We start from the raw sequence: 72,089 nt of genomic DNA, 5'->3' as shown, positions 1-72,089 counted from the left end.
CAACTGCAAGCTCTTCCTCTGTTGGGTTGATCTTCTCTTCCACTTCTGGTAGATCTGATTTTTCCTCTGTTTCTTCTTCCTCATCACTATCCTTTGGGTCCTCAACTGATCCATCACCATAGTGTACATACATGGCAAATGCAAGTGCCTCTTCAAGTATCTTGCAATTGCCCTTGTGTACAGTGCATATTCCCTTGTGGCAGTCTTCAAAACTATCAAACACCTTGTGCATTTGATACCTCATCCTGTCGTTTGCAGTAATGTCTTTGACATGTACAAAAGTCTTGTTGTTAACTTTTAATCCTTCAACTGTGTAAGCTTGTGGAAGGATTCATACATCTCTCCAAGAAAATCCTTGTGCTGTGTCAGAAGAGACTACAAATCGAGCTCCTTATTGAACATATCATGGTATTTGTGATAGTACAGTTGGCATTCTGACTTCTGTAGGAATTCAAAGAGCTATAGTTGGGGTGACTTCTTTTCCTCGTTCTCCTTTCCCTTACCAACTGATTGTCCACCTTTGTCTGAACCCTTGTCATTTGGCTTTCTTCTCTTCACTGCATCATACAAAATCAAAAAATGAGTCTTGCACATATAGCTAAAAAGAAACAGAAGCACTCATATAGAAATTCTTACTAGAAGATTCCTCCTCCTTTACAGCATTAGCTGAGAGGTCAATGGTCTTCCTAACAGGTCTTGGTGCATCACCTACATCACCTAGATGGTTAGCTCCTCCTCTTTGAATGTTTGCAGAAAAACACGATATGACTGTCTTTATAATTAAATAGACTGAAATCGCATTTTCTAGCAAAAAGTCCTATTAATGCAAAAACGTCATGTCCAGAGAAAATTCATGTGAATCTGCAAGATAGTTGTCTTGATCATTCAAAAGATGAAGCAAATGACTACTAGCTGATGCAATTGAATTAGAGAGATGAAGAAGACAATTGGAAAGGTAGATCAAGACTGTGGTGTATTTAAGTACCTGTATCCTTTCTCTCCATGGATTTTGCATAAGTATAGGTAGATGGGGATGATGATGGGAAAAAAGTAAGGTCTAAAGTATTGTCCAGATGAAGATGAGAAAGAAGATGAAGATTCAAAACTGTTGAATGGATGGAGAAAAGTGAAGATAAGAGGAGATGGCAGAGATTTCTATTCAAGTCATACTTGTCAGCCACACATGCCAAAATTGGTCTTCATGGTCTCTCTGATTTTTGTTCATCGTTGGTTTCCTTCCTTTGTTGCAGCCACTCCTCTAGTTTTATCTTCCTCCCTACAGGCTTGTGATAGATAACCTCAACAACTCTATTACCCTGACCCAATATAGCTCCAGGTCCTTCCCTCAAACCCACTACAACTCTATCTCAACCCATCAAGCTGACACCCATCAAACTGTTATCCACACTGACCCACTACAGCTCAAGATACATCAAGCTGACAACCATCAAGCTGGCACCCATCAAGCTCTTCTCAAGCCGATACATACTAATAAGGTTAGTACCTTTTGCTAGAAAATGCGATATTCATGTTTCTTCAGGAAAACTGCTCCAAATCACATTTTTAATAAAGCTATTCTCTATGTGTTGTGTCACTGGCACCTAAGGAAGAGGTCTACACAACCACAAATCAAAAAACACTACTCTCCTCAAATATAGTAGATTCCTAAGTGGTATATATGATTACCTGGACTTGTTCTATCCATGGCTAGCCCTGGTGACTTGTCTGTGGCTCTTGCACAGGTGCAGTAAGGGGGGGGGGGGAATTTTAGGGGATGATGGGAGTAAGGGGGGGAGGGGGGGTGTTGAAGGGATGATGGGAGTAAGGGGGGGGGATGATGGTAGTGATGCAAGGTAAGGATGTGGTGTAGGGATGGAGGAGAGTGTAGATCAAAACTGCTACAAGGATGGAGAAAAGTGTAGATAAGGGGAAAGGGCATAGTTTTCAATGCATGTGACACATCTGTCTTGTCAGCCACACGTGTGGAAAATGGTCTTCTAGGTACCTGTGCATTTATTTCCCCATGATCGCTTGCACACATTTTGAGACAAAACCGCCTCTAAGTAGAGTTACCCTTCATTTCATCCCTATCTCTAGTTTCAGTTGCCACCAACCTCACTACCTCACCAACTCCAGCTCCAACTTCACTACCTCACCACCTCCAACTCCAACCTCGCCACCTCTAGCTCCAACCTCACCAGCTCTAGCTCCAACCTCACTACCTCACCACCTCCATCATAGAGTCCCACTGCAGCTCCAACTCCAACCTCACTAGCTCCACCACCCATTGCAGCTCTAGCCACAACCACCCCAACTCCATCTCACACCTCTCCAACTCCAGCTCGAGCTCTACACACAAGCCCAAGTAAGCACATCCCATCTGTAATCTAGGGTTTAGGAGGATGGTGGAGTACAATTGATTGATTAGATTGGGCTTAAGCAAAATTTGCTCAAAAACGCGATTTGAGCTCTTTCTTTGTTTTTCTCTTCCATATTGTGTTTTCTAGCAAAAAGTCCTTCCTCTTGATGCAAAACTATCATGTCCAGACAAGTTCAAGTAAATGCCTAATAGCTGCTGATGCAGTAGAATTAGATAGATCAAGACTGTGGCTTTTGCACAAGTATAGGTAGGTGGGGCTAATGATGGGAGAAAACACATGCCAAAACTAGTCTTCAGTACTATATTTAGAGTATCTAGTGATTGCATGCACCTATTTTTAGACCAGGCTTTTCAGAGTATCATTCATTTTGTCCTCCCTTCAAGGTTGTGCACACCTAGCATGTTTTGCTAATAAACGCGATATAGGGTGTTTTTATGGAAAAGAGCCTCAAATTGCGTTTTCTAGAAAAAAATGTTATCCTCTATGGACCAAGTACTGGAACCTAAGAAAAGATGAGGTCTACACAATCATATATCAAGAAATCACTACTGCAAAAAAATCTAGCAGATAACTAAGTGGTAGAATGAGTACTCGAATTTTTTCTATCCATGACTGGCCCTGATGACTTGTTTGTGGCTCTTGCACAGGTGCACCAAGGGTGGGGGTGGGGCTGGGGGTGGGGGGGGATGATGATTGGTGGGGGTGGGGGGGGATGATGATGGCAATGATGCAGATCAAAACTGCTAGAGGTATGGAAGAAAGTGTAGATCAGAACTGCTAGAGGGATGGAGAAAGTGTACATAAGAGGTAAAGGCACAATTTCCAATGAATGTCACATTTATCTTTTCAGCCACACGTGTGGAAAATCGTCTTCTAGGTTCCTGTGCATTCATTGTTTGCACAGATTTTGAGACAAAACCCCCTCTAAATAGAGCTACCCTTCATTTCATCCCTACCTCTAGTTTCAGTTACCTCCAACCTCACCACCTCTAGCTCCAACCTCACTACCTCACCACCTCCATCACAGAGTCCCACTGTAGGTCCAGCCACAATCTCCCTAGGTACACACAAGCCTAGGTAAGCAATCTGTCACAAGTCATTGGTTTTTTGTTAGTAAGGTGAAATGACCATTCCATAGCTTTCTCTCAAAGGCACTCTATGAGTTGTTTATATGAGCACATCTCATCTGCATTGTAGGGTTTAGGAGGATGGTAGAGTCCAAACTGATTGATTAGAGTAGCCTTTAGTATATTTGCTCAAAAATGCGTTTTGAGCTTGTTCTTTTTTTTTCTCTTCCATATTGCATTTTCTAGAAAAATTTTAGCATGCTGGGTGCTCCTAGGGTATGTCCAAAAACATTTGCTGAAAAACGCGATTTCAGCCTTTTCTCTATCTTTTTATACCATATCGTGTTTTCAAGCAAACTCTTAGGTTGCTGATTTCCTTGTGATGTTTGGGTTTTTTTTCAAGAAGAAGAGCAAAATATACTATGGCAAGAACCAATGCAACAGCCAGAAGGAAAAGAAAAGGACTTGACATTGCAGGGGCTGCCACAGCTCCATTTAGGTCTAAATCTTCAAAGAAGGGGAAGCCTGTGCACATGCTAGCAAGGAACAGGAAGAAAAGAGTGAGCCAAAGCATATCTATCCTGATGGAGATCAAGAAGGCTCAGAAAGCCATAGGATATGCAGTACCCATGGCACCATTCTAGAGGCTAGTTAGGGTAGTATGCATGAACTAGCATGTGGAGTTTAGATGGCAAATGATTGCACTACTTGCTCTCCAAGAAGCTGCTGAAGAGTGGCTCATAGAGTTTTTCATGGACACCATGATGGTAGCAGCACATGCACATAGGGTCACCATCATGAAGAAAGACATACAAACACTTGTCAGGGTCAGATATAGATATGACAAGATCTTTAATGTAGAGGATTGGGATGATCTAAAAATGAGAGATATCTTGTTGATACCTCCACCCAGGAAATCTAAAGATGATGGATTCAAGGTTGTAGAGGTGTTCCACCAACTTCATACCAGAGGCAAGGTTGCCTATGAAGAGTCCCTTAGGGAAAGAGTCAAAGAAACAGTGTCTGTCTTGCAATCCCAGACATTAGTGAGGATGGTGCAAATTCAGCAGAAGCTCCTACAACTTGGACCAAGGATCAGAGTATCCATCCAGATTGTGAATGATGACATGACCTGGGACTTGACAGAAGATTGCATCATGGCTTTAGCACAGAAAGAAAAACATGTGACTTGCACAATCATGCTTGTAGCTCTATAGTAAGTATATCTTCTATGTCAATTGTGTTTATGCCTTTGTAGCATTCAGTTTTTCATAAGCTAAGTGAAGTTATTTTTTGTAGTTTTGTGAAGAGTCACATCCACCAAAGCCTTCAGCACTTTGTGTATATAGCTGATCCAGCTATATCTTTCAAGCTGAAAGATAACAAGACATCAACCAAAAGCATCTCCAAGTGATTTCATTTTTGTAATTTGGATGTGGTTGATATGATTCTCCTCCCATATTGCTCAGAGTATGTTCCCTGACCTTTTCGACTACTACCCTCTGTTGTCAAAATCCTGATTGTTTAAATTAAATTTACACCCTCTTGGTCTAGTCCCTCATGTTATTTCTTTCTCTTGTAGCAATCATTGGAGTTTAGTACATATAGATGTACAATAAAAGCTATGCTATACATTCAACTCCTTAAAGGGTACCCACCAGGATTTGGAATTGTAAGTCCGTCATTGCCTAGACTTTTTCTCTAAAACACGATTTTCAAGTTTTCTCTTGAAAAGTCAACCATATCGCATTTATTTGTTTTGCAAGTGTGTGAATTTTATAATTTCTTGCCCTTCATTCCCATTGCAGTTGTCTCAAAAGACTAATGGATGCACTGGACCTCCGTGATCCAAAGTTAAAGATGTTAGATTTAGCTTACCCAATGTCATTGCAGGTACAGTAATCATTGTTACTTATCTTTATCTCCCTCTTATTTTTGCACTCTTCATAGTCCAATATACAACTTAGATTTCTATTTTGATAAAACAGAGACCACAACAAGAGGATCCTTTCTCCTATGGATGGAGGACTCTCATCAGTGCCAAATATATGATGGACACATACTTTTCAGAGAAAGAGCATGAATTTGTGAGTGCTTTCATTGCATACTATTTGAGAAGTTCTAAATTTAATGCATTAATATAAAAATATTGAAAACATTCTTTGTTTTTATTGTAGATGAAAGAGGATAGTTTTGGCTCCAAATATGTACATAGCTTCATAGCAAAGACAATTCTGAAGCTGCTAGAGCACTCTTCCCCTTGTTTAGCACCAGACCAACCAGTCCATATAGGAGAGGGCTCAAAAGGCACTGAGGAACTTCGAGTTGAACAAGAGACTCAGAATGACCCAGGCACTAGCAATCTAGAAGACATTCTAGAAGGTGTCGGTGTTGATGAGCTGCTTGATCTTTTCCAAAAGCCCGAGCCTATGCACGAGGAGGTAGGGACATCAAAGCAGTATGAGGCCGAGCCCGAGCCCATGGACAAGGAGACAGGGATTTTTAGCAATATGTAACTGTATTATGCAAATGTAAAGAGAATCAAATTAGGAGAAACACAAGGTGGTCAAATTAGGAGAAACATAGGGTGGAAACCAACTTAGTTTCCTATTGTTCAAAATGAATGAAAATTCTTTATGGATATTGTTCTCAATCTCCATAATAATATCATTGTGTAACTGATAGACAGTGCAGCATTGTCCCAGTGAGATGGATGTTAGAAGGATGTCATTCTCGATAACATTGATTTCAATTATTGGACCTGATGACCTCTCGTCTTGGTCCTTGCCACAAGTTTTATGCCTATCATCCTGCTGTGTTTATAGTAAAAAGAAAAAAAAAAGTTTTGCGAGGCAATCATGTACTTAATGTTGATGGAGTTACGAGCAACCTCTTAATACACATTGTTGGCCACCATTCTATCCCAACTATTATCCAAAATTTTAGAATTGGAACTTCATCATGCCCTTTTGCTCTAAAATTCAACATGGTTTTACAAACTTTAACTGGATAATCTTGAAAAAGTTCTACAAAAACTGTAAGTGGCATGAAAACGTTGATTTTAACTATCCTAGTAGCAATATTTGGTTTCAAGGAATGTTGTACTTCCAAAAATAGTTTGGCTCTGTAGGATTCTATGATGCTGCCATCAGGGACTGACCAATCAACTGTATTCCACGCTGGGAGATCTTCCTTTTTTAATAAATCGTGTGAGTGAGCATTGTCCATCAATTGGATAAAAGTGATCATAAAAAAATATACCCGATTCAGCCAAGGTTGTTAATTTTCTACCTCTATACTATAGCTCCCCAATAGCACCATGTAAAGCATCAAAGAATCCCAGTATGCACTCGACTACTTCGTATGATGAGGGATATATATCTAAACAAAAACAAAGAGACTGTCTGTCATCGAAAGAAGCAAATATTTCATTTCAAGTATTTCATTACACAAATACACTTACAATTGGGTCTATAGTGTGGAAGATAAGCAGGATGATCTCGTAATACAAGTTCGCGGTGCATGTAGACATGTTGTATCTGAACCTCTCTGACCCAACTTGTGCCTTCCTTTTTTACTCTGAAATCTTTCACTTTGCCCTTCCAAGAAGCCAAAAAAGTGTTAGTTGATTACTACTTTCTCCACTTGTTGGGTTGCATTAGAACCCAATCTCCTTTCGCCACTGCTATCCTTTTCCAGCTACCATCCACATTCACAGTATTGGAAACTTCTACACATGAGATTAGTGAGGTAGGTCTTCGTGGCGGCAAAGAGATACTTTGTACATCCACATCTTCGCCAGGTAGAGCAACAAACCACTTCCTAGTGGCACAACCAAAGTTTTTGGTTGCCATCTGAAATCCTCACTCTAATACCTGCGAAGTCAAAGAAACACACATTAAAATAGTAAGACATTAACAAAAATGAACGAAATTGAGAAAAAGCGAATTCATAAACGATGAAAGGAGCTTATTGTCTTCAAAGTTTGAGAGCATCACAACAACAGTGATGCAATGAGGAATGCTTGTGAAAGAGAGAATGGAATGGCTCGTCATTGGTGAAAGTAGAGGAATGGTGCTAGAGAACAAGAGAAAGTGGATGGTTGTTTTGGGTCACCACATGGGAAGGTTTCAAAATGGATCTTTGTTTAGATTTTGGGTCCACATCTCTTGATGCGATAGGCTAACCATAAAAGAATCAAAAACAAATCTTCTTATTAATGCCACACGCTTGTAACAACATAAAGTACTATTTTCTTTTTCATATTTTTGCCTATTTTTGTAAAATTTCTACATTACGTTGAACTTCTCCTCATTGGTTGAGAGACATTTTTTCAAAACTCTAAAAGGCCCCAAAATGAGCTCCCTTTTTTCCTAATGCAACACCATCAATAGCCCGAGAATAATTTGCCATGCAATCACTTAAAGCAGACTCATAAGTCCTTTGCTTTCGAAACTCATCATAAGGACACTCAGTCAGACTCTCACATGCAATCATCTGTACATCATCAATTGCCTCATATTTCTGAAACGAACTCACACATCTATGCCCTAAAAACTTTGTAGCAACCTCCACAGGAACACCAGTGAATGATAAACGACTGAACACAGTGCTCCTTAAACTCTTATTCGTGAATTTACCCTTCTCACCACCACCCATTGTATTTAGTATTAAAAAGACCAAACCCTTCAAAGTCTTGACACCAACATGTTTCCTATTATATCACACCTACAACACAACAAAAAATTAGACAACAGAATAATAAAAACACAGTACGAGAGTTGTCAATAGGTTGCAAGAGAAAACTTACCACAATACGAGGGTTGTTGATAGGTTGCAAGAAAACATACAAAAGATTAGCATCCCCATCTACCACAGGTGGCATATGGTGCATCAACTGATCATACGTGAACACAAAGTCCTTATCGTAGCCCGTCAATGACCTATGAAGATGCTCAGCCCTATACCGCTTCAACGACATTGCTTGATTCTTCATCAGCCTCTCCTCAAATTTGCAAAAGACCAAAAAACACACAAATTAGCAAAACAAACATTCATACAATAACAAATAAACATAAAAAACACAATATAAAAATACTTACTAAACAAACTCTCCCATAGCATCCCACCCATGCACAAATTGACCACGCTCAATACAATAAAGCTCAGAACTGCCCCTCACTGCAAACTAAAGCAGCAAAAAAACGCAAAGCGTTTTTAAAGACCCGAGGATGAAAAGAAATAAAATCAACATCGCTTAGAACCAACAATTCATCTTTCAGTCTCACTCTTCTTCGTCAGTTGCAATCCATCCGCACGAGCAAAACTATTCATCGCACTTGTCAATGGAGACCGAGCCTTAACGAATAAAGGATTTTTGTAAATGTCAAAAGGAACCTCTACAATACCTGTAGCAGCAACTCTACCATCCTAAAACCTACGAAGTATCTGATTGAAAGATTTGAACAATGCTACCAGAGTCGCTGGTGGATATAGACCACCAGACCCTTTCTTCTTGCAAACCTAAAGTAAAAACCTAGTCAACATATCGACAAAAACCTTGAGATCCAACTCCTCGATAGGAACCGAGACATCAAGACACTCCATGGACCGCCAAGCATCAAACCGAACATGTGCCTAATTATTCTTGTCGGAACTACAATTGCGACCACCCTCCTCGACTTCTCTTTCCAAGTTCTCATCAAGAGGTTATGAAATTGTCTTCAAAATACTAGCCAAAATACTTTACAACTATTTTCAAAATACTAGCCAAGGATTTTTTTCTCTATACAACTTCACAAAGTTTACACAAGATTGAGTACATATGTCAAAATTATCCTAGGATATGGAAGACATCTAGCTTATATTCATATAATTTTATGAGATGTGAATCACATTTTGGCATCCTTCATGAATATGTATAGATTACATTCCATAAAGCATCACTATCTAGCAAAAATGTTAGGATCTACAAGTGTTAAAAATCCTAATACCATTATGCAAAAGGTGCACTTGGAACTACAATAAAACATAATTTTGATCTATGCTTGATTTTGAATACTAATATATGTTTAATATCTTCCCCCTTCAAATGAAAAATAAAAAATCCATTAGTATTAGTAATTCCCCCCTCCCCCCCCAATAATTTGATCTACCAATGCTCCCCTTCCTCGTGGGGAACCCCCCCCTCTTCTCTCTCTCTCTCTCTCTCTCTCTCTCTCTCTCTCTCTCTCTCTCTCGCATGGCTCCTCGTGCAACCTCTCTTCCAACCCCCTCCTCACCATCTCTCACTCCCCCTCCATATTCCACTCCCCATCCTCTCTCTTGTCAGCAACCCCCTCACCATCTCTCCTTCCCCCTCTTCACCCTTCCTACTCCAACACCTCTCTTCCATCTTATCGCTTAGCCCCCTCTCTCTCTCCCTGCCCTTCCATGTTCCACTTCCACCCTCTTTGCTCATCACCCTCATTTCTCCACCTCAACTCCAACCCTCTTGTTTCTCCTCTATTTCTCCACCTCAGTGAGCCTCCCCTCTCTTGTTTCTCCACTTCACTCTCTCAACCTCATTGAGCCTCCCCTCTCTCCTAATTCTCCATTCCCTTTTCCTTTCCATCACTCAAGTCCCATTCTATCCCCCCCCATATTCCCTCCCCTTGTCCTCTCATCTACCCTATACTCCCCTTTCCCCTCCCACTAAATTAGGTTTGGTTAGGCTATGATAAACTAGGCTAGGTTAGAAAATCCTCCACTGGGCTTGGTAATTATCTACTCCTCAAGAAAATAGAAAATCTTGTGCTTAGAATCATGCTTTTGATTTTGAACATCGATACATGCTCATTCTATGGCGGAGCCTTATTGTAACTCCACATCCCTAACAATACACATTCCTTGCCTTTCCTTTTATTTTCTAGGGATATACAGTTGCACCTTGCACTTTGGCTAAAGCCTTAGATATGGAATCTATCCAATCTCGAGAATTCCTATGAAATATTCTTGACCATATCCCATTTACCATATATACACTTCAATCAAGCTTTTGTAATAAGTCCCCTATCTTGCACAAAATGAAAATTCCATATTTATTATTTTGGGAAGCAAAGTGGAGGGAGAAAATGAACTAGAATCAAGCTAATACCAACTTGTACAACCTTCATTATAGTGGCAATCACAACATTCTTTTGTTTTGAAGTTCTTCCCATTAAAAATTGTAAATTTCCCTATTTTTCAATGCATCATATCCTTGTAGTCAAAGATTGTAACTACATTGTTTGAAAGGAGTTTCAAACAATTGTAATATACAGAAGCTTTATAAACAAATATACAAACAAGCTATATAAGCAATCTGCTCTCTCCCTATCAACCCAACACCTCGAGGGGTTCACCTCACAGAATGTTAGTGTACCATGTGCATTCAAAAGGAGGGGCTTTAGACTACTTCAAGAAAAAATTTAATAGGATTATATAACAAGAGGCATTAGTTAGTCCACTTTACAAAAAAATAAGTTACTTCATAATGAAAGAGGGGTTGTTTTATTGGGAAGGAATTTTAGGTGAGGGTTTTGTAAATACCACTTGAATGCACATGATAAATAGGGTTTTTGAATGGTGCACCCCCGGGACCAACACCTTGTATTTGTCATTGTAAGCTTGGGCCATTTCATCATACATGCTAACTATATGGTGAGAGATAAGACGATGGAATCACATGGGTTGGCTACTAGAGACCTCACATGTAGCAGCTCAAAAGATTCTATAATAATGGAATAGATTTATTTCTATTCATTGTTGACAAAGGATTTAGCTCGCACATGTTTAAAATAAAAGCTAGTGTGGGTGGGGGTAGTAAAAAGCTTTGTATGCTAGATCAAGGCTGGATTTAAAGGATTTCATTAGTTGGCATGGCTCAAAGGTGGAGCTAAGATATTAGTCACAAGGAGATACAAAGCCAAATAGTACTTTATTAATATCACAAGTGCTCTTCATTCAGTAATATTGTAGTCCATATCTCTTGCACCTAGCATGGTGGTATAAGGTGGAACACATTGAGTCATGAGAGGATGAGGTGAGGGAGATAGTGTTCAGTGTGGTTGCAAAAGTGGTCAACTACTCCAATATTTAGTATCTTGGAGTAAGGGTCTACCACAACTGCAAGATAGTGAATATGATAGAGATTGAGTTAATGAGATTTTCAAGAGCTTATTTTTACTCCATTTTTTGGAATTTGGGATCCTTATACAACTTGCCTTTATATCCATGTGAGGTGCCAATTGCCTCTGCACAAATTGTATTGATACGAGTCTATGCTTCTTGGCTTTTTCTTTGAAAAGCTATAGGTATGGACAAGAGAGCTTTAAGTGGGAGGCAAGTTGTTACAAATATAGCTCAAAACATAAAGGCCTCACCATTCGAGAGAGTGATGCATATTCTTAGGGTGTGTACTACTAATAAACCCTATGTATCATGTGCATTCAAGGGATGTACTATTAAGGAACCCTATGTATCACATGTGTTCAAGGAGTATTTAAAAAATGCCTTAACTAAAAAATTTCACCCCCAAATAAAACCACCCCTCTTTACTTATCAGCTAACAAATTTGTTTCTAAATTTGAATTTAAAGATCTCTCATGTTCTTGTGGGGTTCTTGTAATCGTGATAAACTTTTCCTAAACTTGGATTTGAAAAACCCTCCTTTTGAATGCACATCATACACTAACATTTTATGATGTGAAACCCCCGATTGCATATTCTCCATATACTTTGGGTGCATAGTGAGATATTGACAATCTTGACTAGTGAATGTGTGTTTGTCCTTCTCGTGTAATTCTTCCTCTTTAATATTTCATGCAGTTCTAGAATTTTGTCATTTATTTTTCTTCTCTTGTATGTTTGTATAAATATAAAAAGTAAAAAATTTTAAACCTTGTTGATTCTTGTACATCTTCTATTTATATAGACATGTAGATTAAATGACCTTTTCTAAAAATGCATGAAATTCTCTTCAAGAGGTATCAAATGACTGTGATAACATATTCAACAATTAGAATATCAGTGCCTCATTCCATACTATACTCATATGTATAAGATGCATCAATACCAAATTCAAGGTTTCTGGGTTCTTAAGCAAAGCATTCTAGAGGTTGAACTTGGTGGATGCATTCTACCACATGCTCCAAGCTTTAGTTCAGGTAAAATATTCCTTACAATAGTACTTTTGAAAAGTTTCTTGAAATCATATGTGATGAAGGGATGATACTACAGATCAATTGCTTGCAACTAATTAATGTTTTGCTATTTTTTTTCTAACTGGGCAAATCAACTTCCTTTAAGTAATTAATATTTTCATTTTGTTTTTTTTCATGTGGGTGGTCTATTTCTATATGTGGGACATAATGAAAGTACCATTGGTTATAGTCCCACTATCGCTTATAATATAATCTTTATCAGTCGTAGTATGCTTGCTTTCTACTAAAATTATTGTGCCCTTACCAATGATAATATTGTTAGTACTACTAGTTTAATATCTTGTTATTGGTACTATCACCTTTGTTGGTAGTAATGATACATGCTACTAGTGGTGAAATGCCTTTAATGGTACATGCTATAGCTGGTAAATTCCTTTTTACTAGTGGTATATTTAACTTTTATTAATGATATTAGTATTATTACCTACTGGCTATAAGTTGCAGGTTTCTCATATTTTTGGACTGGCAAGGTTTTTCCATCATTGCATAAAAATCAATACCCCAACTAGCCGAGCAACCCCTAAAAGCCTAGCTAGGTTTCAGTAGGATCAAAGAAGCAAACCCCATCTTTCGTAACAATGTTGGTGGCCTCCCCAGGAGGTCACTAAGCAATGTGTAAGATAGCACGTGCGATCAATGGAAGGGGTTTTATATTTTATGGAGTTACATAAAATATACATACATAAGGGATTTTTGAATTCAAAAAGTGGAAATTTCCATACATAAGGAATACTTTTACCATCTCAAATTTTATAGAAGGGGCATATATAGGTTATAACAATCCATAGGTAAGGGGTTTTTTTAATATCCCTTGATGGGGATGGCCTATAATTCTCTTGAGTTGATTATCCTATCAAAATTTGAATTTGAGCCAACTCCTCTGGAGCAACCCTAGTAGAGACACTGAGGACCACATCACCCCAGCAATGATAGGACTCTGAGTAGTCCACACTTATTGACCAACTGCTTGTACCACCATCCTTTGAAGAACGTGGAACATCCCACATCTTGAACCCATTTTTAAAAGTAGAGAGCTCCCCTTCCTTTGGCATCAGCAATTATGTATTTAGGTAATCAGGTGCACATTTTGAATGATTTACGCTTGTGGACTAATGGCCTTGTGACCTTGTGGCATCCTTCGGGTCATCAAGATCTTGGTGGAGAGGGAGTTTTTCAAGCGGTCATCACAATGCGCAAAGGCCCTCGGGTAAGAAGGTGCTAAATTTGGCAAGCCTCTTAGATTGCTCAGCACCCTCTAGCTAAATTTGCTCTAGTTGAGCATGAAGCATATCTCACTCCTCGATGATATCCATGAGGTCTATGTTCATTGGTCTAGTAGCTACCTTGGCCTTGAGGTGCTAAATTTTTGTGTAATGCGCTTTGTAATTATTGCGATAGCAAGTTACCTCGTCTTCTAGTGCTTGTTTTTAGGTTTCTATCCACTACATTGAGTACTTGATTTTAGATTCACAGTTTGATAGTTGTGCATGGAACTTGGTAGGCATCAAATCCCTCTTGCAATCTATGCAATTCCCCTACCATCTTGGTAACTTGGCCCCAAATTAGGAGAGAAATGGGGTCTCAAAAGGGCCCCAAATTAGTGTTTCCTAATTTCAAGAGATTAAAGAGGGATGTGAGGCAATGGTATGTTGAGGTGGAGGCTTGAGGGGGTCACTATGTATGAACTCTCTATATCACGTGCGTTCGAGGCCTATTTGTAAAATCCCTTATCTGTAAATTTTTCCTTAATAAAACGTACCCTTTTTCTATACAAATCTATAAATTTTTTTACATTTCATTTAAATGCTCCCTTATGTATATTAATTTTTGAGAAATTTAGGAATTAAAAATATCCTTCTGTTGAACTCACGTGATAGGGTTACATATGATGAGTGACCCCCCCAAGGGTGGAGGGCTGGCAAGCATGTAGAGAGCCTATATTAGCTCTTGCTCTTTCACTAAGGAGCACCCAAACCATCCTCTACCCTCACCCCTCCCTCCCCTGGGTCCCCTTAACCCATTCTTGACTCTCCTCCCTATGGGACCTACCCAGGATCAGCCCCTAATTTCATTCATGGCGGCCTCTGGTCTACTGCGACCTCTTTCTTAGCTCCTTTGCATTGGTCCAACTCTCCTCTCCCTTCCCTGTGGGTTCTTTTGGGAGAGCTTCTCTTCTTCTCTAGCCTATTGTAGGTCTACCCCCTCTTTCTTTGCTCCTCTACTCTTTTCCAATTATTCTCTTCCTCCACTTTTTGAAAATTGGGCTATAATACCTCCTACAGCTGGTCTACTCCCTTCTACTCTTTCCCCTCTTTCTCTTCCTCCTCCTGCTCTATCTCATCTTGCTCTACTACTACCTACTCTTCCTCTCTTGCTCTGCCCTCTCCTCTTTGTGTCCTCTTGCTCTACCCTCTCCTACAGCTACTCTTTCCTCACCTATAGTTGCTAAGTCCCCTCTTGCTCTACCCTCGCCTATAGTTGTTCTTTACCTTGCTAAAGGTGCTCTTTTCCCTCCTACAGCTGCTCTATTACCCCTCTACCTCTGGATCACAACCTCTATATTGGAGCTCTTTGTATATTGGAGCTTCCCTCTCCCTCAAAGATGCACTCTTATCCACCCGCCTTGTATTGGAGGCACATTCTTGTTGCAGTGACCTTATTACAAGATCTTCAATACCTACAGGCCTAGTGAGGAACAAAATGACACAAGTAGGCAATATTGTGAGCTCTAATGTGTTCTAGAACACTCAAAATGCTTTGGATATGTAAATGACTAGATAGTCATGGAAGGGTATGCTAGGGGTCCACATAAGCTTCCCAAGAGCAAGACAGGTGATGTTTTTCATGAGTTAAAGACCCACATATTGAAGTTCAAATTTGGAGAGGAAGGATGGATTGCGAAGTTGCAATGTGTCTATAGGTCAAAGGTCATGTGCCTTTTTTCTAGGATACCATCACATTGTAAGTCATTCTTTTTATGTACCTTCTTTCTCTACCTTATTACTATGAGTGTCAAGAGTCTACTTGAAACTTGATTTTGGAAGAGCACTTATTCATTGGCAAAAATATTTTATTCAAACTTTGAGAATTGGTAACTAGTGGAATCTTTAATAGGTAAGTTCATCGCCAGTTATGAGTATTTAGATATTACTAACATTGTGAGTGATGTGCAAGAATACCTTTTCGTCATGGAGTATGGTATGTCAGAGTCCTTCAACTTTACCTAAAATGGTGAAAAGGTAGGTGAGCGTCTAGAGAGTGCATGGACAATGCCAATGTCATCCCTTATGTAACATTTACAATATGTTTGACTAGTGTAGGCTCTAAATAAATTCTAGGTTGTACATTTTGGCACAATTTATTTCGATGGTTTTACTATATGGTTTCATATCTAAAGTTTTTAGATAATGTGTCACGTTTGATTTAGAATTTATATTTATAGATTTTGGGTAAAAGAGGACTTCAATTTTCTTCTAGAAACTGTCATAGTGCTCTGATTGCATCATATAAGGTCAACGAACATTAGAAGTGAGGAAATTTTTTAAGATCAATCACGATCAAAAGAGAGGAATGCATAAAAGAAGACAATGCTATGATGGTCAGCAACCTATGAATTGATTTGGTTTTTATGGTCTTCTACTCTAATGTGTTTTGTGGGTTTTCTAAAGTAATGGTTGTTGAATTGTTGTAGGAGGCACTTGAGGTTGTTGAGTTATCTCCTTGATGGTCCCATGTTCATAGCACATTTAGTTGAGATCACTCATTGATGCACTACATTACTTGAGTAGGAGCACATGTTATGGTCTTCCACATCAAATTCTCACAAGGGCCTACTTAAGTGCTAAAGTGCATAAAAACATTGACAATATCATTTTGATCCATCACATGGCTTCCTTCTAGTTGGCAATGATGGAATAAACTCTATGCTTGGCTACAAAGAGGAGATACTTAGTGCTATTTGTACTAGGAACATACTTGGGGATTTCAAAAGCCTCTTTGGCCATTCTAATGACCATTTTTGGCAAATCTAGAAGGAATTTGAGGCATCATAAACGGCAAAGTTGATTAGGACTGCATGTACTGCCCAAAAACACAAAAAACTCCACAGTGCAATTTTTTTCATTTAGAAGGTGTCCAAATGGCCAAGTTATTCCATGGAAGGTTTTGATGTTTTTGGTCACTATATGCCATTCCGAGCGTATGGTCAATTTTCTTCTAGATTTGCCAAAAATGGTCATTGAAATGGCAAAAGAAATGCATCAAGTTTTACAAGGTGATGTAGGGGAAGATCAAAAGATTGAATAATAAATTACATTGAGATAGCCCTACAAGGTGCCTCCCAAGGAAAGATAAAAAATGACTTTTTAACAAGGTAATATAGTTGGATGATTAAAATGTTTGCATTAAATAAAAAATTACATTGGCATAGCCAACCTACGAGGTGCCTGCAAGGTAAGAAATATAGAAAAGATATTGCCCAAGATGTCTGAGTAGAGTTGCTTTGCAAGGCACACAAGTTTGCATCTAGACCCTTCTTCTTAAGTAGACATGTGCTTGTGTGCCATTTTGACTTATAGTGCATATGCTATTTTCATCCCATTCAACTATGTGTTATAGTTATTGTTAGACTATGGGACTAAATAACTATGAAATTTTTCATTTTAATCAACAAGTATGGCCATTTAATCTAAAAGTTGAGAAAAGAGCTTGAAATTTCAGTTAAGAGCTCAACCTTAAAACTTCAGGTAGGTGTCAATGGAATAATGAAAAGCTAATATCATTAATAATCAAAACCCCAAAATACCTTATCAATGCCTTAATTTTAGAAAGTGCCCAAGTCAACAAGACGTAAAAGTGTCCTAGGACAATTTTCTGTCTTGTTACCAAACTAGTGTTAAAGAAACTCATGAACCATAAATGGTCTTTTGCAAATTCAAAGTGAAATAAAGGTTAATTTCATTGGTTTTATTCATAGTAATTAGGCTTTGAAATATGAAAAGCTTCTAGTGCAAAAGACTTGGGAAGGTGATTCTAACATTTCACAAGCATGCTCTTTTAGTGCAAGCCTTTGCTAGGATTTCATTGGTAGAAATTGACTTCTTCAAGCCATCCCACTCACCATCACATCCTCAACCTATTGTATTTCAAGATAACGCGCCTTTTCTCAAACATGCATGTGAAGTTTCCACTAGTAGTTTTTCCATTTGTTAAGATTTATGTTTCTTCTTTACTGAAATGTCATTTCCTCACATTTTTTGAAATATGCGCAAACAAGACATATTAAGCTAATTTGATTAATGTTTTTAATGTGCATTTTTTTTTAAAAAAAGTGCATATTGAATTTATTACCATAGCAAGTGAGTATTTTGGGTCTTTTATGTAAACATATGGTGCTAGTATCAAGAATTATGTACATTACAAAGAGAAACCATCCTGGGAAGCAAAACACACATATCAATGATAGCATCAATGGTGTGGATTATGTGAGCTAAAAGTAGCTCTAAAAAGCATGCTTTTCTCATGGAAAATAAGAGAAAATCAAAGTATAATTTCAAATCTTTGATCACTTGTGACATTGGCATAGACATAGCGTGAAAATATGATGGAAAGCTCATAATTTAAAATCTCATAAAGTTAAAAATCTTGCCATTGCTAGAATCAATGTTTGGCACAATACATCTCATAGCTTTCTAGATTTGGGCATGAATTAGCTTTAACTAGCATAGAGTTACTATCGTGTTGATGCTAGCATTGACTTGACATATGACATGATGTATTTTGGAATTCCATTGTGTCTCCATCTATTGCAACATCGTGCAAGTGTGCATGCTCAATTTGCTAAAGGTCACGTAGCATGTCAATGCTAGCATTGCCCTCAAAGACAAGCTGGTACATGTTTCTCGATTCATGAGATGCCAATGTTCCTTTTCATATTGCAAACACATGCACCATGTGCCAGGAGTTCTTTGCATGCGTACTCTATCAATGCATCTCATCCAAGGTGTTCATCAAATCAATGCAAGCCTAGAAGTAGAATTCAAAGCTATTAAGGCTTCTAGTCTCTCAAGCCATATTGAGTTGCATAGAACATCATTTTTGGAACCATTTGAAACTCTTACGCGCAAATATTTAGATCGCATACATGAATGAATAAATGGTATAGCAAACATTTCAACTACGGTTACCTTCTACCATGGCAATGGACATCTTGTAAAGCCTTTATTTGTGAGATAATTACATTTTTGTTGGGTACAAATCACTTCACCTTTGTTTCTATTTTGTGTCAAGTGCTAAATAGCATGTTCTCTATTTAGATTTGTCTGTGTGGTTGATGCTTGCATCTCTCTGTCAACCTCCTCAAGGTTTGTACAAATTGATGGTAGCATGATTTGTATATGGATTTTGCAAGGTGATAATAGCATTGCATGCTTCTTCCTATCCTATCAACCCCATGTCACTTCATTAATGTTTATCTTCAAGGCTTCCTTATTAGAGGAGAGTGGCATATGCATGGCGTTAGATAGAGGTTCGACTTGTCCAAGTGATATGTTCACAGAATATGACAATTTATTTCAGCTGACATTCTAAACAGGTGATTTTTGGAACTTAATACATAGCATTTTCACAGTGGGAAGAACTAGAGATGAAAGGGTAGAAGAAAGCAATTTCCACATTGAACCTTTCCCAATAGATTATGCATGTAAACTCTTTCTTAGAGGACATGAAGCATTTCCCATGGACAAACAAGCAAGGAATCAAGGATGAAAACCCTATACATATATATATTAAAGAGAGTTTTGTTCGACTCATTGGCACTGGAAGAAATGTCAAATGAGTTCATCCAATCCCTCTATCTTTTATGCTAAATCAAAAGTGCTTTTTTTAATTTGGTTATGCTTTTTACATGCTAATGATTTGTTCATGTTCATGAAGTCTTCAAATTCAAAAGCACATGATGTGGCTGTTAAACTGTGCAGACTAGGAGTGGTGCAAGAATACCTTGAATCAAGCAAAATTGTGTGACTTACCTAGGCTTTCAAAAATATAAGCTTTTTTTAAATTTCACTATTCATTGTTATGAACTTGAAATTTTCATTTCTGATAAAAAATTCTCTCTCATAGAAATGTTCAAAAAGGGAGAACAGAAAAAGATTCATCAATGAATCAATTTTCAAAAAGACAGAGAACCTAATCAAGGTCGATAATAATACATCCACATATATTATTAATTTGGGGATACATTGTCTAACTATCACGTGATCATGGGTGACTACTTAGAGATACATAAGTCGGGTGATTAGGGCTTGGTGATGGTGCATACTCCATATGGATCCAATTATGCAGGACCCAGTATTGACGGGAAGCCTGTTACGTACCATAATACAAGGGAGCTTATTGTTCAGCAAGGTAAATAAGTGTCACTTGCTAGAGAATAGTTTTAATTCTATAAGCAAGTTGAACAAGTTCTGCCATGCAACATGAAAGACTATTTTTTCAAATATTTGTGAGCTCTTTTCTATTGTGAAGCCAAAGAAAAGCTCTCTCATAGGATGTTTACAAGCAGGTCCTCTCTCTGTAACCCAGGCCACCACTCCATAGGTCACCACCATCTCGTGCTGAATCCCAAAGAAGACCAACTATATTACATGCATTACGAAGTACTTCGAGAGACCATAGACCTATTCAACCAAAACCTATCCTTCCAAGCTTGCTATGGACTCTAAACAGAGGACTGTGCCACAGCCAATATGAAATCCACGTGTCTAATTTCACACAGCCTGATATGCACTTCACAGAGAGGACTGTCAATATGGGAGCAAGCAAGCACCACAATCTACTCATCTTGTATGTGCAGGATGGCCGTATTCAGCGATGCTAATTCAGCTGATCTACCTTTTTCTTATGACTATAATTTCACAGATGGCCTTTTGATCCTTGAGAGTAAAAAGTAAACCGCCATTCTTTCTCAAATCACAATGCACATCATAGAGCTTTACTTGTATGTACGTGCAACCATGGGCCTATTTGTCATTGCTTCTATAAGGAGACTGAATACACCGGAAATTTAGAAAGGATTTTGCCACATGCGTTTTCTGTTAGTTGTGTATATTACAGGGGATAGTCATATTCTACACTCACAGACAACAGATCATATCAATTTCACACTGGTCAGCTCATAAAACTATGTCCCATACGATAGACTTTTCCTCAGAGAAGTGATATCAAGGCGTGCATTTAAACCATGATCAAAGATCCAGTCTGACTTCCATCCCAACTTACATTAAGCCCTGGCACAGGCTAGGGCTAGCAGTCCTTAGCAAACCCACTAAAATGCACTAGACACAGAATCACTGCATGATCACCTTGGCTAAACTGAAAGCCGCCCGTCTGACACAGGTTAACCATGGACTACCATATAGTAATCTTGCTGCATATCTCCTAATAGCAGAGTCATGTCGGAGTCAGTCTAGCCACAGCAAGAGCAGACTTTTGGATACCAAGCAGATGAAGTATCACATCAGTTGAAGGCCGACAACTCCAAACAAAATGGATGCTTTAGCTGGAACAGACTCTGAAAGAAGACACTATTTGCACAAATCAACAGGCCATTTGGACCAAGATCAATCAATACACAGCCAGTACAAGGATGTGCTTACCATGTTTTGAACATGAGCTGAAGATGTGAGATTTGTTACGCTCTAAAGGAGCCTATTCAATCACAGCACTAAGCAGGACAAAAGATCCACATTCATCACTCTACAAGGTATCGATATTAGATTAATACAAAAAAATTACTCATTTCCAGCATCCAAATATATGTCCTTTATATTTGAAGGAGAGCTTGATCATTGCATCTCAAAACAGAGGAACAAATGGCCTTCCCTTGTGACACTTATAAAAGCTGAACTCAAGAAAAGATTTTTTTAAAGCTCCAGGTACCTGACATCCATGTCAAGCCACTCTCATGCTGCTTGGTCAAGCTCCTTATATCTTCAAATAAATGTTAAGGGCCATCTATGTCTGTTCAATTCTTCCCGTTGCCTTCACATCTGCTATGGCCTGTAAACACTCCTGTAGTGCACTGAATAACTGTTTCATACATACAGCATGTTAATGCTACAAACTTCAATCCATACATACCAATGTTGCAAATTTTGCATTGCAGGTGAGAAAACCACAGCCACATAGATGGTCAAGTCATAACATTTGCAAAAATCTAAAACATGCATAAAAGCAGACGCAGTTGTGAAGAAAGCTATCATTAGGAGAAGGCTACTCAAACAACACTCCGATCCTTTCATCCAAGCTACTGCTTGAGCATTGTATTTTAGTCTCTTCAAAAGGAACACACCTGAGCAACAAAGTTTAGAAACAATGGCTGATAGGGGAAACGCACCACTGGAAATAGAAATAAGTATTACAATATCGGAAGGCAAGAACTTGGACAAAATGTCAAAAGGTGAAATCTGCATGTCTGAAATATACAGCTAAATGAATCCAAGAACATGACCAAACTCATCTACAGAACAAGCCATGCAGTTTAACCTCGTGATAATCAGTCAGGAGGCTGAAAACCGTCAACCTCATCATGCATAGCGGAGGCTAGCTCCTATGCCATTTTTTACTGACCAACAGTGACTCTAGACCAATGTATACACGCACGACCTTACTAAACATTTAATAGCAGCTACCCAATCTTGAAAGTGGTTAATCATAATGAACCTTTTGTACCTGAAATTGATGTAAGCAATCGAGCTGTGGGAGCTGTGGATGAGTGGTGGCTTTTAAAAGCAAGAAGTGAGATCAGAAAGAACTATATGCTATCGTCCATTCTTTGAATACATGGAGGCATAATTTATACGATGCCAACTTTGAAATTCTTTTTTACCAACATAGTATCTAATGATTGTGCAATCAGTCTAAATTGAAAGGTCAAAAGCTGAATTGATGCCAGAGTTCGATATCCATGTCGTATTATTCAATAGACAAACAATATATGGCAACCAAAACTGTCGATCTCAAAGGCTTGCATCTCCAACAATCCCCCTCATCATTAGTGAACCTCAACAAAACACTAGAGGATCCTTACAAAATCAGAATTGAATGAAGAGGACATAATTGTGGATTCTTGAATACAAGAGAAATCTGAGAATAAATGCCCATGACACCACTTGTTCATGGAGATGCACCAAAACAACTTGCATGGAATTGTCTAACTTAGCAGATGCCTCCAAATTGAGGTTGCTAGTTATTGCATAAACTTCAAAACTTCTCCCCCTCTCAAACTGATGAGGAAGAGCATATGAAACCGGCCTTCAATAAATTAAAAGGGCAGTAAAACTAACAAGTAACCAGTCAACATGGTTACATTAACAATTCAGCAAAAGTATTACCAGCACATTAGGAGCTAGAGTGCCCCTGCACCAAGACAAAGACACAGATTGGCCCCAACTCTTGGCGCCCCTTTTGGTATTTCTCTAATTAAGTGAGAGGCCTTGAAATCCAGGCTACATAAAGAATGCACTCCTTACAACTGGGGCATTCCACATCCCAGTGGGCAACCACATACCCTGCATAGCCCCTACTGTTCACCGCCCTCACTACTCCTGGCAGTCGGTCTGCATCCCTAGTCCAAGAAGCTTGCACACAGCCCGGAAGTGTCACTAGTAACCACACTTGGCCATACAGTTCCCCATAGCTATTACCAGTGCCCAATTAGTCATCCCTCTTCTCAAAGCATAGAAAGAAAGCATACCAAAGCTTTCTCCACTGTCCAGGACTGCCATGACCAATAGTCTCTCACCCTATGGATCGCACATATCCTGATACAATAACTTGTTTCCCAAAAGAGATCTAGCATCACAATCCAGCAAACACTATGGCAGTGACACCTGTACCATCTCTCTCGGGATACTTCCCAATCCAAGCATAGATTCCCGACCCCTGCCTACTCGGCAACGAGGCTGTACCAAAGATGTGCCGTGCCAAAGCCAGCAAATAGGATACACAATGAGTACCATCCCACACGCATTCAATGCTCTTCCCTCACTCAGAGGCATCAGTTCAATTTGAGCAAGGGCATTCTAGCCTCACCTTTGTTGTTGTTGAAGTTTGTTTCTAAGTTGTGCTAAGTGGTTGAAGTGATTGAAGCTTGCATTGTGGCTATTTATGAAGTTTATGACTAAGTACAAGAAGATCACTGCCCTTTTATTTATTGAAGGCCAGCTTCACCTGCTGCTCTACATAGCCATGCATATACATGACAACCTTGATGCTGTCCAAGTGGCAGCCCCTCATCCTCTCTTTTCTTTGTCTGATTCTTGTCCTCATGGTAGCCATGATGCTACCCATGTGGCCATCTCTCCGAACCCAGGTTCACCTCCCCAATGCTCTCCTCATATGGAGGCTTACAAAAGGGGAGGTGACGTATCCATATCCAACAATACATGCCCTGGCTTATGTTTCTTTAATCCACATTTGCCTTCCTTAATCAGCCTGTACTTTTCTTCATCAGTCATAGAAGGAAATAGCACCATCTAGGATGCGATTGGTTGTTAACATTCCTTACAAGAGCCTTTCCCTCTCCCTTATTGTTCTTGAATGGATTTGTTTTCCTAAAGGTTGGTGTGGTGTTGGTCTTTGATGTTGAGCCACCATCCTTACTGAAGTATTTACGAGGATTCGACTTCCTTTCTGTTATTTCAGCCACTTTGGTCAGGTCTCTAAGAGTGGTTGGGTTTGAACATTTCGACCTCATACCTCAATTTTAGGTTTAGAGCTGCTAAATATTTATTTCTTTTGTCTTCCTATTGCAGAAAAGAACTTCCCTGGCAAACTCAAATTTCCTCCTGCTACTCGAATTCTGTCCACTCTGGTCAGATTTTCACCTCTCCTGCCTGACTGGTCTCTCGTCTTTGTTTGCCTTCTGAGAATTAGTTGAGGTGGCCTCTTCCCAGATGCAAAGATCAAGTGCTCTATGTCTCTGCCTTCTCGGATGTGAAGATCTGCTCTCTCTGCCTTCGATCGCTATGCGATCTCCGCCCGTGCAGCATGCTGTCAAGTCACTCTCTGCACACACCCTATTGCCGCTTTTGTCTGTACCGTATGGCCTACAAACTCTGTCCGTACAGCCTGCAGTCACTCTCTGCATGTAATATGGACAGATGCTTCTCTTCCTCTTTCTGTCCCTTGACTGGATACCAAATGTGAACAACCAATTCGGAGAATGCAAATAGGTGAGATGCATGCAAAATTTTGATGCCGATTGGGCCCTCCAATGGGGAAAAGAGTGCCCTCGTGAGATTACTTATTTCTTGTTTGATATATATGCAAGGTAAGAGAGAGATTGTGCATACATGCAAGGTGGTAGAGAGAATGATCCGTATGATCACAATGAAAGGGGATACCCCTTCATCATTGTCCCTTGAGATCAATCAAGGTCCATCTTCCCATTTAGACCTACTCATAGCCTGACTCTGCACCTACCATTTTATGTACTCTAGTGCACCCTTCCCTTTCCTATCCCCTAGGACCTACACACGTGCATCTTTATTAATAATCGTTGGCCAATGTTACATAATTTAGCAGTACCATCTTCTTCCCCTCGACCGATCATAAATACAAACATACGCCGCACCTTCAAATTGGTACCTTTTGATACTCCTACAAAACTCGCAGTAATGAATGATGTTATGCTTTGGGCCCATAGATTTGTAAAACAAACAACACATCCTCAAGGAATCCCCAAATTCCCGTAATAATTGTTCGATTAAGAGCGAGAAACATGATTCTGTCAGTACTAGTTAAAGAATTTGCTCGTCTTCTTCCAAGCAGTTCCAGAATTCAACCCTTTTGACTTAGGATTTAGCTTGCATACCCTCTCATTCTCTTGGCAATTGATTACGAGAAGTAGATACAGTCTACGAATTATTTTACTAGCTGGAGGAAGCTTAGCTCCCAAGTAATGTTACAATTGACAAAGCCCTTTCTTTTGCAACACTTGGATGAACATCTTTTATCACTGCCCATCATATCAAGGGCATTATCTCCCCCTTCAAGTTCCATCAAATGCTATATATATACACCTTTGTAAGACTATAATATATCCAATCATACAAATTTAGATTTTTTGTTATTAGTCCAAAAATAATTTTAGCTGTTGGGGCTTTTGCACCCGCATAAGATAAATCGATGTAGTTGAACCCATTGAAAGCTATGGTTACCTCGAGCCATATGACCCATGTTAATCCAGAGCCAACATACATCTAGTATGTCCTAGTTTTTCAGTTTTAGTTTTCATTAGATCCTTAGGTTTGACTGCATGATTTGTTACTAATTCGTCTAGTGGGCCTTTCTCGCATTGCACAGATGTTAATGAATCTTTCTTCTCTCTCTCCCACTATCGTATGTGTATTAAATGACCTTTATTCATGTGACCGATATATCCTTCTTTTCTCATCCGATTACATCAGGCTTTGCATTGATGTATCTAGGAGGGTGGGGGTAGCTACCTCATCAACAAGCCCATCTAGTCATACCTATGCTCCGCGTAGATCTCCATGAGCTCAGTAATGATGGGATATCTCAAGGTGTATGCCCCACACACACCTTAGGTTCTATGTGTGTGTGCTAGAGGCACAATTAGGTGCCCATAAGCACTGTTAGGTGGTGGTAGATGCCACATAGGATGATTGAGAGATTCTAGGAGCTGATTGAGGAGCTGATTGTGAAGCTTGGTGGCTCATGTAGAGGTGCCTACATATGGACCTCACCCTTCTTCATTCTATATGCATTCTCTCATTCCGTGTTCAGCTTCATGCTTTCCTTTCACTTCTCCAACATGGTATCACAGCACTATGATCCTCCTTGAGCCCATTTATGCCATGTCATCTTCTTCTTCTTCTTCTTCTTCTTCTTATGCCATTTTCCTCTTTCCTTCCAAAATCTTGTGTGAGCTTGTTCTCTACCTACAAGCAACCATTCCCAGAGTCCTTCTGGCTGAAGAGACCCTTCGTATGGGCGACCTTCCACGTCAGAGCAATTAGGCAATGGTGCCCACAGACCCGCGCAACAGCCGCCTTCTTCCTGACACCATTTCGTGCAATACGACTTGCTGGAGCAACCATTTCGAAATTCCTCTGAGCCACGCTTGCACAACATCATGAGCTAGCCCCTGTCCAGATTTGAAGTGAAATGGTCCACCAGGGAGGGAGAAACAGACGAAAAACCAGTCGACAATCAAGCTCATGGCTATGGCGACGTGACACGGCATTTCGCCTTTCCTCTTCAGTGGCTCTACTCTGGTATACCAACTTTATTTCTACCTAGAAAGCCCTCTTTTCTTTGCTTTGAAGAGTGAAATACAAGCCCTCCAAGATCAGGCCTCTGTTTTGGACAGTTTTGACAATGTTGTGAGTTTGGTGCTACATTAGATGCTACTTTGGCATTTCTGATGTTTTAAAGTATTGAATAGCATCAGTACAATTGTGGCTACAACTTTCCTTTAGGTTGCTATACCTAGATTTGCTTGGAATACTTTCATTTAGCCACCTCTATGAAGCATGCAAGTTGAAGTATCATTTTCATTATGATTTTTATGGAAATTGGTTACAAGTCTTTGCTACACCAAATGCTTGTACTTTGAAGCTTTTCAGTTTTTTCTAGCCTTGTAAGAGAGTAGACACTGCCCATTTTGGGTTAGACCCTCTCATGGCTACCTTCTTGAATATTGATAAGTTCAATGGTAAAGGCTTTCACACATGGCAGATGAAAGTTAAGTTTGCATTGATGAGGGAAAACCTCTGGAGGCTTGTCAAACCTGCTTCAACTTCTTCTTCAACAGCCTCTAATGCTAGAGAATCCTCAGCTCCTACACGCCCGGCACGAGATCCTGCTAGAGAGGAGAAAGCCTATGGCATTATTGCTCTTGGCTTAGGAGATGACTATACTCATCACATTTCCGATTTGGAGTCTCCTTCTGAAGCTTGGCAGAAGCTTGATATTATTTTTTGTGCTAGCTCTCACATCTTAAAATTGTCACTTAAGATTGCTTTCTTTGAATTAAAGATGGCTAGTGGCACTCCCTTGGCTGCCCATGTCAATCACATGCGGAGTCTCATGACTCAACTTGCTTCTATCAACTCTCCAATCACTACAAATGACGCAATGGCAGTATTGCTCAAAAGTATGCCTGAAGATTATGATCATGTTGTTACCACATTGAAAAATCTTCCTAATCCTACTCTTGAAGGTCTTATTACTGCCCTTTAAGAAGAAGAAAGGCACAAGGAACTCCGGAGAGGCAATGACACAGCCTATGCCATAAAAACTCAAATGGGCAAGTTTCAACCTTGCAAACATTGTGGGAAGACTAATCACCTCTCAAGAGATTGCTTCAAGATCAGTCCTTGCAAATATTGTGGCAAAAACAATCACCATGAAAAGTTTTGTAAGGCCAAAAAGGAAGCAACTACAAAACCAGAAACTGCCAATTTACTTTCAGTTGATGTGCCTCCACAAGATGAGGCCTCCTATGATGATTATGCTTTTTAAACCAGCTCCACATATGCTCCAGATCTCTCTTTTATGTTGAGTCAAGGTACTCTGCCTGGATAGTCCTCCAAAATGAATGGAATAAACTATTGTGTTCTTTATAAACACCTCTGGTCACCATATGATGTAGGCCATGTGTATGTGTTTTGCTCCATGGTACCTCCTGCAGACATTGTGTGCATGTACATGCAGGGGAGATAACCATTGGAGGGTCTTATGTATCCCTTTGTTTACTTCACACCCTTGGGAACCCTTGCTAGCATGAGATCCTAGCCATAGATTTATCCTTGACTACCATGAGATGGCATGAGAAACTATGAGACTAGATGTATCCTTGACATAGCCTGAGGCATTCCCTTGAGGGGGGGTTTGATGGGATATCTCAAGGTGTATGCCCCAGGCACACCTTAGGTTCTATGTGTGTGTGCTAGAGGCACAGTTAGGTGCCCATAAGCACTGTTAGGTGGTGGTAGATGCCACATAGGATGATTGAGAGATTCTAGGAGCTGATTGAGAAGCTGATTGAGGAGATGATTGTGGAGCTTGGTGGCTCATGTAGAGGTGCCTACATATGGACCTCACCCTTCTTCATTCTATATGCATTCTCTCATTTCGTGTTCAGCTTCATGCTTTCCTTTCACTTCTCCAACAAGTAAAACATTAGGACTGTTAGAGCTGCCTAGGCAATTGGTCAATACGAGAGGGGAACAAGTGCGGCTACCTATTGTCACTCATTAGAATCAAATCGCAGAGGTGCTTTGAAGACATGGAAGGACCACTCCTTCAGCACAGCTTTACATTCTCGATTGTTGATATACATAGAGAGATCCACAGCTTTACATTCTCGATTGTTGATATACATAGAGAGATGCATGTGCAGGCTGGCTTTCTTCAGCAAGTGGGAGAAGCATTAAGGTTCTTCTTTTGGGCAAATTGTATTGTAGTTTGGCTCATAGACCATTTTGATCATCTAAAGTCACAAAAGAACTTCTCTTTTACTTTGACGGGTTAGCAGTAGAGATTGTTGCATTCTACATATTGGCACGGATGATCTGAAGTACACCATTGGTCCCACACCAGATCATCTTGGCTGAGTTCGGTCTCCCCCCACTTCAGTTTCACGCAGCATTCCAAGCAATCATATATCTCCACTGAGTCAAGAATTTGGTGGGAGTGTTTCATTAATCCAATAGAACAATTAAGATAATACAAAGCTATTGACTCAGGTATTACTTGCAACCAAAAAAAAATATTTGACATTTGATGTATTAATACAAAATGATTACAAGTATCATCTATTTTTCTATTATTGCTCAGAATCTCTCTCTTGACTTTTTTGCAGTGGAGACTCCTGAGAATCTTCCACATGCTGCTTAGGTTGCTGCTGCTATGGATCCTACTGCTATACATCCTATTGTGGATCCTGCTGTGGATCCAGCTGCTCTACATCCTGCTGTGGATCCTGCTGCTGCACATTCCTTCGTCGGTATTGCCTCCCACTCCTCTTGCATCGACTCCTCCTACTGCTTTGGTGTTCCTCACTATCTTACTCAGTCCCCATGGAAGCATCGCAAAACAAGTACATTAAGCAGCCACCAACTATGCTGTTATCCACAGCCACTTTCCCTACAGATTAAGCAGCCACCACCCTCCTTGACTATGTTGTTATCCACAGCCCAGATCCTTCAATCTAGATGTGGATCACGATTCACAAATGAATACTTCTGGCGGTAATTTACAGGCCCAAGTTCCATTAAAGGCATGGGAATCATAGAAACACAAAATCCCATGTCCCTTTTGGTACCACACCCTGCTCACTAATTTATCTCCTAAAGAACATCACAACATCATGCACTTGTTTCAGTTCAAAACCAAAAAGAGATGACAAAAAATGGCATGGCCAACATGGAAGCATCGCAAAACAATTACATTAAGCAGCCACCAACTATGCTGTTATCCACAGCCACTTTCCCTAGCAGCCACCACCCTCCTTGACTATGTTGTTATCCACAGCCCAGATCCTTCAAATCTAGATGTGGATCACAAATGAATACTTCTAGCAGTAATTTACAGGCCCAAGTTCCATTAAAGGCATGGGAATCATAGAAACACAAAATCCCATGTCCCTTTTGGTACCACACCCTGCTCACTAATTTATCTCCTAAAGAACATCGCAACATCATGCACTTGTTTCAGTTCAAAACCAAAAAGAGATGACAAAAAATGGCATGGCCAAGCAAGACAGACATATGCAACCATGGTCACACTTACCGCCCTGATATCATGTAGATCTTGTGATGCTGACAAAGACCTTCCAATTTCCTGTAACAAGATACACTGCTTTTTCAAAGAATAAGAAAAACAAATCTACAAAATACCAAAGGGGACAGAATAACTAGTGGCAGTCAAGAAATCTTCTCAACATTACCTCGAGCTTCTGCACTAAGACTGCTAAAATGTTGGGGAGAACCTCTTCAAATGTCTTGGAATAAGCATCCAGCTGCAAGACACAATACAATGATTTTACGTCTGTCCAAAAAAAGAAGAGAAGAAAATAGTTATGGTAGTATGTTAATTTTCTCTCCTCAGTCTGTTATCTACAAAAACAATGGTAACCTGTCCAAAGCTGACGCATTCCTGCATACTGCAAACCAAGTAGGGGATCAGAGACCTCAACACATGGATAAACCGCAAACAAGAAACCATGACGCTTGAAGGCAAGACCCGATATGGATGGAGACATAGCATACAGCTGGAGAAGATGTAAAGAAATGGCAGAGGACACTAGAGCATAAGGGGCTTAAGTAAGCACTTGTTCACCCTTTTGTCATCGCTTTGGCCTATACATATGCAACACAGCCAATATATTCTGCAACACAAGCCTTCCCATGCACACATAAAAAGGGTACATCAATTGATTACCTTAGGATCATACACCATGCAGCCCATATAATCAGAGATGTCGGAATCGATTATAAGATTCTAGAATTAGACCACAGAGCATCATCCAGATCATTGGATAGATAGCAAGTTGGGACTTAATGCTTTACCTCTCGAGTCTCGACACCTAGTTAGTTCTTAGTTGCTCAATCTGTAGGGCCCCCACATAGGATAAGCCAGTGGGATTTAAAATAGATCAGGCTGTCAATCAGCCCACAGAATTTGAGCGAGGCATTGCCTGGCCTTGACCACGCCATGGGTTTGCCATATAGAACCGAGGGACCTGCTGGCTGCACGTATATATGCAACAGGTCTGCCAGGTGGCAGTCAGGCAGTCAGCCGCGTGGCTGACCAGCTTATTGTCCAGTAATCCCTGCTGGCTGCTCGGCCCTGTCTAGAGGGCTATATAAGGGATGGGGTTGTGCCGCGCCCTCCATCAAATCATCAGTTGAGTTTTATCTCCTCATCAGCAGCTGGAAGGAGGAAGGCTACGTAAGTAACAAGCGCAGCCTTGAAGAGTTTGCTGTAATCTTCTTCAGCATGTTTTAAGAAACAAGCATTCTCAAGTCAGTTCTACTTCAGCAAGAAGTGAGCTCTGCAACTTGTCATAGTCAAGAGCCCCTTAACAGCTGGACATTACAGAACGTCACAGATGGGACCTACGTGAAGCCCCAACCAACAAGATCTAATACAATGGCAACACCTCCAGATCAAGTAACACTTTGAGGATGTAGATGCATATGCAGTAGTTGCAGAAAATCAAGGATAGCATGATTCCCAAGAAAGACATTCTGATGGAGTATCAAAGGTTAATTGAAAGCACCCATCTACCAACACAAGACCCAGCATTAACTTTGCAGTTGGGTTATTAAGTCAATTTTCCAACATGCCTAGGAGAAGCACTAGTGGGCTGGTGAAACCTTTTCCAAGACGTCAAAACCACACCTGGCACTAATTGCCAGCAAAGAATTGCAGCAAGTAGAACGGCTCCCAGGTGGGCTGGAAACCAGATCGCAGCCAGGGTTTTCCCTCTGGAACGGTTCGCACATGCAAGAAGAGTAGGGGCTGGCACTGGGATTAGCCGTACAATGCTTGGGAACCCGTGCAAGGGCTGGTGGAGTAACATCGCAGCAAAGAGGGTGAGGTGGGAGAGAAGGGAAAGAGAAGGTATACAGCACTAGGGGCCAGAAAGAAGCGCCCCCCCCCCGCTCCCCGAAGGTCTTTATTGCGATAGAAATAACTTTGTACAACTGGCTATGAGAAAAGCATGAAGCTGAGTACAATTCTCCTTCCTACTTGGAGCTTTTAGGCCCTTCTTTTATAGACTTGGCCTAGCCCAAAGCTAGACCTGCTTTCTAAAGCTACTTTTTACAAAAAGCTGGCTTTTCTATGCTTACCCATCTTTAGGGCACTTTTAATGGTCCTTTTAACCCTAGTGGCCCTTCATTAAATGGGGCACCACTTTCTAGGATCTCTTGGTGCCTTTTGCCTTGTGGGACTTGCTTTTTGGCACTTGCCCCATTAACTATGGGCCTTTTTGAGTCCTAGACACATCAATTAAATAAACATCAACACTTTAGCCCATTAGAGGTTAGTCAAATGCATGCATTCTAGTTCTTGGACTAATCCTAGGCCCTGTGGGCATTCCCACAATTCTCTTTTACCAATGCAAAGCAAAGCAAAAACTTATTCTAGTCAACCAAAGTCAACTTTCTTTAACCGAAGTCAATATTATAAAGATTCCTTTTATTTCTAGGGAGAAGCACTAATTGGTGACATCTCCTCAGCTTCTAATCAGTTGCCCTCAACTAAAAAGCTTCTTGATAAAATTGTAAAGCTTGAGGATCCTCCGAAAAGAACTCCTTGTTTACCCACTTGGCATCAAGTGCCGAATAGTTCTTAAACTTGATAAGGTACCTGCAGGTAACCTTGCCCCTGGGTCCTTTTTCTCTGCGTGATATACAATATGTTCTCGTTGGAGGATCTCCTCCATTTCTTCCACTTTTGGTGGTTCTTCTTGAGTTAGTTCTGTGTGTTCTAGTCCTTGGTACTTCTTTAAAAGACTCCCGTGAAAAGCATTGTGAATCTTCCAAGTCTCTGGTAGCTCTAGTCGATAGGCGACTTCATTTATGGGCTCACCCTGGAATGTCCCATAGTATCTAGGAGACAACTTTGGGTATACCTTTTCCTTTCTTTCATCTTTCTAAGTCTAGATTTCTCGAACTTGAGGAGTACCCGATCTCCTTCTTGGAGCTCCTATGCATATCTACAACTTTCTTTTGCTTTTGTTGTGACCTTTCAATTGCTGTCCGAACCTAAGTGAAGGCTGTATCAAGGTCTCGAACATACTGATCAACTACAAATATCTCATCCTTGGTCCTCTAAATAGGTGTTAAAACCACCTTCCCATATATTACTTCAAGAGGGACTTTTCCTATAGAGTTGTGAGTGGTGTTGTAAGCAAATTCCACTTATGAGAGGGTACTTTTCCCACTCAGGTTTCTATTTGGACACATAACACTTTAAAAGGTCTAGCACCGTGGAATTAGCATTCTCTCCTTGACCGTCTATCTCAGGATGAAATAAAGATGAGAACTCCAATTTCGTACCCATATTATCAAAAAGTGCCCTTCAGAATAAATTGGTCATTCTTGGGTCTCGGTCACTATCCATTTAGACATCCCATGGTGCTTAAAGATCTATGCCATAAAAAACTTGGCCATATGGTCCACCTTGATATTTGATCATGGAGGATCAAGGATAAAATCCATTGCAGTACTCTCCCATGGTCTATGCGGTGTCGGAAGCAGCATCTAGAGTCCTGGAGTCTTTTTGTATCATATTGTATCTTTGAGAGTACAATGGGAAAATACATTGTGAGCGATTGAGGGTTGGACTTACCACCCGATTGTTAATTTGCTTCAGCTTGGTAATCAGAAATCTAAGACAATGTATTGCTCAATGCATTGGTATGCTAGCATAGTAGAGTAGTTCCAGACTGGTCACTTGGCACTAGACCATTTATTTATTTTGCAGGAGAAGTTCCATGAGGTGCACAAAAAATAAATAAAGAAACAACGACAGGATACTAATGAAGCTAAGTATTCTTACCCTTGTCTTTTGAGTATTATTTTATTAAAAGGAACGAATAAGATAAAATGAATCTAAGGGATCATGTTTGCATTAGAAGCTTGAGGGTGACTTCCATTGAGTATATATGCATGGAGTCCACAAACAATACACATGATGGGGATTAAGCCATGTTTAGTCATTTGCTGAGGACAGCTAAACATTAAGCAAGAGGGAATGTCATGATATGAGTACCCAATGTAATATGCTAATCAGTGGAACTCATCAAGAGAAGAACATTGGTCCAGATGGCTCTAAAATCGGAGTGAGATATTAGGTGAGAAGGTTTTGTCAAGTCAGAGGTCATTGCCGAGTACCCAATGTAATATGCTAATCAGTGGAACTCATCAAGAGAAGAACATTGGTCCAGATGGCTCTAAAATCGGAGTGAGATATTAGGTGAGAAGGTTTTGTCAAGTCAGAGGTCATTGCCTAGGGGTGAAAGGGATAAAATTAATTAAAGTGTACGAAGAGGGGTCAAGGAACCGTAGAAATTCTAGTACCTAAGGTCTATGGATTAACCTAGGACTTAGGGAGAATTGAAAGGGCACATCGAATGAGATCTAACCAATCGAGTGGTCACATCCCATCTTCCACCCCTTCATAGGAAGAGTAGTACCTGACCAAGAGAGCACATAGGATAGATCCTAAGCACGTATACCTAGATGAATCCCTCTAAAAACACAACATAGTGCAGTTTCAATCTCACGATAGTCACTCATAAGATTGAAAACCACAAACTCCATCATGCATAGCAGGGATTAGCTACTATTGCGTCCCCACTGACGTCATTAGCACCCAACAGTGGCTGTAGACCATAGTATAAAAATATGCTCTCACACATACAAATCCACACCCCCACACGTACTTGACCATCCATTTATACAAAGTCTTTGTATTGAGTTTCTGTCGGCACTCCGGAGGTGAAGGCAGACTCAACCATGACGAAGGCTAGCACTAAAGGAGAAGATCCTAAGCACTTACATAGTCAACCTAGCGTAGGAAAAGAACATGATCGGGAAAGAAATACGCAATGTAGAGATCAAGGGAGCGCTTATTGCACCATCAAGGTTGTAGAAGGGCCTAATAAACAGCTAGGTTTTCCACTAAGCAAGAAGAACTAGGAATTCGAGAAGAACCTGAGAAACTTGTTCATTACAAGCACCCCATGAAGCCACTCAGCAGATAGGCTCCTGTACAAGTGTGAAAATCTCACGCTAAAGCTGAGCTTCATTAGTGTTGAAGATCATAACTGACCTTCATGTCTCGGCTATCACATAAAGCCTGTAAGGCTGTCGATTGCACTTGTAGCCCCTCTACTGTGTTTGAGATCAGCACCATATTGTATGTATATAGCAAGACAGGCATAACAGATTCTGCCAAGGTCGATCCTCGACCTCCTAGAGTGTCCTTAAATGAGGCCAGCTCATCAATGTAGTACCCTATGGTGCTGCTCACCTCCTCTAACATCCCATGTGTCACGTGTATTATGCCTATTAACTCTCATACGCAACGTCATGACTACCATATAATACCGTATGTACTCTACCTGTAACTCTCTTGTACAAACCGTGACTACCATATAACATCGTGCGCAATATCCAAGGCTCGGAGTCGTGCAATGAGCTAAGCCTATGGTATAGAATCAAAGGCATTTCGAAAGTCCACAAAGCAGCAATAAACTCTTTGTTTCGAGCGAATGGCCTCCTCTATGAGGGCTCTAAGAGTGAAGATGTGACCAAGAGCGGATCAATGTCATCTGATGCTTGCCTATCCATTCGCTCACATGCCTACACTCTCAGCGTGCTACCATGCATCCATGGGATCCCTTGCTTTGTGAATGGACACGATGGTGACTATGATCCAGGAGGTCGGAAAGCCACACAAAACGCTTGTTAAATAGTTTGGCTAGGATTGGAGCAAGTATTCCCCAACTGTAAGTTGGGAGATTCCCATTCTCTGTAATCCTAGAAGGGTGTTTCAAAGATTCCCCAGAATCCAAGATTGGAAACTGATAATTGTGTTCTGCTTGGAGGCCATGTTGATCCTTGGCTTTGCCATTCTGCAATTTTTGGCATGCCATAGTAAATAGCATGGAGGTAGTGGGACAAGGGATGCCTTCTTAGTCAAGTATGGGCTGGTTAGGAATGCCATAAAGTGTGGATCCTTAATAAGACATGGTGACCACCTATCCAAAAGCTTCATCCAAAATTCCTTGGAATTATTGCTATACAAGAAAATCACGAGCTTTTGACAAGCTAGAGATTTCTTTTGTTGCACATTCTCTTTCTTGGTGGTCCACATGTCCTTGTTTGGTCTTGGAGTGCCAGTGTTGCCTAAGCGCTTCCAGTCCTCATCATACCAACTATTTTGAGGTACAAATCCTTCAAGCAGCTTTCTTGTGTTTTGATTGTGTAAGAGGAGGAGTCTTGTGCTGCGATGTGGATGCAATAAGTGAGGAGGGGGGCCTTTACATATATCTTAGGTTGCTCATCTATGTACTCCAACAAAGTGGAAAGACAACTACCATATATGTGGTCTAGGGTGGTGCAATATCCAAGGCTCAGCATAATGAGGCAAGCCCGTGGTACAAAATCAGAGGCCACAATAAACTCTGTTTTCGGTGACCGACCTCCTCTATAAACTCCAACAGTGAAGACGTGATCAAGTGCCAATCGATGTCATATGAAAGCCTGCATGTCTAGTCACTCACATGCCTATGCGTTCAGCATGCTCACGGATGTATACTCAAGAGCCAACCAACAACATTGTCCATCAAAGGCCAACCATAATACTTTAATAGTTACATACATCCATGGGATCCCCTACCTTATGAATGGATATGATGGTATTTGTGGTCCAAGAGGTCGGAAAGCCATTGTGGAAGGCTTCGTTAAATAGTATGGCTAGGATTCTACTTGGAGGCCCTCTTGATCCTACTTGGAGGCCCTCTTGATCCTTGGCTTTGCCATTCTATAACTGCTTAATAGCCGATTTTAGTCATGCCGAGGTGAATAGCATGGAGGTCGTGGGGTGAGGAATGTCTTTTAAGTCAGATATGGGCTTTCCTAAGAAAAGGGTCCTTAAAAGGACATGGTGATCTTCCTTCCAGAAGCTTCATCCAAAATTCTTTGAAATTACTGCTATACAAGACATTTAAGAGCTCTTGTTCATGATAGAGCCAGAAACTGTCATTTCTTTCATCACACCAGAAATCAATTCTCTTTCCTGGTCTGTTCCTCGTCCACGTGTCCTTGTTTGGTCTTGAAATGCCAGCATCGCCGCTTTGCAGACCAAGTAACTTCAGACGGCTTTCCTGTGTTTTTGATTGTTTAAGGGAAGAAGGGTTGTGCCACGACATGGATGGAATTAGTGAGGAGGAGGGCTCTGGCATCTTTGTCAGGTTGCTCATATAGTGCTCTAACAAAGTGGCAAGGTAGCTGCGCTATAGAAAGTAGTAGTATGTGGATGGTGTCATTCTCTGTTTATCTTGGATGGGTTGGGGAAGTGTGAGATCAAAGGATAGATGGGAAGGGTATGCTACTGGAATGAGGGGGTGACCTGTGAGTCAGACTTCTGGGCGGTCAGAGAGAGGATACAGAAGACAATCAAAAGCCTAACATTTTTACTGCATCAAAATGCAAGGTCATCACAAAGGAAGAGATCGGAATGGCACTGACCGAGTTAGTAAATGCACGCCATTCACAAGCCTTCTTCACTATAATGCAGAAGTAGGCGTGAAAAAAACGAGAGGTCTAGAGCACAAAGTGACGAGTTCCCAAAAGAGTGGCAACAAATTAAAAATGGTTCCCATCTTCAAAGGAGGAGAAACAATGGAAAAAATCACATTACAATCACAGTGAGCAGTCCAATGGCCAAATTTACCAGAGCAAGAGATCAATAAATTATCTGAGGATAATGGACCCAGGTCATGAGCAGGATTCAGACCCAAGCATTCTGTAGTGGATCCCGACCAAGAACAAAGCATCATATTACCAAATTGCAATTGGCTCTAGTATGCCAGCACAATACCGAGCAAGTTCGAGGGTTCAATAATATTGCTACATCTGTCCCACTGGTAGTCTGCCATGTGTCACAGATTGGCCCCGCCTTGATGGTCGCCTTGATTATATTCTACTGGTCCACAGCATTATTTTAAATAATTCATGATCTCGCAAGCACAAAATGAAAGGATGTAATGTCTTCTCGTCTTTGATTTCCAAAGTTCAAACTTGAATGCAAGCAGCGAGAATCACTACTTGCGAACAAAGCTGTTCAGATATGGTTGATCTTGGGTGTTGAACGTGTCAAAAAAAGGATCACCCTAGAATTTGCGTCAAATGCAGTTGCTAGTAAATCGTTTGTTTCATGCACTATTCGTAGGGACAATGGAGAATGTCGTCGAAGGGTCTACCTTAGGAAGAAGGAGACCCGAACCAGAGGACATGTTTCTCCCGGTTTCTATGGCGTCTGAACGTGTAGGAACGTCCCCATTTTGTGCATGACTTTGAAGAGTCCTGTCCGTTGGTCTTCCGGTTTCAATTGGCGTGGATTCTGTGATGATATTCTGATTTCTCTGCGTGTTCGGAAAAGGAATCGCGAGGTTGCTGAGCTCTTGAGAATCAGAGTTAGGCGGTCCGGGGACGGGCTCTGGCAGCGTGAAAGGCTCGCTCTTAGTTGCTACTTCCACTCGTTCACGCAGAACTTGCTCAGCTACTTCCGATTGAGTCGCAACCCACTGATCACATGCGACGCAGAACATCTTGCGTTGCCTACAAGAGGAGAAATGCTTCAGAAAGCAAACCGCGTCAAGCAAAGGCGCGGTGTTGAGAGCAAGGCCAACGCATGCGGCAACATCCTGGAAGGATCACGATAAGGAGATGAAAGAAAAACTGCAGATGCACCTATTGCGGACGAGGGGGGTCAAGCACTGAGGGCAGTGCTCCTCGAGAAGAGCCCAGCCCTGAAGAAGCTTAGCTGCAAGTGCTGAGCTAGGATCAGGCTTTCTGCTGTTGCTGGTAATGCGGCCATAGCTGTGATCATCGTCCATGCTCGCCTTCACGATGAAGCTTCTCAAGATACAGAGCTCAAGAAATACTCGCGAAGAAGAAGAAACGCAATTGTTGGAAGACAAAGGCACTCAATTGTAGGGAAAGGCCGCCAGGAGAAGCTATTTTTCTTGAGGAAAGTGGCAACTTGCCGGCCACTTTCCAAACCCGGCCCTTTTCCGATCCGTCGAACGCTGGGGTCGCAAGAATGTAGATCTGGACCGTTGGATTGAAAATCTTCCATTATGGTAATCTCCCTCCCTTGCCCGAACTGCCATGTGTTAGCTCCCCAAGCCTTTGACGGCAGCTGGAAAAGGTGGGGCAGTCCCACTTTCCCACCCAAAAAATGGCTCGCAGGCTGCCGACCCGCTCACCATTTTCTAAGTGAGAAAGTGGTCCTCTCCCACTTTCCCTACTCTGTCAACAGCTTCGGCTAGCAGAGTTTTAATCGTGACCGTTGGATCCTCTCACATCCGTAGGTAAAATACATGTCTAAAGGTAACCAGCTAACTTACAGTACATAGAATTACATTTAAAAAAACTAGGTTGCGGTAGGCAGCCTTTCCATCATGGAGCACATTACTGGTAACTCGAAATTGAACCTGAATCCTAATATTTTGTTATCCTTTTAAAGGAAAAAGGCGAATGAGTAAAAATATGGACATGAGACACGACGTGAGGTTTGTTAGGACCCGATCCTCCCTACAAATGTCAGGGGTGGTGATTTATTATTGACTTGGCCATATTGTTTGTGCGTCTTGGGAGTTGAAGCCCAACAAATACATGAATAAGGCGATGCTCACATGAGCTCATAATTGAATAAAGGTGTCGATATTTTTTGATCTTGCCTCTAGTTTGGATTTCCTTGCTCCCTCACATCGAAAACATGCATCAAAAGAGAGGAATGTTGTATGAATTTAGATTGAAAACAAACAATTTTGAATGGATCAGTAATTCAAAATATTTGTATGATAATATATAATATATAATTATTATAACCACACAGTGTGTGGGTAGGGAGGCGGCGCACTTCCTTCCCCAAAGAGATAATCCGAGGTAACCGGCCCTTCCTTGTGCGTCGAGAATATAAGCGCCAAGAATATAAACGTCGAGAATATTAGCGCCAAGAATGGATAAGATACTGGCATATTACCTGAGTGTCGATAGTCGTAATCGTAGTCGAACATGGTAAGTCCATTGCAAGTTCCCTTCGTCCCATCTCTTTGTTGAGTTTTGAGCTCCAGTTCCCTCCACGAGGCCATCAATGAAACTTGCAGGCTTTGAATCACTTCGCAACATCTGGACTGATGTAACACTGAATATCTGTGTCCACCCAATGAAGGAATTAAAAGGCATAAAGTTCTTCCAAAAGCAAGGATAATCTGTGTTGGATTCTTTTCGAACAGAATGGGATTTCAGAATGGAATTGTCACACTTGCGTGCGAGCAAGTCTCAGTGAGCATGTACCATCAACGCTAGATGATTTCCAACCAAAAGCATTGGATCAATGGGTAGCCTAGGTTCCACTTGGGAAACAAACAAGTACCCGTCCCCCAAATCGAACAAAGAAGCACCTGGCATTCATGACTCCCAAGCATTAAAGCCTTCACTTACAACAGATCGAAGCTCATACTTGACAAGAAAAACAAGCAAGAGCCCCTATCCCATGAGCAATACTTCAACTCGCCATAAGAACACTTATTATCAACTACCATTTGAGCTTGACTGAAGAAATTGCGAGATTGACCTTCTACAAAGTTGAAAATTCGGCCAATCTTTGCCTGTTGTTGTTAGAGACCAAAGAGGGTGTTAAGTATGGAAGAAACATAGGTATACTCCGAAAGCCATGTGGACAATGCAGCTCTGATATGGATCTGCAGCCGAGAGGATGGTGCAGCTCACGGGATGAGGATGATTGAAACGGAGGATGGGAGTTGTTGTCAGAGGTGTGTTGGAGGAAAAGAGAAGTGCAAAGATTTGTAGGTAGCACGAATTCATGAATTCAGCTCAACTTAGCAGGGAAGTGGCTTGGCTTTGTCTTCATCGATTGCCCATTCTTTGTGTATGCAGGTGGTTCAGGACATTGTGCAACTTTGTGAACGGGCACACGCGTGGGCTTCATACCCCCGTCTACACGATGAGATTCAGGACACGAAATTATTCGAAGGAGGAAGCCTCGTGTTCGCTTCCGAGGCAAGCTGTCCATGAACACCCACTTAGCTCCTGTCCACGACAACCGAATTAGCACGGCATAGAAAATATCGAGTTGATATGACCATGTCTATGGAGTCTTTCGTTGTTGGAAGAGTGATCGGAGATGTCTTGAACGTGTTCACTCCCAATGCAGAAAAGATTATCCTGTTCGACAAGTCAACAACGCAAGCCTGAACCTTGAGAAGATCACTTTCAAAGGAGATTATTGATTCACTTTGAGGGTCGATTCAATGTCATGGTTCATGTCTTGATGTAGATCATTACATCTGTATGATTTATCTACTTGGAAGAGCAGGGCGTTTGGATGATATAGAGCACCTGATCGACTGTATGCCATGGCTGCCTACTGCTGTTTTGTTTACTACAATGTTGGGTGCCTTCAGACATTGGGGTGATGTCTGTAATATTGATGCTGTAATTCTGATGCTGCTATGAAGCTTGTCAGCTTGATTTGAGCGCCAAATCCATTGCGGCTGCACATTGGACGACAGCCTGCACGAGTTTGATTTGGCGATGAATTGTTAGATATCCACTCTCTACTGCTGCTCTTACTACTAGAATGGGTTCTTGATCATGAGACTATAAGCCCTTGGATGCCATTTCCAGCTCCAGCCATTCCCTAGAAAAGATCAGAGCTCTTTTGCAGCCGAATCCAACTCTTTGCGCCAAACTTGTTAAGCCCAACACCAGCCTGATTGCCATCTACCTTACGCTGGGCGTATGGGCAGCCACACAGATCTCGAATTGCCAAGGGGAGGGGGTAACAAACCAATCGACTGATGAAGTCTTCAAACCAAGAGGCAAGGGTGATAGATTTGTGAAAGGCGACAGCTCGCTAGTTGCCAAAGCTTGGCGATCAATTGATTTAGTCAAGAAGCACAGGAGAGCACCTGAAAAGAGCATGGGCTATTTGACAAAGCCATGGCACCCTCGCACCAACTATGCACGTACTAGAGGCTTGAAAACGTTGTTTACCTTTACTCTCTTGTAATCCAGAGTGTAGATTACAATGACCTCCTCAAACGGAGCACAGGGGCGTTCTTAAAGGATGTGGCGGAAGCTCGTTTTCATTAGCCACACTGCTGCTACTAAGTGATGCTTCAGTCGTCAAGGTTGATGCCTACTCCTTGGCTGCATCCAAAACAAAAATCAGAAAAGCACTCGTAGGCTTTTAATAATGTCCAACAAATTTGAGAGGATGGCTTCTAACCCTTCATATCAATATAAGATCAAGGGTTTAGAATTGTACAAGTGGCTCGAGGAGAGCTCTCAAAACCAAAACTTCTCTTTAGGCTGCCTACCGTAATTAAAAAACAACATTAAACACTAAAGAACCACTACACGTTACTGGCAAATAAAAGACCAATTAAAACAAAACATCATTTTATTCATTATGTGCATAATATCTATTCACAAGATCGGATAAACCGGTAATAACACCAGACCACAAAATTCAATCGTCCGAAAACCTCCATACAACCGGTATCACACCCCCCACGAGACCACAAAATTCCATCGACAGACCTTCATACAACCGATATCACACCCCAACTTTCATACAACCGTCAATCCTTCTTGATGAACTGAAGGCAACAATTGTTGAAGACAGAATCATGTAGAACCGCAAAACAGGACCTCTATGATAAGTAAGTCCCAACGCATGCGCTGCAATAGGCGAAACGCGAGCAAGCTCCTCCAAAATAACACAATCATCTTTTTCACCATATAGAGAACCATAATCAACTCCGAAAGAAACCTTCTCAACACCAATGCCAGGAAAAACCTCTACACGACTACCATTCTTTCCTAGTGAAATCTCTCCACAGCAGAAATAGCACCATCAGCGCTAGTAGAAACATCCTTCGAAGCAACACAATCCCTATTAGAAAATTCCTTGCTAGCTTCGCCAATGAACTCACGACCACCACTACAAGAAATAATACCACCAACCAACTCAGGAATAGCAGAAACAACACATTCAGAAGAAGTCCCAGAAGCCAAATTAATGGCACCATCCAAACCAACCACAAAAGTTCCTCCATCATACACAGCAGGCTCAAAACTCGAACACCGGAAATTGCAAAACAAGAAACAATATTAAACGATAGCAAGCAACCAAAAAAAAACAAAAACCTAATACAAGCTCACAAAAATACCTCAAACTCGACAACAAATACCTAATTCTTCGGTTTCTAATGTTGTTGCAGCCTTCACAATGTCCGACCTCACAACACCATCAACTTTCTCACAATACACCTTCATATTTCCTCAAGATCTTCGGATAGCTCCGTGGCTTTCCACTCTCATCATAAGGATTGGAGATAATCGATTGCGCAGCTACAATCTTTAAAGAATTACTCTTATCGTACTTATGGTAAGAAGAGACTCTTCTATAACCAGTCACCAGTCAATCTACATCATCGTTCGGGAACCTCTGGCACAAACTAAGTCGCATAATAGTTGATGCCCTCACACTCTTGTTAGTTCTGCTTTCAACACTTCTGCCCTCACCTCAACTCTTATTAGTCCTCACACCCAAATTAATTAACGCTCGTTGTAGTTGCACATGTTTCTAGCAATTAAAATACACACATAGTAACCAAAATACAACCAACCAAACGAAAAAAATATTAAACAATACTCACTCAACATACTCTCCTAGTTCATTGGTGTCATGATTGAAATCTAACCTCAAAACAGAATGTAGTTCCTTACCACCTCATATGCAAAATCGAGAAAGACAGTAAAATGCAAACCGATGCTGCACCCCATGCAGATGAAACATCAAAAAATCAATATCATCTAAAACTCTCCGCTCCTCAATGATTCCTACAACAAATCATTCTCAGGACTGCTCTGCTGCATCAACCAATTCATAGCCATAACAATAGCACCCTGTGCAACCTTGAAGATACTATTTTTCACAATGTTGAATGGAACCTCCATCACACCACTTAAAGCAATACGAACATCCTGCTCTACCTAATAATCCAACCAAAACATCGAAACATCCCCATAATCGACTCAGCAGGATACAAACATCCATCAAGCTACACCACCTGCAGAAAAAACCTCTGAAGCATGTCGTTCAATTCACGCAACTCAATGTTCTCAAGCCGAACAGTCGAATCAAGGCCATTCAATCTCCTCCGCACATCAAATTTTTTGCATACCCACTCATCCTTTGCAAGGCTACAATTAGAACCACCCTCATTTACAAGCCTCTCTTCATCCTCATCGACTGCCAAAAAAGGAACATCCACTACCGCAGTCTCGTAGAACGGGCATCAATAGAACCAATAGTACCGCATGCATCAGAAACAACTCCTAAACCAATCTGCTCATACCCAACAGCTGCTGAAACACCAATCACCTCAGAAACATCAAGAGAAAAGGATGGGGCATCAACCCCATCCATCGCAAATCCCTTGCAAACACACCACGAAAGAACTTCACAACTCGAACATATATACAAAACAAAAGAACAAAGAAAATGCCTGCATAATGCAGACCCCACGATCCAACAACCTGCATAACCTTCCAAGAACAATGAAGATACCTGACAATCTCCATTCCGAGCTCTCGAGGACAGCAACCCAATTCAAAAACGCAGAACAGTACACATTCCAGACTAAAACAAACACACATAACATACAAACACAACACAGCTGTCGGATCTAAAGTGATCTAGCAGCCTAAAATGCAAATCCAAAACCACACGAACCAAGCAATAACAAAACAACACATGTCACTCACACAAGTGCCCTACCAATGCAACCAATAGCAGCGCACCATGCACACCCACAAATAATCTCACATGTGTCAAACTCACCTAACCACCAGCCCTTGAACCGCTAACTCCACATTGCCACATGTATCAACTATCTATATGTTCAACCACCAACCAACAACCAACAACCCAACAACCGCAACGTTGGATCTGCTGTCTCCCGAAACGCCACGTGCATTCGCAATCCCAACTACCAAATGCCATGTGGATCCGCCGCCTCCCCAAGCTGTAGACGGCCCAAAATTGGCGACAGTCGCCGATCCCGATCGAAAACTAGGACAAGTGGCTCCTGGCCTCTGACCAGTCGTTGGTGGCCCCGATTTCCTCCCTAGAATCGACTCGTGCCCCACCGATTCCCTACACCATCAAGGTTGTTGTGGTCGGCCGAGATCTAATCTCAATTGTCCATTCACGTGACCCTAAAATACATAATCTACATACACAAAACTCCAGCAAAAGTTAACTGAAAAAGCACAACAATGTTCTTGCAACATGTTAGCTCCTAAAACTCAACAAATTATGACACGTAAGACAAACCAAAGACAACATAAATTATACAGCAATATAAATTAAAATTAAAAACCACAATAAAAACCAATTAAAACAAACCATGTGTTATTTTAATATTTACAAAAACATTTATTAAAGGTTCACCAGATAACCGAAACAAAAAATGCCACATAGGCCGCAAAATATGTACATCAAAAAGTGGACCGGAGAATCGGCTACAAAAATGCCACGTAGGCTCTTCTTCTGCATCCTACTACTACTTCTTCACACTGGAGAAGCACCAACACTAATATTGAAAACACAGTCCTTGAAAACAACACTAGAAGCAAGAGATCCTTTGCCAGAATTCGCACAAACAACTTCATAAAGTTGCTCGATTTATGAGACGTCATTGAGCTTGACAAACATCTCATCATCAAAAGAATTGCAAACATTCCACCCGAATGGTTCACTAGTCACAATCGAAACACATGCATCATAAACTCCACCTCCATCACGTCCACCCATAGAATCAACACAAACTGGAAGAACTCCACCACCACCTGAAGCATCATCAACAACACCAATATTGCTAGCACCAGAAACAGATCCAACACCACCAATTGTAGGACAAGCAGTCCCAGAAACTCCAGAAGCACTACCAACATAAACTCTAGCACAAACAGAATCAAGAAGACCTGAACCACTACCAGCTGAAAGAAGATGATGTCGAATTGCCACCAATAGATTTAGATCCCTCACAAACATTAACCAAATCCTTAGAAACACCCATAGATGCACTAGAAGTATGCAGATCAACTACATTAACAATCAAACTAGCAGCTCCCAAACCTGAATCAATGCGATGCTTGCACTAGTAGCTGGAACCTCCAATTCCCTAGAAAACACACCATCAACCTTCCTACAGTAAACCTCTAGATTCTTATTGAGAACATCATCATATTTGTGCAAACAACCATTCTCGTCATATGGATTACCAACCAACTCCAAAGCCATATCAACTTTCACACTCTCACTCCTATCATATGAAACCCATTTGAACCTCCAGAATCCAATCCTTAGGAAGATGCTTTTCCAATTAATCGTAAGTCACAATAACATCAGCTTCATGCACCCGAATAGGAGGATGAAGATCATCTTGAGAGAAATGCTTTATATCAACATGATAATTCTTGGACATTCTTTGATTAAACCTAAAAACAAACACTATCAGCAATGAAAAACAAAAACAAACAGAAACACAAATCAACAAAAACAAAAAACTAACTTACTCAACAAAGTCACCGAATGTATGAGTGCCCCGAATGAAATCCACATGCAAGACATTGTATAATTTGTTCCCATCATGAATGCAAAATTGTGCAAGGAAATAATAAGCAAATCATCATTGAAGACCATGAGGATGGAAGATACTATAGTCGACATCTGCCAACAAAGTCTTCTCAGTCGAAAATGCAACAACATCAACCTTTCTATGAGGCTTACAAGCTCCCTTTTGCACAGAATGATTCATCGCCATCTCAATACACTGACGCGCCTTAGAAAAGATAGGATTCTTTGTAATATCGAATAGAATCTCCTCAACTCCATTTTTTGCAATCTGCAATCTCTTCTTTCTCGTAATCATCCGGCCAAATGGAGGAAACATTGCCATCAAGGACTCTAAAGGAAACAACTCTCCATTCATCTTAAGCACTTGCATGAAGAACTTCTCAAGCATATTATTAAGCACCCGATAATCCACATCCTCAAGCCTCACACTCAAATCCAAACCAAAAAATTTCCTCCAGGCATCAAATCGATTTCTAGCCCATTGATCCTTCTTGACAAATCTCTCATGCACACTCTTAAACAAGCGAGCAAGCTCTCCACCATCAATCTCTAGAAACGGAACATCTCGCAACAAACTAGAAGAGCTCGACATGTGCACAAGCTTAGAAGGACGACCCTCTCTAAATGAACTAGAACCTCCAACCTCACTTGCAACTCCACCACTCACACACCCCGAACCAGAAGCTCCACCCAGATTGAAAGAAACTGCAAAAACACCCTCAACAAAAACGTCATCATCCAAACTCATGCCACCCTCTTGGGAAAGCCCCAAACCGAAAGAAGGACCCTCACACCCACCTGCAGCATCCATCATAGGTAGAACATGAACTTAAGCTCACAACCACACTCACCTACACTCAAGAAACTCATAGACGAAGCTCACATGCAAGCCATTCCTCGAAACTCAAAGTGAAACTATCAATAGAGAATACCCTCAACACAATGAACAAGGAGCAACAAGGAGCACATAAACCTCCTTAAACCCCAAAGAATGTGTAGGCAATAGACAACGACACGTGGCCAAGTGTACATGCTCAAGTACTAGTTCAAATGGATGACTCCCCAAAACCGGCACCTACAACAAGTAAAAATTGCACCACCATTCGACACACCACCCTCACGCCATGTTGTACATTGTGTACGGCCACGTTGGATGACTTATAACACCATGACACGTTGGACACATCGTACCATGCCATGTTGGATGCCGCCTCACAGCTCACCTTGATGATCGAAAAGGGCCAAGTGTCACCCTTTCTTGGTTGGAATCCGATCGGAATTCCGGCTCTTGGACTCTGGCCAGTTGCTAGAAATCCTCTTGGGTTCCTCCCCGGCAAGGGCTCCCCATGACCCTTCCCTACTCCATAGCTCCCTCTTCCTTCTTCATTTCAACCTTTGAACACTCGTAGCTCCTCCCCCTATAGCTTGTAATTGCCATGCCACAATCTCCATCATTCTAACTCTATCATTGTAGCTCCATCCCATGTAGCAATAGCTAGAAGAGGCACCAGCAACAACAACATAACAAAGGAGCCAATAGTAGCAGTAAGAGAAGTGACAATAGTACAACTTGGGGTTAATCTCAATCCTCATCCCTTTCTTCTACCCCTTTTATGGAATTTGGCCACTTGAGCTTGACATCTCCCTCATTCCTCTCGCACTCTCTCCATCGACATCTCTTCATCATGATAATGGGATTGTTGGCAAGTTTGTTTTGTCCTCCAAGCCTTCCTTTCTCCTCATTGCTTGGCCTTCTTAGTTCTTGAAATTAATTTGAGTATCGATGCTCAGAAGTAGATCTGTATACATCCATGGAAGAAAGGATGGAATAGAAGAAACACACCTGTACATGTGACATTGAGACTTAGATCTCTTCTACATCCAAGTCGCTTTGTCAAAAAAAATCCAGTGCAAGTAGAGGCCTTCCATGCCATTCTATTGGCACAGGCTACATTGTGGGCAGCTACATGGTGACGGACATGGGCAATCAGCCAAAGTGTTGGGCAAGGTATTGAGAGGTTGCAAGGAGGCTCCAAGGAGGGATTCCAAGTGGCTCTACCCTCTGGGTGCCCTATGGCACCCATAAAGAAGGAGATGTAGAAGGGGAGGGGTGAGAAGAATGCAGAGGAGGGGAAAAAAGGGTCCCTAATCTTCATCCTCAATTTGGTCATATAAGAGAGTATACATCGTAACTTGGATCTTTGTAAGTATACTGATAATTATGGTCTTGAGCAAAACAAAGCCAAAGGTTGAGATTTGTGGGCAATTTGGCTCAAGGTAAGGTGGTCATCAATTGCAAATCTAGCCTTGTGGGTAGCTTGGCTGATGGTCCAATGGCGCATGACAAATTTCAATCGGACCTAGCTTTTGAAAATGGCCAAAACCTCTTAGAAAGAGAAAAAGTTATTTGCACCACAAACATGGATTGCTTGAGTCAACAGGCAAGCTCATACATAGTAACAAAATATTTGTAGCACAACCAAACTTGTGTGCTGAAAAAATGGAGGTTGGTGGATAGTCTATTGAGGTAAAGAGATGCTCAATTAGACACATAAGTAGATGGGTAGATAAGGGAGCTTTGGGGAAGCTAGGTGCACAACCAATGATTCACAACAAAGGCAAGTTTGGAGCAACAAAAATTGGCTAGACTTATGAGTAGAACTACTTTTGTGGGACGAAAGAGAAGCAAGGAGAAGAGAGAGGGAGAAAAAATTTTGAGTATAGTGTGTGGGAATAGGAAGGGAGGTTTGGGGAAGTTATGCGGAGGCAATGTGATTATCCACTAGAGATGAATCTACTAAGCTAAAACAATCTTCAAGTATGCATGGTGAGGCAATTGATTACCATACTGAGAGAGGTTTATGGTGAAGCAAGCTATCTTGGGGCAGCTCTCCTGATCTTCAAGTTGCTACCAAATGTGTTGCCACCCCCTCCTTCATCACCTTGTTAGCCACCATACTCTCCTTCACTTGGCCAATGTCACTACTATTACTAGCATCACCCTTTGTAGCCAAAGTGAACTTTAAATGCTCAATTGTTTAGCTCTCTCTCTCTCTCTCTCTCTCTCTCTCTCTCCTTCCCTCCCTTCCTCCCTCGCTCCCTCCCTCTCCCTCTCTCTCTCTCTCTCTCTCTCTCTCTCTCTCCTCTCTCCCCCTCCCCCTCTCCCTCTCCCTCTCCCTCCCTCCCTCTCTCTCTCTCTCTCTCTCTCTCTCTCTCTCTCTCTCTCTCTCTCTTTCTCTTGCTCACTTGCTCGCTCTCTCCCCTCTCTCCCCCTCTCTCCCTCTCTCTCTCTCTCTCTCTCTCAGATAGCATGCATTACGGAGCTAACAAAGGAGAGCAAGCTACAAGAAAGATTGTAAAGCTCTTGTCATTGATAGGGTGCTACACTACTTGGAACAATGTCTTCCTCCTACTACTACCTTACCCAATTATCAAGAAGGCTTGCAAAGCTTAATTGCAGGAAGCAACAATGGAAGCCAAGACCCATACCCAAGGTGCAAGTGACAACCACCCAAAACATTCTTGCATGGTATTACGGTTTACCTTGTAACAATAGACTAAGAGAGCTGCCACGTATTGGTTGCTTCGATCGCTGCGCTAAGTCTGTGCTGGTGCTTCTGCTCTGCCCTTGCATGCCATGTGGCACTTCACTGAAGCTTTTGCTCTACCCTCACTGCCATGTGGCACGACTTACATCTGTCTGGTCGGGACTATGTGACTGGCCATCAGGCTCTCGTAGTTTAGCTCCACTTTGTGCCACGTGGCTCTCAAGTGTAGCTGCCTCGAACCTCCCTCCCCCTTTTTGCGAGCCTACACGATGCAACCTCCTTTTCCTCCAACGATGCAGATGCCTCCACTCCTCTCGACTCCTTCCGAACCTCTAGAATTGCTCCACCGGACCTCCCACGAACCTTAACGAATATAAGAGAAGGTGAAAATTTCACTAAGTTTGCCAAAGGAGACATTGTGACAACCTCACGCTTAGATTATGACAACCCTTAAATCGAGTGAGAGGTTACTCTTTTATCATATTAGCATTCATTTAAGGCCCTTGCACGAGATGAAGGTTGGAAGAAGTGCTGGGTTTGCGCGTGCTAAAGAGAAATCTTACCTTCAAATTTTGGAATTGAGGAAGAAAAGACGACACGTAGGCAGGCGTGCTGGAGTACAGCTCAACGCGAAACTCAACTCCAACACGCAACGCAAAATCCATCCAGAAACGCGGAACGACAATAACGTCGTCATGGAACTCAGGAAAATCACGTTAAAGTCAAGACCACTTGGCACTCCTCATCTCGACCAAACTTCTTCTACACTCACTCGCTTCGACCCCAACAATCAGTCCGCAATAAACTACCAGACCGTCTTGCCTTCATGAGAGTCTCTGAGATCAGCTCTTATTACTTGAACGTTCACTATCTTTTACGCACGCCCACAAGTTATAAGCTCATCATTCTGTCGCAGTTACGGTCGCCCCAAATTACACTCTCTGCATTTCCAACTTCCCGGCCGCCTTTAGTTCTCTCTGTCTCTCTTGAGATTTATATACTGCAATGAGCTCGAGAATGTCTCAATGCATTGCGCGAAACCTTTGGGGGTAGACAACGCTCTTAGTGCAGCCACCAATATGCTGCCAGGTATAATGGACGCGCGCGCCACCCGGCCGTCGACGAAGAAGGCAGTGTCTCGAAAGAGGAGACGTTTCACTTTACCGCCAGCTATACGCGTGATACAAATAGACCTCGCTTATAAGGTAGTGCAGACGGACGTTGCTAATTTCCGTTCCATTGTACAGAATCTGACAGGGAACGACGAAATTAGCCCGGGGGACAGCTGCGGAAGACAGATCTCACGAGACCTCCCCTGCAACGAGCCGAGGGCTTCAGGACATGGATGCACGTTAGACAATCAGGAAGGCACGGAGGAGGAGTGGCTAGATCTTTTCGATACATCATCAGCCATCAGTGCTTTGAACACTGGACGGCAAATCCAGGCTGATGTTTTCAATTTTAGTGAGCGAGATATCATCTCAGGACTGATCTCGGGGGAGCCACTTCCTGATGTAGACATGCTTCCGCCATTGATCATTGATGAAGGCGTTTGTAGGCGGATGACTTCTAGAGTTAACATATCGTAGCGTTCGCTCGATCCTGGATGTGATTAATTGGGAAGTTAGGAGCTGCAAAATTTTAACCTGTTCACGGCAGAGTGTCACGGTTTAATTCCCTTAATTGCATTACGTAGTCTAATATATGTTTAACTTTGTCCATATTATTGTCGCCACCTTTTTTGGGCAGAGCTACTTTCTACAACCTAATTGTGTGTCTTTTCTTCCCCACTAAAGTCTTCGTGCTATTAATTTCTCAAGTTCTGCATTTAAACCTCGATCACATATAGAGTTAGATTTTGGTTTCATGACCCTAGTTAATCAAGGTACCATGCATGTATGGGCTCAAAGCTTAAAGTTAGATTTTGGTTTCATGACCCTAGTTAATGAAGGTACCATGCATGTATGCGCTCAAAGCTTTTGAAGCTGAAAATTCAAGAGAAAACATAGTTACATTAACTTTGTCGTTATTTTGTACTTCAATGATGATGCTTCACTTATAAGAGGCTCGTGATTTTGATAAACAATAGCAGAAGAGAAATTAAAAGAGAAATGACACACTGCAATATGAACAATTATATTGATATAATTCATTCTCTTACAATTTACTCAAAATTTACTTGGAAGAGAAAACAATAGAGAGATAAATGTCAATTAGCTTTGATACTAAAATAAATTAAAACACTATGATCACAATAACTTTCACATCAAGACCATTTCTTTTCATTTCCACGAATACATTATAAATTTTCTCACATGAAACCTTATTAACATTGAGGACCTTGACACATGCTATCCAAGGAGTGTTGCTTGTGATTATTTGAAAGCCAAACTATTGAAAACAATCCCATATGAGGATGGATTTGTGTAAAAGAATAGATTTGAGATGACAAATGGCTACGTCTCTTATTTCCCTTTTCATGAGCACTTGATCCACTTTACTATGGTAACCTAGCAACTCTCTCTCTCTCTCTCTCTCTCTCTCCTTGAATTAAATGGATGTGTCTCTTTCCATGCTCATTGCAAATCTATCTCCTCTAGCCCTTCAATGTTCACTACTTAACATCTTTCTACATAATGCTACTTTACCTCTACGACAACATCTTAGTTATCTATCAATCATAACTCTCCCAGTGGCTCCCTTCAACATAGTTGCATAGAGTGTCTATAGCATTGCTCCTGAGTCCTTTAATTAATGTACATGGCCAATCTACCACCTTAGGTGCTTGTATACTTATGCCCCTTACCCTTTATCATGGTTGTCTCTCCCTCTTGATGGGCATCTCATGCTTACTTCCCAACTCCTCTATTGTAACTCCATTTGCCATTGTTTCACTAGTGCTTATATTGTACACTTGTAGCTTCCTTGAGCTTGCTTTTATTTTGTCTTGTTTTGTAGGGCATTTTGTGTGCTTCCTTTCATACTCTTTTTGTGTTACTAGAAGTTGGCAATATGACACTGAGGAGTTGACAATATGCTAATAAGAGATACAGATTAAGAATTTGATAGCTTGGAAATTGCTCTAGTTAGAGGCTATAATAAATCATAAATAGACTCTACCCGAGTTTCTTTAACAAGCATTTGGATCCTACTTTTGTCAATTCTAAATCAATACATTCCACACGAGTATCCTTGATAATGGCTTTTCTTTTCCTTGGTCTCTCCTCACTTTTCATTATCGATGGTTCTCACTCTAGACTCATCATGTAATTATATTTTTCAAAAACTAATAAAGTATAAGCCTCATATAAGCTTTATTAGTTTTTGAAACATGCGCATGGCCAATTAATATATGGAAACTTTGCATTGCCAAAAGTGTATAAAGCATCAAAGGTAAAATTGGAAGTAAACCCATCTAGTGTCACTAATCCACATGGTTCATTAATTCATATGATCCCAAAGGAGTAGCACATATAATTTCACTTTCTTTCATAAAACAAAAGATGGAGACTACAAAAGCGTAATGGCCTTGTTATGGACATTAAATCTAGAGCAACAAGAGGAATTTCACAATGATATCAGGAGAGATAACAATTGAGTACATTTCTTTGATGGATCCACTCCACTTATATGATGTAGCTTGTATTACTACAAGTATTCAAGATTGTGAGCATTCTATGCAAAACTTGGGTTGGAAGATCAAAGAAGGGACTTCACTTGATGCATGTGGGAATATATAGCTTAGAAGATGAATGTGAAGGGCCATAAGGCCAAGAATAGAGGAGACTTAAAGGACATGGAACAAGTTGCCAAGTCAAATAAAGCCTTGGAAAAAGCACTCAATTCTTATTTTTAGACAACGGAAATAGAAATTATGATGGGGAAGCATTAGCTTTGACATACCAATAAGGGATGAAGAGTACTATAAAATTTTCAAATGGTCCACAAATGGGAGAAGAAGTATTTGCAACTACAAAGAAAATTGTGGATGATATAGTAACATGCCCCCAATCCAACTTGTTGGAATAAAGATTACATTGAACAAGACTAAGAAAGATACTCTACTTTACAATTAATGCAAACAAGACTATGCATCTTGTACCACAAACAATAGGGATTACTCCATCCAGTGTTTCAAGCAGCACAGCTCCGATGGGATTCATCTTTCGTACTCGATATGGTCCTTGACCTAGATACTTCAATTTCCCCTTGTGTACTTTGGCATTGTATAACAGGACTAAGTTGCTTTCCTTGATGTCTTTAGCTTTAAGGTTTCTGTCAAACCATGCCTTTCTTCTGCGTTTTTCTATTGTCATGGCATGGTAGGCGACTAGTCTTGTCTCTGTATGCTTTTCCAACTGATAGAGCCTTTCTTTCAAGGATTCATGGTCACCCATGCATTCCTGTACTGTGATGCGTAGACTTGGTATTACAAATTTGAGTGGGACCACAGCTTCAAGGCCATACACCAATTGAAAATGTGTGTTCCCTGTACTGACCTTGAATGTGGTTCTGTATGCCCATAAGGCTGCATTCAGTTTCTCTGCCCAATCAGAATGCTGTGGTTCTACTACCTTGGTGAGGATAATGCATATTATTTTCGATAGATGAGGATGATTGAGATAGTACTAAGAAAATGTATGTAGTCTCATTGCAGGGAAACAATATGTCCACTTGTCCTACAAAATGGAATTTGTATATGAGACTACTTCTTTTTAGTATATCCCAAACAACCACCATGCTGGTTTTATTAAATGGTTTTTGTAAATCCCAAACGGTAAAACCCATGCGCTGGTTTCCCAACCACCACCGTGCTGGTTTCCCATAAGGAATCTACACATCCTACAAATCCATTCATCTTGTAATAATAGAAGCAAAACACCACACTGGTGGCTGTTTATATACTAGTGCAAACCAACCACCATGCTAGCGATAACTTATCCTGCACTACTATTGTGCTATCCCTACACTACTGCCATGCTATCCTAAAATTTGTTGCATAGTGCTATACTAAAACAGTGCCCTTTAGACTGTTTATCATTTCATTAATCATTTGATTTCATCCCATGCTTAAACCACCACGCTAGTCGCTCTATTAATATCCTAGTGCAAACCAACCACCGCAATGGTGGCGATAACTTATCCTGCACTAATCCTGCACTACTACCGTGCTATCCCTACACTACTGCCATGCTATCCAAATTTATTGCTCAGTGCTATACTAAAATAGTGTGCTTTAGACTATTTATCATTTCATTAACCATTAGATTTCATCCCATGCTTGCTTTTAGTATATCCCAACAACCACCGTGCTGGATTCCTATAATGAATCCACACATCCTGCAAATCTATTCATCTTGTAATAATAGAAGCAAACCACCATGCTGGTGGTTCATATCCTAGTGCAACCAACCACCGTGCTGGCGATAACTTATCTTGCACTAATCTTGTACTACTACCATGCTATCCCTATACTACTGCCGTGCTATCCTAAAATTTGTTGCACAATGCTAGTGCCCTTTACTCTGGTTGTCATTAACCATCATATTTCAACCAGCGGGCTACTTAAAACATTTAAGTACTAACATGGAAGCAGTTCAATACAAAATTAGGTCTTACGAGCACCATGAGAATATCCGCACGTTCAAGAAATGTCTATAAGATTTTTATTATTTCAAAACACGACATTTTACTTTTTTCAAGGAAATTCCAAACTCTCGACTATCTTCTCAACCTCTCTATGGCACAAGCATCTCCCAACTCTTGAGGCCAGTCTATTGCATAATGGCAGACCTCTTCACACACTTGGATTGCTTGCTTAACTCTGTCGACTTATACACCCATAGTAACTCCTTCTTTCACTGGGGGTCCTCTTTATCCTGGTCTTTGTGCACTATACATCTTCACGCCTCTATCATGTCCTGCCAAAAGAAACCTACATCATGAGCTTGACAAGTACCTTAAAGGAGCACAAAAAACAATAGCCAGGGAAATTAATATTCACCGTCTCTGCTGAGTCCAAGTAATACATCAACCACTGAAGCATGTTCTCCTTGCAGATATTTTCCTCCTCCTTCTCTAGGTCTCTTTCTGTGAGGATGCCATCCAACATCATTTTTAGATAGAAGAAAAGCATTCCAAAGTCTTTTGGGTATGCCATAAATTCGCACTAGGTGGATCAGTGCACAGAGTTTGGATCGGTGTATAGAGTTTTGGGACCAGATTTTGTAATGGGCTCTTAGTTGTGTCTGCACTACACTTAAATAGGGAGAGATTTCATTGAGCCCGACCTTCTCATTCTTCAGTCTCATGTTAGTTGTTGTCCAATCGAAATCTTTCGTCTCACATTAGTTATCTAATTGAAATCTTTCGTCTCACATTAGTTCACTAATCAAAATCTTTTAGTCTCACATTAGTCATCTAATCGAAATATTTCATCTCACATTACTTGTCAAATCAAAATCTTTCGTCTCATTATTATCACCATGCTGGTGTGGATCAAAGGACATTATCTAGTCACATAGCTGAGAAAACATTGCCCAAGTAAACTCTAGAGAAGATTAACAATTCAATAGATTACACACAGATTACATAGATTACAATCCCAAAGACTCCTTACTTCAAATTACATCTCAAGGACTCCTTCTTGAGCTCCTTGATTGCAGTCTCGGCCCTCCTTGCTTCTTTTCAGAATGGGGCTAGTTCCTTCCTGCAAGGGCCCAGCCCCTCCTTTCATGCCGCTTCCTCTTTCCTTGATTTGAGCTTCCTAGTTGCAGGCTCAGCCCTTCTTGCTCCTTTCCTGAAGGGGGCTGGTTCCTCCCTTTAGGATCCTTTTCCTCATAGTCAAGCTCAGTCTTGGCCTTCTTCAATTTGAGCTCCTTGTCTTTAAGATCTTTTGCCCAAATGGCAAATTGAGCTGCAGCATCTACTTTCTCGTCGTAGATAGCTGTAGCAAGTAGGCACATTTAATCTATCCATGACCTGGGCGATGGCAAATGGCATTCTCTACATATCAATTTTGTATGCACAAACAGTCCAAAGCAAAAAACATGCATAGGGTGGTAGTACGCATGCCATCGGATACAACACTCATCTATGATGGGGGTATGGCAGACCATGCATTTCGAACCCTACTGCATAGCAGGATAGGCATCCGATTTAACTTTTGTGGCCGTCAATACCACAGTCTTGCTCTATACATGAAACAAAGTTGCTTCTTGATTCCTTCCTCCCTCATCCTAAGGCTGCGGATGTTCTCCTTCATCTCCTCCACTTTTTGCTCACTCTGTGTAACAGCTTCATCTGAATCCCTCATCATCGGTTGAAGCTACGTAAATTGTTGAAAAGCATCTTCATGGGCCATTTTCAAGACTTCCACTCAAGTTTTGAAATCTCTCAGGACGACGGACTACTTTTCATAACTGTCAAAATCCATGACAAGCTTGTGCAAACATCTATCCTGATCTTCTTGCAGGGTCTTGTAGCTTGCTCTTTGGACTTCCAACAGTGTTTCGAAAAAACAACCCTCACTGTTTCCAAGACTTCCACTCTAGTTTGAAAATCTCTCAGGACGATGAATTGCTTTTCATAACTGCCAAAATCCATTACAAGCTCGTGCAAACATCTATCCTAGTCTTCTGGCAAGGTCTTGTAGCTTGCTCTTTGGACTTCCAACAGTGTTTTGAAAAAACAACCCTCATCATGGCTGCTACAAATTTCTCCATCGTGGTGGCTGGAACTTGCTCCACCATGGCTACTCTTTGCATCCTTCCTGGCCTAGGGAGTTGCCTCATTGTCTTCTCCACCCTAGTTGCTCTCTGCCCCATCCTTCCTAGCCTTGAAGCTCTCTCGCAGTTCGTGCATCACCTTTCTGGTTTCTACATTCTCCCTTTTTAGCTCCTCCATCATCTGGTCTTTTTCAATGTTCAATTCGTTCTGCATATTGCAGAGCCGTTTGTAAAGACCCTCCTTTTTGGCTCTCTGATCTTCAAGATCCTTTTGCATCTTTTCTAGCTCCTTGTCCACCATGTCCCCATCATTTCTCACTTCTTCGAGCCTATCTCGGAGGTCCTTCATGCGATTCTCTACTTCTTCTCTTCTATGCCTTTCCATGTCGACCAATTTTGTACCGGCCTCAGCTTTCTCTTGTGCCTGCAAGACCCTCGCTTGTGTCTCCTCTACCTTGGCTTCTGCACCTTCCCTGAGACTTTTCTCAAGTTCCACTACCTTTGTTGCATCGGTGGCTTTCTCTTGTAGAAAAGTCACCTTCTAAGACATCTGCTTATCATATTGCACATCCAATTGAGGGTAGATGCCATCAGGTGCATTATTTGCAACTCCAGCAGATTGAGATGACAATTGGGATTTGCCATCCACGAAATTCTTCAAGTTGGTTAACACGCTCTTGGAGATCACCCTTTAGAAAGATACATCACGTCCTTTCAGTTGCTCTACTGCTGCTTGAACCTACCAGAACTTGCAAGTTCCTCTCATATTAGGAAAGAAGTGAATGGTCTTCTTCAGCACATCTTGGAGGTCTGTTGGCAAGGTCAAAATCTTGACTCCACCATCTTTACTCATCTGAGCATTGGGGTATATGTCTAGAATATCCTATCTCTTCCACTACTCAAAAAAGTGTGCTTGCAAACTGCCTCTAGAAATTCCTAGAGCATTTTCAATCACGCCTTCATTGATGGTAATCTTCTGACCTTGACAGACTAGTTGCCCCTCCTTCATGTTCACCTCTTGTACCAACCTTGTGAAGTTTTGGAGAGCATCCAAATTGGGCTTTTGAAGAGCGAGAGAGGAGCTCCTATATGTCATGATTTCAGGATCAGGGGAGGAGGGGCTCTCGCACTATGCTGCAAAGGGGGAGGAAAGATTGTGTGAGGAGCTCCTAGACTATGCAGTGTCCATTACAAGAGGAGATAGAAATTGTAGAAAGAGTGCAAGGGAGATAGAAATGGTCGAGAGGGATAGAAGATAAAATAGTGAAGGAAATGGAATAGTGGAGGCTTAAATTTGCAGTCTGATTGCAAGGGAGAAAGAAATGGTCGAGAGGGATAGAAGATGAAGCAGTGAAGGAAATGGAATAGTGGAGACTTGAGATTGTAAGGGAGAACGAACTGTTCGAGAGGGATAGATTATGAAACATTAAGGGGATGGAATAGCGGTTTGTAGCCCGATTACACTGTCAAGGTGAGAACCACCATGGTGGTTGTAACCTAACTACTATCAAGGTGAGAGCCACCATGGTGGTTGGCCCAAATTTTGAATAAGTCAAGGTGGCAGTACTAACTTGCATGGTAATGAATGACTAGAGGTGGTGGCATCTAAGATTCCCAGCCACGTCTATGGTGGCGGCTAAGACCCACCGGGCTAGCAACAATTAATTATCAGCCATCGCAATGGCCCATAATTACTCAACTTCCAGTTACAACATCAAGTCATGAAAATCGACAACGAGTCATGAGTTGTCGTTTACAACAGGCTATTATTATTTTTCACTAGTCTTAAGTATTGATCAATTTTACAATCTTTTGGAGACATTAATGAGAACTGTTTTCATAACTTTTACAAAATAAGCATAGTTTCAAACTTCTTTTGAAAAATGTACATATTGCTAATTGAAAGATGAAAAAGTTTCTTCTTTTCACATCAAATGATAAATTGAAATAAACAAGATCAATGATATCATCTAATATTCTTTGAAACTACTAATAATTCATGCATGTCTATGTAAAGTATATATAATACATTACTTACTTAGAATTACAAAAATGTGCTTTTTCTTCTACGAAAGCTTCATCCCAATCATTGAATTTTATCCTTATCATTGAATTATAGAATATATGTGGTGTTAAGATAAGTAGGTATATGTCATCCATAGACAAAGAAGAGGCTTGTTGAAGAAAATATTTCAATAGATGTAGAGAGAAAATCAAATATCTAAACGGTCAAATTTTAGACAATTGTGAGTAGTATAATTTAGTGGTTTACTTTATTTTTTCAGACAAAAATTTCATTATGTTCACGCTTGTCAAGATAGTGGATTCCAAAATCCAAACCTTCATGAATCTTTCAAAAAGACAATTGCTAGCATACTCATGCTTCCAAATCTAGCTAAAAGCTATATTTTTGCAAAGGCTAGAGCTCTGAATCAAACAATAGACCGAAACACACTAAATTATAAATTATACTACACTTTTACCATTTGAGTAATTGGGCTTTTGTCTAAATCTAGAGAAATACTTGCTTTGAATAAATCTCTTCTATGGTCGTGGACTCCATATATACCTACCCATCTTAATGTCAAAATATATTAAAATTCAACCATTTGATCAACTGTGTATAAAAAAGAAAAGTTTTTTTGTTAGACAATGCACTAAAAGTGTTTTAGCAAATTGTATTAGATCTTAAAGTCACATCCTTAAATATGAATGATCAACTTGTGGATAGCATGCTATGTAAAACAAGTATTCTAGAAATGTGTATTTATCCATGAGGGCAATGTTATTACTTATGTGGAAGTCAATTCATAAAAAATTCTTTCAACCAATGGACTTCAAGGAACATATCATCTAGGAGTGCTTAAACAATGCGATTAAAAAAAAAAAAAGGAATTCATCAATGTGTGGACATGCTTGATTTATAGGATGTAGAAATCCCTGTGTATGGATTTGAGTTAAAATATATGGGCACTTCCACGAAAAACAATTCGTATTTTAAAGCAAAAGCTCTAACGACTCTCTTAGTTGAATAAAGGAGTTTCTTCTTCTTTGTGATCTGTTATTTTTTCAAATTAAAGAAGAAAACAATTTTTTCAATTGATAATACTAGACATTTTTGAGTTTTGGAGTAAAGTGTAAGTAATATTTTATGCATTCTTTTTTCATAAAAGTACTAGTTTTTTAAAATGTTTAACATGAAGTGTATATTTCACCCCTCTAATTTTGACAAAATGCACATTTTTTGGGAATTTTTCAAAAAATGGAGTTGACTTGTCGTTTGCATGATTTTGTTGTCATTTTTTATGACTCGGTGTTTTACCACCACCGAGCTTGCATGCTCAAGAGAGTACTAGAGTGCATGGTAATGAGGGATTAGAGGTGATTAGGCTTCATGATTTACTTTATGGGAATTATTGCTCGATGATCATGGTTGTCATCAGCCATGTTTATCATGGCTACGATTCCACCGTGCCAACACTCACCCACCATTGTGCTTAAGCATGCATGATCACTACGAGTGCATTAAAAATTACCAGTCACTGGGCTCGCATGCTTAGTAGAGAGCTAGAGTACATGGTAATGAGTGATTAGACTCATCTGCTCCCCTACTCATCTGCTACTCACCCACTCATCTTTAGCATGCCTACTATCACCCCCCCTCGATGCTCAATAATCCCAATTTTATCTGCCTTCTCATATAAGGTGATTGTGTTGCACTTACCTGGAGTAGAAATGCTAGCACTAATGGAGACCCTTCATTCCCACAGTCGATTCCCTATACATTTGAATGTCATCACCTTAGATGACATGCTCACAGAGGGCCTCTTTATGGCTGTGATGTATGGTTTCCCCCTAGATGTCAACGAAGGCCTCAGTATTTTCAGAGTAGAGTACTCTCAACTTATTGGGGGGGTCATAATCTGAGTCTTGGTAATGTGCATCATTTTCGGCCTCTCCATCATATCCTCCTTTGGGTCCCTAAAAATTTTTAATGCAACAAGCTAGACTGGCGGAAAATTGAGTTGTACATAATGTTTTGGTCTCTAAGGCATTTATGTAATTTCTTTTTGTTCAATTTGAGACTCTCAGTATGCATTATTGTTAACTTTTATATTTGTATTTGAATGGTTATGGCTGCTACCTGTAGTCTTTTGGCCTTTAAGGCTCTCAGTAATTGCTGAGTTTTTATAAATGTAAGATCCTCTATTCAATTTTTGCTCGGATCATTAAGTTGATAATTTTTATATAACATGTTATTGGATGTAGATGTACATTGTAATCTCTTTTGCTTAATTTTCACTCGATAAATTGTACTCTTGCCCTCGTTTATATTTACTGCAACAATATCTAGGATGCCACTGGACAGAAATGGCATGTCGATATGGTCCTTGCCATCGCTAAAGGGGACCCCTCAAGGGCCATATTGCCAATTACATTTTGCCTGGTTGCACAACGAAATACATTTTCCTTGGTACACAAATATATAACTCAAAGAACCAATGCGGCGGCTTTCATAGATCTCCTTCTATTTGCCAGCGTGCGGGTCATCATAGACCTCATCCTGTAATATGTAAAAAGAGGTAACAGAGCTATAACTCCAAGAACCAGTGCAACAGTCTCTCCAAGACAACCTTGAATTCTAGACGATGGTAGTTTGTCAAGCCAGAGACTGCGCTGAGGCAATGCTCAAAATGATAGATTGTGTCTCATTATTATGCCCAAAACTAGTGCGGTGGTCTCTCCAAGTCAGCCTATGATTTGCATGGGTTGTGGGCAAAGATGCAGCAGAAGGCTGCATGATGATAGGTGGTCATGCCAGAGACTACACTGCAGTGATGTTCAGAATGATAGATTGCATCTAAATACTATGCCAAGAATGAGTGCAATGGTCTCTCCAAGCCAACCTTATATTTTAATGATATGCATGGGTGTGTGACCAGTGACAGGTGGCACAGCTGCAGCAAAAGGCTACGTGATGATAAGTGATCAGGCGACATAGGCTATGCAAAGATGCCATGTGTCACACTAGGCAGTGTTCTGAACAAATAGATTGTGTCTCATTATTATGCTAGTGTGCCTTCATGATGTTAGAAAAATTTCTGGCAAGAGTGTGGGTCCATGAAAATTTCAAATATTCACCCAAGAGCGCATCGTGTCACAGCCCCAAAATGGCTCCAAAAATAGTTTCGCGATTGGCTACACCCAAGCAAACATTGACCACATTATGATGTGGATGTAGTAATGAGGGAACAAAGAGAGGAGACAAATAAATATCATTGTGGGGTTCAGAAGATAAATCCTACCTCCTCAACTAGATCATTATGTAAACATTGGTACCAAAGAATATAGCTCAATCAGCAAGCAGGTCATCACAACAGTGGTGGATTTGAGAGGAGGAGCAAGATTAGAAACCCCTCTAGTAGGTGATAAGGCATGCATGGATAAATAGATGGACGTAGGGGTTCAAGAATCAAAACTTAATCAGCATAACGGTTCCTCACAGCTTCATATGATATCATACAAGTGGAGGTGTGCACATCCATAGCTCACAACCACAAAAGGAATTGGGCAATGCTTTATTCCATGAGTACAGAACAAACTTTAATAATAATTCTAGTGTGTGAATTTTTTATCTGGCATGTGATGAAATTCAAAATTTATTATTATGTCAAGATTTACTTGGTCTTTACCGCATGTACTAGTTACTCCATTTTTTATTTCCTTTTGATTTCTAGGACTAACCTTATGAATTATTGGATTGACTTTATTGTAAGAAATGAGACAGAGGGACACTCTTTTGCTCCACATGATATAGGTACACACCATTTTCTCAGGAAAAAAATCATCCATCCTTTGAAAATATGGTATCACTTCTCCCTCCTTCAGCCCCTTTGCACACCTCCCCATTCTATGTCTCAACACCTCATCTAATTCTTAGCTCGCTATTATACAAGAGTGAAAATCAATCTACAAATCATAGGCTTATTGTATTGGAAATGAAACAATTATTTTATGAAAGGGTTGTATTCACTTCTTAGGACTTCATGTACATAGTTCAATGTGGAAGTATGGTCATGCACAAGTGAGAAGAATGTAAGACTAAGAATTGAGTTGCTCTATCAAGTCACAAAGAAGAAATTTCCATTATGGTGTGGGGTGCAAAAAATTTCTCATATAAAAATATCCTCATCTATTTAGACCTAGCAATCCAAATGTGGAAGCAATGGTCAAAACTCTAGAAAAGGTATGGCACAAATTTGCAGCACATTGCAATGAGAAGAGTATGGCCTTAATATATGATAGCCCTGTATAAGGATTGTGTAAACCATCTTATAAAGAGGCATGGTTAAGGTGCAAGACATCATTGTTATAGTTGGAATATGAGAATATGTTTGCAAAATATATGCAATTTCCAAATTTACACCGATTAGGAAATGTTTCAAAATTAAGATTGGTGATTGAAGTAGAATGAATAAGGCACAACCCATGGTCAATGGGACACAACCGGTATCGAAATTTTAGAGATGCAAGGAAGGAATTCCAAAACAATGATGCTTTGTCTTAACTTTTTTGGGAATCTAGTTACTCTATGGAAATCAATAAGACAAAACCTTGAGAAGATAAGAGAGATCAAGTAATAAGGAGGAAAAAATACAACCTACCAATGAAACTAATCGGAAAAAATTTGCAACTGCTAAAAAGAATGCGAAGAAGAAGTGTGATGGATTGAATAGAAGAAATGCTCAATGCTCAAACCAGTGCACAATGAAAATGGATGCCTTGAAATGCCATAGATTCACGAAGCAACACATGTGACTTATGTATTTAAAGATGTGATCACTTATGTAAATATATTTGTTCTTTTTTAACATATTTTCTATCATAGAACTTTGAAGTAGGATTATTATAAGTTCAGATGTGGAAACTGGTAACTTAGCAAGATACATAAGCATCTCAACATGTGCAAAGATAAGACGATGGGAATATGTTCCAAAGTTACTGCCATGGAAGAAATGTGAGCCATGCTATGATGAAGGCTATTTGTGACTAGAGCTACAAAGGACATCAATGTAAAAGAAGAAATTTTTATAGATTATATATCCAATTCTAAAGTTCTTATATGAATCAATGGACATCAATGTAAGAGAGGAGTTTTTATACATTATCACAATGAAAAATGTTTGATACATTGATAACACATTTTGATATATGAATAGTAGAAATAACACATTTGAATGAAATTAAATAAAATTGGATGTAAATGGCTTTCTTTCTAAACATATACTTAACACTTTTGGAGTGCTTCATGAGTAAATCTCTTTCTTTCTAAACATATACTTAACACTTTCTTTGAATGTCGACCTAATATTGAGGTATGGGAGGATCTATGCTGGCAGGTCCATATGAACGATTGCCAATTTGGAGTCAAGATTTAGTTTAGTTCATGGCAATTGCTACATTAGAGGCACATCAGATTTTAAGTACTTCTTGAGTATCTCTTTCTTTCTTTCCAAAGATATACTTTACACTTTCTTTGAATGTCAATCTAATAGGTTTTTAAGTCTAGATTGAATGGATAAGGCCATCAACTTGAAAAAAACACCCCTTAGCATGCTCTACATTATACTCAGCAAAAGCAAATAGATAAGCACATTATGACACTCCCTTGGTTTTTGAAGACAAGGCCATATCGGATTTAACATCTTGAGCATGGGCAAAAAGAGAGAGAAACTTAGCGACTCAAGTATTTGCTTACATGGGTGAAGACATGCATATGAATTTTTTACATCAATGGTGACCTTGGTTAGGAGTAAATATTTGAATATCAATATTGGATTGCTTACATGCGAAGTTGTATACACTCCACGCAATCAATAGAAAAGTACAATCATTATGGTATCAAAAGCACTTGTAGAATCGCATTTACATGCATTTACATGATGGAGCTGTGCGGTGTGTTCTTCCATGTTTAAAAAAAGTAGCTTGGAAAAGGATTAGGTATACCCCCACCTCCCAATGAATTGAACTTTTTGTTCTCTTAGGGGGAAAGGTGATGCAATCGTGTGAATTCTTTAATGGAAAACATTCGCGGCCGATAACATTGAGCAACATTGCCAACAATGACAAGGCAATAGGAGTTTTAGTTGGTTTGATGTCAACATGACATAACATACATAGCAAGTACACATCTCAATTAGTCAATCACATGCATCCACATTGTCCTTAGGCCTTCCACAGGATCACCCTTGCCTTTGGGTGCTTGCTAGAACCTGTAGGAGTCTTGAAAGGACTGCACACAACACGCAAAAAGGAGCTTTGCAACTGCAAAAAGCTGCAAAGCTAGAAAGAACAAGGAAAAACAAAACCTGGAATCAACTCCCGTTGTTTGTGGCAAAGGAGCGAGCTCCTTCCTCGCACCTATCCTCTGTCCAGGCTCCCCGCAGGGTGCAAGTGTCTTCTAGCAATTAGGAGAAGAGAGAAATGAAGGTAGAGAGCGGAGGGTGAACAAGAAAGAGCTGTAGAGGAGAGATCGTTCACAGATTTGCCCCAAAATGATTGCCTTAGGATCTGTGCCTGAGTCCTCCTAAGAGAGGGAGCCAAAAGCATGACCTTGATATAGCTATTGAGGTTATTTTGAAGTCCGCCTTAACAAGAATCTCATTACCAAGGAACAGAAAAGAGATTTTTTAAAAAGAAAAAATAAGGGAAGGAAGAAGGTAAGGGGGCATTGTGTTCTTGAGCTCTATAGTCTATCCACAATAGCTTAACTTTATACAACCGATTTGACAATCAAAAGACTTTTATCCTAGAGGAGTGTTGCTTGAGATCTAGGTCCAGCCCGACAATGCATACACAACTGGTGCGCCATGGTGCTCAGCACCCACCCCAAATATGTAGAAAACATGTTGAATTGTGGTCGCCAATGTGTAATGTCCTGAATAGAAGATGCTACAGGATACGAAGAACACACACTCACGTGCATGCGAAAATACATAGAGACCCAAGAATGCAGAAAGAGAGACATCTTTGCGATATCCAAATATGTGAAAAGACGCCGATGATAGACTAATCATAGACGTTGGTCTCATGGATATACAACGTGCGGTTGCAATCGCTAAAAGATTGTGGGTACTTATGCCTCTAGGAATCCGCGATAACTCTGTGATAACCCCATGCCCTGTTAATGCACAATGCACAGGTTATCTGTGATACTGAGTGAAGCCATCAAATTTTCAATCTCAAATTTTAGTTTGAGGAGCTCATCAAATCTCCCATCTCCTAACAAGGCATGCACTGAACCTTCAATCGTCTAGCTTTACTGAAACCTCTAGGCCAATAAGAGGGTAGTAAAAGACTACCCAAAAAAAGCCTTCAAAATAAAATACTCAGCAAACACTCCATAGACAGATAGGAGGAGCTAGAGCGCTCGTGCTCGAAGTACAAAGACACAAATTGGCACCCCTTTCAATATGTTAATAGATTGGTTAACAATATGCCACCGTTGGTTAGTGTGTGATTTGATGGATAGTGGCAATAAATACGTAGAGCCAGGATTGTGTCTTGGAGCTAGATGGGCCCAAGAGCATGGTAAAAGAATGAAAAGAGAGAGTGGTATAAACAGATTAGGGTTGGCCCTCCCTTCAAAAGGTGACTTGTATAAAAGGCCAAATGGTTAACTTTGGTCTTCATTGTTGTATGCACAAGTTTGGAATACAAGCTCCATATTCTTTTCAAGAGTGTCTTTGGGTGTTCTCTTGTTTTCTTTGTAGTGCCTTTGTGTTTACCACTCCATCCCCCTTCACTCTTCTCTTCCCTTCTCCTTCTCCCTCCCTTCTCCCCTCTCTTCTCCCCCTTCCCTCTTTCTCTCGTGGAAACACATTACAACAATCCAGAAGCCGCTTGAGTGACACATGCGGAAGGCTCATGCCTTGCATTGCTCTCACAAAAAGTATCTTGGAGTGGAGGCGCCATCAGCATTCCTTCAAGATCCCCACGAGACTTGAGTCACCGTCGAGACTACACATTTTTAGCACCGCTATCGAGGAGTTCAAGGTATGCTTTTGCACTTGCACTTGCTTTCTTTCATAATCCACCCATTGCACAAGGCTTCAAGCTTAACTTGGAGCTTTGTTAGTGGGGTCTTAAAAGAGGTATGAGGAAGGAAGTGTGAGTTGGGCGAAAAAAAGAAGCTGTCATTTTCTGCTGGAAAGTCTTTTTATCATTTGAAGCTTGTTTTTTATGTTTTTTAGTATTTTGAGTTGGTAGGAAGATAGTTTGAAAGATTGCTAAGGAGTGTATGATGTCAAAACTCATAAAAAACAACCAACAATGATGAATCATGCTGAAAATCGAAGTGGTTTTGAGTGTTGACAATCACCTCTTCAAGAAATCTCTTGTTTTGCACCCAAATGTTGTTTTTCTTTCTTGTTTTTTGCATTGGGTAGGTAGATTAGGTAGTTTAGCATCGCCCCATCACAAAAAAACATGAACAGAAACTTTCAAATCATCAAGAATCATCAAAAATCAATTGGTGAAACTGTGCATTCCTATCTCGTTGCTATCCCGCCGGTCAAACTTGTGTTGACCCATTGCCTTAGCGCTATCCCACTGGTCAAACTTACATCGACCCATCACCTTAACGATATCCCGTTGATAAAACTTGCATTGACTAATCGCCTTAGCCCTATCCCCATGACTTGACACATGTCAGTACCTAACCCACCGCCCTAATTAATGACAGTCAGTCCGCTATCTCGCCAGTAAAACATGCGTTGACCCGGTGCCATAAGACTATCCCACCGGTCATTGCCTTAGCTCTATCCCCATGAATCGTCGCGATAGCTCTATCTTGTCAGTCAAATAGGAGTTGACTCGTTGCCATAGCTCTATCCCGCCGACCGTTGCCTTATCTCTATCCCACCGACTTGCTATTCCTACGAGTCGTCGCCATAGCTCTATCCCGTCGGTCAAACAGGGATTGAATCATTGCCATAGCTCTATCCTGTCAACCATTGCTTTAACCCGCCGACTTGCTATCCCCACGGGTCGTCTCGCCATAGCTCTACCCATCAGTCAAACAGGCATTAGCTCATTGCTTTAACTCTATTCCGCCGGTTGTTGCCATAGCTTTATTTCCATGGGTTGTCGCCATAGCCCTATCCCCACAGCCGTAGGGATAGCTCTGGCAACACAAAAATTAGGAAAAAGCCACAAGGGGTTGCCACCCCTTGACCCTGCGTCGAGGCAAACTCAACCTAGAATTGGGGCATCAACTGCACATAATAACACATGATCTTGAGATCAGGAAAAGTCCTACACGCTCACCTTGAGCCTAATGACAGTGCCTCAAATACCATCTTGTCGACCTCCATACCTAGCTTGGCATCCTCAAGGTCAGCAAGCTCAAAAGTCAATTCTCACTCATTAAAAGAACCACCACCATGTGAATTATCCAGCTCGAAAGAATCCCTGAGTCAAGACGAAGACATGGGCGAACCCTCCAATGTTAGATCCTCAATGGATCTGAACTCCATCCCCATTGATCTCCACTCTCCTACCCCATCTACAACAACAGCTACATTAAGGGAAACCTTTTCCAATATCATGGGAAGGTTTGGATTGACAGACCCAGTAGAGTGGCTAAACCCATTTGCTGGATAGACTAAGGCAATGTTAAAGGCCCAAATGTCAGCCCACCACCACCAATGTCAAAAGCAATACTCAAGGAACAAAGCCCCACGATACCTAATGGCAATCAGCCCCCGTCTTACCAATTCTTTGATGATAGAAAATACTATGGGGATGGATTTGGACCCAAATTCTCACTAGGGCGCCAAATGCTAGAGCAAAGGGGGCAGAGGAGTAACATTCAAGGTCAACATTTAAGACCCTCCACCTCAGAATCCCCTATGATGCCTCCTTGGCAACAAAACATGAAAGATATTCCCTACCCAACAAGTGCCCCTTATATGCCTATGTCTGCAGGAAACATACCACTCCTTAGATGACCTCTAGCCCAACCTGTTAGGCCCAACCCGACCCAAGTCACAATGCAAATGCCTAGTGGGCTTAGATCCTCCCATCCCAACCTCATGCCATCTAATCCATGGAACCCTTTGTCAGGACCACCAATTTATGGGACATCGCCCACCATTCCACAACCTCCTCCTGTATCGCAAACGGTCCTTACAGATGAAGCTATGAGAATCCTAGTGCAAGCGCTAGAAGGAGAGCCACCGCTCCACCACTAATGTTTCCAAGAAGGGATACCAACCCTCAAGGAGAAAGCCTATCACAATCTCACCAAGTTTGTAGGAGAAGGAGACCCAGTCTCCCATGTTCAGAGATTTGAATAAATATGTGAGACCTTTGGAGATATTCGAGATCTAGACAAGGTCAATGCTTTTAGCTTAAGACTTGATGGCAAGGCTGGACAATGTTTTAGAGCCTTAAACCCCGAGCAGAAAAGAAATTGGGACACATTGCGTAGATCTTTCATTGCGGGGTTTGCCCCCAATGGTCTCAAGTGGAACCCAATTAACCAACTTTATGAGGTGAAGCAGAAGGACATTGAGTCCTTAAGAGACTATATCACCAAGATTAAAAATCTGAACTCGCGATGTGAACCCCACAGGATGAGTGATGTGCAGCTTTTGCCGCACTTTCTCATAGGGCTACGAGATGCTAAGCTGCATGATCATTTGTTTGCTATGAATCCCACATCGTTTGAGCTATGCAGCAAGACGGCGATACGCCTAGGGGATAACATGAGGGAGAATCCCCAAGAGGATAAATCCTTAGGTTCCTCTGATATGTCTCAAATAGCATAGGCTTCAACCTCAGAAGCAACTAGGGATGCAAGCATTATGCCCAAGGTGCTCAATATGGAAGAGTTGGCCACAGATCTATTAAACAAGTTGAGCCAACAATGGAAGATAAAAGCACCAAAAGATGCTCCTAGTAACCCCATCTATTTCCACAAAGAGATAACATATGGTGTGGGGGAATCATCCCACTAAGGAATGCCCTCGTCTTAGAGCCAGGCCAACACTCTACTGTGCCCATTGTGTTCATTGGGGAAATCATGACACATCCCAATGTCATTATCCTAGGGTGATTTCTCAACCCATGTATCAACAAAGGACGCACCATTGCCTGCACCGCCCAATCCATCCAATCAAGCACAATGGCCAATACAAGGAGCCACATCAGCCAATCAAGGGCAATTTAGGGCTCATAATATTCCATTACCCTCGCTAGTACTGGGACCTCAACCACCACCTCCACGAAATACTCCCCTGAATCAAGTATTGGTGGAAGAGCTACCTAGTGATTGGGGAGACCCCAAATCTACCCTCAATGGAAACAACTATCCCCAACATGGTGACAATGCAAATCGGTCTAGCATTATAAGTCACTACATTATACAAGATGACCAATACATTTCAGTCTACCAAATGGAACCGATTCCTCAAAAAATGGGATATATGAACAACTTGACCAAGGCACAACCCATTCAATGCCATATGTGTCAAGGGCCACACCCTGCCAATGAGTTTCCATATGAGGGGAAATCTAAGCAGCTAATCACATGTGCACCAACATC

The 72,089-nt window shown here is 40.9% G+C and overlaps 1 protein-coding gene across 2 annotated transcripts; it reads right to left on the bottom strand.

The window, feature by feature from the left end:
• Positions 1-21,421: 21,421 nt before the first annotated feature.
• LOC147880721 (uncharacterized) lies at positions 21,422-39,478 on the bottom strand. Of its 2 annotated transcripts, XM_087370955.1 has the most exons (5): positions 39,216-39,477; positions 38,726-39,083; positions 30,671-30,742; positions 30,514-30,564; positions 21,422-21,780 (listed from the first exon to the last, which is right to left on the bottom strand). In XM_087370955.1, the coding sequence occupies exons 1-5, from the start codon at positions 39,359-39,361 to the stop codon at positions 21,706-21,708; spliced, it is 702 nt and encodes a 233-aa protein (XP_087227081.1). In that variant the 5' UTR covers positions 39,362-39,477; the 3' UTR covers positions 21,422-21,705. The 2 variants fall into 2 exon arrangements, with proteins under 2 accessions (XP_087227081.1, XP_087227082.1); XM_087370956.1 differs by lacking the exon at positions 30,514-30,564 and having other exon boundaries at positions 39,216-39,478.
• Between the last annotated feature and the right edge of the window lie 32,611 nt (positions 39,479-72,089).

The sequence above is a fragment of the Dipteris shenzhenensis genome, chromosome 32 (genome assembly GCF_047967505.1).
Source record: "Dipteris shenzhenensis isolate YYH24624 ecotype China chromosome 32, Dip_SZ_1.0, whole genome shotgun sequence".
Lineage (NCBI taxonomy): Eukaryota > Viridiplantae > Streptophyta > Polypodiopsida > Gleicheniales > Dipteridaceae > Dipteris > Dipteris shenzhenensis.
Note: the sequence above shows the minus strand (reverse complement) of the source record. Positions and strands in the feature narration are given on the sequence as shown.

Coding starts and splice junctions, on each gene's coding strand:
- LOC147880721 (XM_087370955.1), bottom strand. CDS start 39,361: ATGGACGATGATCACAGCTATGGCCGCATTACCAGCAACAGCAGAAAG. Junction 30,743..38,725: donor CGGGTCTCCTTCTTCCTAAG/GTAGACCCTTCG, acceptor TGTGTCTTGCAG/CTGGATGCTTATTCCAAGAC. Junction 30,565..30,670: donor TCTTAGTGCAGAAGCTCGAG/GTAATGTTGAGA, acceptor ATCTTGTTACAG/GAAATTGGAAGGTCTTTGTC.